The following is a 72,089-nucleotide window of genomic DNA, read 5'->3' as shown; positions in this document are numbered from 1 at the left end:
GCTGAGCTTCTTGCAGATTTTTGTGGGAGTGTGGTAACTCAGCAGAGGGAAGGTGGCAGTGGTGGGGGGGTGGGGGTGGGAGGAGAAGAGGGCAGGGGAGAAAAAAAGAGAGAGAAAGAGAGGCAATGCAGGAGGAGTAGCTGACTTCTTCCACCCCTCCCCCACCACTACCAGCATCACCACCCCTAGTCACATGGGACGGCTGGAAATGCTCAATGGGCCACAGAACTGTGGTTTGGGGGAAGCTTATCCATATCTTCTAGGCAGGAGTGAGAAGGGCACTGGTTAACATCCAGTTACCCAAGTATGAGACATGACTTTGCCAACAAAGGTCCATCTAGTCATAGCTATGGTGTTTCCAGTAGTCATGTATGGATGTGAGAGTTGGACTAATAAAGAAAGCTGAGCGCTAAAGAATTGATCCTTTTGAACTGTGGTGTTGGGAGAAAACTCTTGAAAGTCCCTTCAACTGCAAGGAGATCCAACCAGTCCATCCTAAATGAGATCAGTCCTGAATATTCATTGGAAGGACCGATGCTGAAGCTGAAACTCCAATACTTTGGCCACCTGATGTGAAGAACTGACTCCTTGGAAAAGACCCTGATGCTGGGAAAGATTGAAGATGGGAAGAGAAGGGGGTGACAGAGGATGAGATGGGTGGATGGCATCACCAACTCAGTGGACGTGAGTTTGAGTGAGCTCCGGGAGTTGGTCCTGGACAGGGAAGCCTGGTGTGCTGCAGTCCATGCAGTCGCAAAGAGTCAGACACGACTGAGTGAACTGAACTGAACTGAACTCAAGTATGATATACCTACAGTGCTCAGGCATTTCTACAAAGCTGAAAGTTTTACCTAATTGGCCTAGTATTAAATTGTTAACAGGTCACTGTGCATTCCCCAAGGCAGCAGCCAAATATCATATTGGCTAATTAGCAATAAAATATTTCAAATATTGTTAAAGTTCATAGCAGGTTGTCAGAAAGGAAAATTCTGCCATCTCCTTAGCATACACATTCAGATTCAACAGCTTCAGTCTTGATAGGCTTAAGAAAATAAGTATTTACACACCACTAAATAATGCTCAAAATTCTCCATGCCAGGCTTCAGCAGTTAGTGAACCATGAACTTCCAGGTGTTCAAGCTGGTTTTAGAAAAGGCGAAGAATCAGAGATCAAATTGCCAACATCCGCTGGATCATCGAAAAAGCAAGCGAGTTCCAGAAAAACATCTATTTCTGCTTTATTGACTATGCCAAAGCCTTTGACTGTGTGGATCACAAGAAACTGTGGAAAATTCTGAAAGAGATGGGAATACCAGACCACCTGACCTGCCTCTTGAGAAACCTATATGCAGGTCAGGAAGCAACAGTTAGAACTGGACATGGAACAACAGACTGGTTTCAAATAGGAAAAGGAATACATCAAGGCTGTATATTGTCACCCTGCTTATTTAACTTAATATGCAGAGTACATCATGAGAAACGCTAGGCTGGAAGAAGCACAGGCTGGAATCAAGATTGCTGGGAGAAATATCAATAACTTCAGATATGCAGATGACACCACCCTTATGGCAGAAAGTGGAGAAGAGCTAAAAAGCCTCTTGATGAAAGTGAAAGAGGAGAGCGAAAAAGTTGGCTTAAAGCTCAACATTCAGAAAACGAAGATCATGGCATCTGGTCCCATCACTTCATGGGAAATAGATGGAGAAACAGTGGAAACAGTGTCAGAATTTATTTTGGGGCGCTCCAAAACCACTGCAGAGGTGATTACAGCCATGAAATTAAAAGGCGCTTACTCCTTGAAAGGAAAGTTATGACCAACCTAGATAGCATATTGAAAAGCAGAGACATTACTTTGCCAATAAAGGTCTGTCTAGTCAAGGCTATGGTTTTTCCAGTAGTCACGTATGGATGTGTGAGTTGGACTGTGAAGAAAGCTGAGCGCTGAAGAATTGCTGTTTTTGAACTGTGGTGTTGGAGAAGACTCTTGAGAGTCCCTTGGACTGCAAGGAGATCCAACCAGTCCATCCTAAAGGAGATCAGTCCTGGGTGTTCTTTGGAAGGACTGACGCTAAAGCTGAAACTTCAGTACTTTGGCCACCTCATGCAAAGAGTTGGCTCATTGGAAAAGGAGGAGAGGGGGACAACAGAGGATGAGATGGCTGGATGGCATCACCGACTCGATGGACGTGAGTTTGAGTGAACTCTAGGATTGGTGATGGACAGGGAGGCCTGGCATGCTGCAATTCATGAGGTCACAAAGAGTTGGACACAACTAAGTGACTGAACTGAAGTTTACTGACCCTCAAGAAGGAATGGCAACCCACTACAATATTCTTGCCTAGAGTATTCCATGGACAGAGGAACCTAGCTGGCTACAGTCCATGGGGTTGCAAAGAGTCAGACATGACTGGGCAACTAACACAACTATACTGAAAATGTCCTGCTTTGGTGTGAGCCCTTTAGAAACTTTCCGGTTAAGGTTTTCTGGTAAGTATTTATCAAAAGAAGCAAGAAAAGGGCCTCCTCTCTTCTAAGAGTTGTGGCTACACTCACTGGAATTTCCCAAATGAATTTTCATGTACCTGGTCCCTTTCCCAGTGCTCTATATGGTGGCTTGGAGACAAGGTAAAGACTGGCCAGAAATACATTGCTATCTGTGTTTCCTGGCAGTGTTCTTTTCTGTGCTTGTTCGGTCCAATTCAACTAATATTTATGATTCAGACTCTGTGCTATGTGATAGCAACAGAGATGATTAATATATAGCTCCAGTGCTCTGTGAGTTCAACATCTAAATAATTAAATGCCATTCATGTGATAGGAGTATAATAGAGGCAGAGAACAGTGGAGAGAGTGGTTGGCTCCATTGGAGGTGGGTGGGAGGTCAGGGAAGATCTCACAGAGGCAGCCTCATGCAATGACAGAATTTGAACTCAATAAATTAGAAATTTAAAAGTTAGAGTGCATTTTAACTAGTATTAAAAAGTTAGGGATGAGATGCATAAGCAAACCTTAAACTGGAGAATATTAATGGGCAACTAACTGCCACTTAGCTCAGTAATATTCATGAGGAATTAGGAAAAAGCAAAAAAAAAAAAAAAAAAAGGATGAAATGCCTTAGTGCTTCTGGGGATGGATAGATAATTAAAGAACTTCTATCATGACAGGACAGAGCACTGCAGACCCGACCTTAGGTCTTGGGGGCAGCCGGATGTCTTGAAAGTCAGCGTTTTAAAGATGAGGAAAAATCTAGGATGTGTGTCTCAGAGACAGCAGCATTTCTGTGCTGCTCTCAGACCTAAACCATTGTGTTGTATTTGGTTCTAGTGTATTTGTTCCCAATATTAAAATATAGAGAATATTAGTTGGGGCTTCCCTGGTGGCTCAGATGGTAAAGCATCTGCCTGCAATGCGGGAGACCCGAGTTCGATTCCTGGGTCGGGAAGATCTCCTGGAGAAGGAAATGGCAACCCACTCCAGTACTCTTGCCTGGAAAATCCCATGGACAGAGGAGCCTGATAGGCTACAGTCCACAGGGTCGCAAAGAGTCGGACACAACTGAGCGACTTCACTTTCACTTTCATATTTGTTCCCAGCTGCGCTGCTATCCCCTTATACATAGCAGGTGCTCAATAAATAATAATAATGAGAGCCATCTGTTTTTTTTTTTTACTGAGTTCAGCTTTTTATGTGTTAGAACTGCTCTCTCTCTCTCTTGATATTAACAGATCTGAATGAAAAATCACATGGAGAACTTATCTTTCCCATGACTTACATTCAACATGCAAGTACAACACTCTCCATGGGCAACTTCACTCCATGTCATGGTTTTAACTATAATGTAGTAAAAATAAAAGATTTATACAAGACCCATGTGATGAAAATAAAATTAACTGCAATGATGATAACAACACACATTAGGTGGGCTTTGCATGGAGGACCCTGTAGGCTCTTTTTTAAAGATAGCATTGAGTTTTCATTTAAGATGTAAAATTATAACCATTTTAGTAGTCTAGAATCTCTCTCTCTCTCTCAATATGTTTGAAAAGTTAAATACCCTACATCATGTTAGAAACCTTGCAAAGCATAAACATTACATGGCATGGGCATATAAAAGATTTTCTACTATGACACTGACCTTACAAAGCAAAATAGCACCTTTGGAATGACAATAGCAGGTGAAAATGTGTTTAATCAAGTAGGTCAGTTGAACGTTTCAGACCAACATCAATTTACCAACCACCACCTCTTACAACCGCTTTCTAGCATCCTAGAACTGATCATCTAGAAGCCAATTTAATAAAATAGCTTAGTGGGAGGGTTTTTTTTTTTAACTTAAATACATCTCAAATTATGAGTTTAAAGAGATACTTGCTCTTCCTATAGAAACTCTAAGAAACAAAGTTCACAGTGTTGAAAAATATAAATTAATGGAGAGGAAAAAAGAAAACAGAAAAAGATGGAAGGAGCTGGAAGGTTAGTAAGTTATCTCTGGCCCCACGACCAGATAGTGATCCAGGCAGGATTTAAACCCACATCTGCCTGTTAAGTGAGGGTAGTGGCAGAAAGAAAAGATCTTTAGAAAACTGGGCAACTTGACATCCCAGGCAGGTACCACCTTACCTTGAATCACTTCCTTTCCTATGCTTCTTTCAAAACACTTCTAAGAAATATGTAGCAAAAGAATTGCTTTTGCTTCTTTCTTTCTCCTTTTTTGTCTTGCTCAATTTTTGGAATAGAAAATTTGGGGAAGAAGTATCTTTGGAAAGCAGTTATATAAAATATCAAAGCAAGTTATGATAAGAAGAAGCCTGATGATCCACAAGCTGAAACAACCATTGACTCCACCGAAAACTCACCAATACCTTGACATTTACCCAAGTGTGTTGGGCAGAATACTAGTCCTAAGGATGATCTGAATGAATACTACACACACACACACACACACACACACACACACACATGAGGTTCCATTAATGAAGAAGCTCGGGAAACACTTTTGATTATAACTCCGCCCATATTTCTCTTGGTAGTTCATTAACATTGATCTTTTGAAGATTTTCGAGTTTTAACTTAGGGTTTCCCAAACATATTTGAGCATGGACCTTTCCACAATATATATGATTTTGTTTTGCTTTTCCCCCCTAGAAAACCTATTAAATATTGCAGAAACCACTAGTTTGTGGAATGCATTAGAAAGCATTGTTACAACCTTCATCTGATCGTGTATATGGTATGATCTGAGGTACAAATAAAGATCCCTCCTGACTCACTGTTCCAAATTGTAAAATGTCAATAACTGAGGGGCTGTTGGACTTTTGAGACCTTTATTAATAAACAAATATCCCAGGGATCAAAGCCAAAAGATGACAACTTGTTAGCACAGCCAATGATCAATGGGAATCCTATATAAGTCCTTAATTGCCTAGATGCTATCCAATTTTCAGTGGCAAGAAGGGGCTGCCCAAGGGCTGGGCACAGTGAACACAGCTACTAGCACATTTCATCAGTCTCCTGAAACTGAAGATTCTTCATCATAAATATCACTTCTATATATTATGTACACTGCTATCAACCTAGCCCAGATTTTTGTCACCCCGAGCTTGTCTCTTCCAGGCATTCTTAATATTATCCATCATTCACATACCCACCACCTTTCTCCTCTGCTGAAGAATCTAGAAAGATTCTCCACTGCCCATCAAGTCACTGTCACAGCAGTATTCAAAAACAAACCTAGCCATATTCCTCTTTTTCCCTGCCCACCCTCTGCCATTCAATGTGGACAGCTTCTTAAAGTTTTCTCTCCAAGTTCTGGGCTCTTCCTGCCTTTTTATTTTCTTTTCCCATTCTTCTAACTTTCTCACTTCTTATCCAAACTCCACTCATCTTTCAAGTTCTACTCCCAAGAAGCCTTCTAGTAACTCCACTCAACATGGATCTCCCTTTCCTGTACCACTGAGTTGAGGGTACTGTTAACTGCATGGAGCATTTGACTGTATAATCTTAATTTGTTCTCCATTGCAGTTGTGTATGCTTTGCTCCCCTCTCACCACTCCTTGCTTCTAAATACAAGTCTGTTCAGAGAGCAAACCTTGTCATAAACCTAATTTGTATTCCCTACCACATTTATCACGCACTGGAAACACAAGAAACACCTCTTCAATGATTGACTGGAAAGAAAACAAAATGATAATTATAAATAGACAGGACGCAGTTATTAGAGAATGCTAGGGAGGAACTTCCATTGACAGCACTTCAGTTCAGTTCAGTCGCTCAGTCGTGTCCGACTCGTTGCGACCCCATAAATTGCAGCATGCCAGGCCTCCCTGTCCATCACCAACTCCCAGAGTTCACCCAAACTCATGTCCATCAAGTCGGTGATGCCATCCAGCCATCTCATCCTCTGTCGTCCCCTTCTCCTCCTGCCCCCAATCCCTCCCAGCATCAGGGTCTTTTCCAATGAGTCAACTCTTCACATGAGGTGGCCAAAATATTGGAGTTTCAGCTTCAGCATCAGTCCTTCCAATGAACACTTAGGACTGATCACGACTAAGGAACTTCAATTTCACTTTCTTTCCAAAGAAATCCCAGGACTGATGTCCTTTAGAATGGACTGGTTGGATCTCCTTGCAGTCCAAGGGACTCTCAAGAGTCTTCTCCAACACCACAGTTCAAAAACAGCAATTCTTCAGCACTCAGCTTTTTTCACAGTCCAACTCACACATCCATACGTGACTACTGGAAAAACCATAGCCTTGACTAGACAGACCTTTATTGGCAAAGTAATGTCTCTGCTTTTCAATATGCTATCTAGGTTGGTCATAACTTTCCTTCCAAGGAGTAAGTGTCTTTTAATTTCATGGTTGCAATCACCATCTGCAGTGATTTTGGAGCCCTCCAAAATAAAGTCTGACACTGTTTCCACTGTTTCCCCATCTATTTCCCATGAAGTGATGGGATCAGATGCCAGGATCTTAGTTTTCTGAGTCTTGAACTTTAAGCCAAGTTTTTCATCCTCCTCTTTCACTTTCATCAAGAAGCTGGCATTAATTTTAAGATATTCTCTATTATAAGTAGCAAACATACATGCAATTCAGATCTCACCATTTCAGACTCACTTCCTCCAAATGAACTCAAAGACCTCTTTCTTCGAAGAAGAGTTGGAAACAAAGAACTAAGCATGGTTCTTAGGTTTCATACCTTCATAGTCCAGGGTTATACGGCAGACAGACTCTAAGATGCTTTGGATGTAATCTCAATCAACCCCAAACCTATCTGCACTACTTTGACAAACTGCATGGCTGCCACAAGCTTTCAGACCATGAATAACACAAGAAAAGAGGCTAGGTTCCTCCTGAGGCTGATTATGGAGGGCGTGATGAGGGACCACAACAGAGGCATCCTTTGTGAACTATGAACACAGAAACTCTCACTTGAAAATATAACTCTGACTCTGAAGGCTGTTTTACATGGCCTTCTTGATAGATTTCATCCTGCAAATACTTTGAAGTACAACTACTGCTTTTAACTTTTAATTTTATTTATTTATTTATTTATTTATTTATTTATTTTTAACTTTTAATTTTAAAACAAACAAAAAACTGTTTAGCTCTTCCCATTTTTTCCCCTATTTATTTGAGGTCAGACTTTTTTCATAAAATTTTGTAAGTTAATTTTGAGAAGTGAATTGGAAAGAGTTTTCAAAGGGAATTGCATGTAATGATGTTTTTATTGTATTTTTAAGTTACTCGATTTGAAAAAAATATTTTTAAAAGTTATTCAACTTGAAAGTTGCTTAATCACCCCTGCCTCGTGATATTCATGCCCTTATGTAATCCCCTGTGCTTGAGTGTGAGTGGGACCTATGATTTGCTTTTAACCAATAGACTATGGCAAGGGATAAGATGTCATTTCCATGTTTATGTTACATAAAATTATAACTTCCATCTTGCTAGCTAACTCTCTTTTGCCTTTTCAGCTGGCATGCTCTGATGAAGCAAGTGGCCATTCTGGAGGCTTACCTGGCAAAGAATTGAGGGTGGCCTCCAGCTAACAGTAAGCTAGGAACTGAGGCCCTTATTCCACTGAAACAACCCTCCAGAAACATAACTCTGCCAATAAACACATGAGCTTACAAGCAGATCTTTGCCCACTTGATACCTCAGATAAGATCCAGCCCTGCCCAGTACCTTGACAGCCCATGAGAGACCTTGATGCAGGGCCAGCTAAGCTGTACCCAGATTTCTGACATATCAAAGCTGTGGTGTTATCAAGGATGTGTTAAGTCACTAAGTTTATAGTAATTTTATGCAGCAACTGATAACAAATATAGGCTGTAAAAGATGATCTGTGTGATTTTTCCTATTTAAGATATACCTGTCAAAAGAACCAGTCTTGTTATTCAGATATTCAGTGTGGAATCTCACAACATGGAAGCTCATGCAAGCATGCTGGAGAGATTGAGAATGTCTTATATAACATCTGGTAGAAACTTGAAAGTATAGGCAACTATCATTAGGCATTTACATCATAACTTTGTTTGAAACCCTGATCCCAGTGTTCAAAAAGTAAAATTTAGAAGTGGCTGGGAACTTGTTTACTTTAAAAGAATCTATGTCTGGGACTTCCCTGGTGGTGCAGTGGTTAAGAATCTGCCTGCCAATGCAGGGGACACAGGTTCAATTCCTAGTCGGGGAAGATCCCACATATCGCAGAGCAGGTAAGCCTGTGTACTGCAACTACTGAAGCCCATGCCCATGATCCAAACACAAGAGAAGCCACCAGGTGAGATGAACGCAGAGAGGAGTGTGGGAGCATATACAGTACCACATGTGAAACAGATCCCCAGTGGAAATTTGCTGCATGACTCAGGGAACTCAACCCAGGGCTCTGTAACAACCTAGAGGGATAGGAAAGGGTGGCATGTGGCAGGAGGGTTCAAGAGGGAGGGAATATAAGTATACCTATGGCTAATTCATGTTGATGTATGGCAGAAATGAAACCATCATTGTAAAGCAATTATCCTTCAATTAAAAATACATAAATTTTTCTCTTAAAACCACTGCAAAGAGAAGCTCGTGCACTGCAACTAGAGAGTATCCCCCACTCACTGCAACTAGAAAAAAAAAATAACCCACACACAGCAAGGAAGACCCAGTGCACCAAAAAAAAGAAAAAAAAAGAGCATATGTGAGATGTCTCTGACAAAGGCCACACGTTTTTAAAGATGCTAAGATTACATAGCATAACACAAAGGTGAACATTTCACTTCTAAGTATATGAATTACATTTGATGTACATTAATTGGTAAACATCTCTGACTAGATACTCAATGGGAGAGAAAACTGAAGGGTTCGAGAAGCTAGGGAGTGGAGAATTGCTAATTAGAAAAAATTGCGGCTTCTTTTACAGGTTTATATCTTACACCACTACATAATTGGCTCTTTGTTATAGTCTGGTTTGTTATTATTTGGCAGCTGGGAGAACCCACAGACATTTGGATCTTTCTCCTAAGAATTTACGATTTATTTGGTGAAACAGCAGTTCCTAGACTTCTGGATTTCAAGAACTAAGGGGAAAAAAGTAGCTGGATGAATAGATGGATTGAGTATATTATCATAGACATTAAGCTTCATTTTGCCAAGTTAAGTTGTAAAAAATCACAAACAACAATGTGGTTCACTTTCATTTCATAAGAAAAGGGCAATTCAACTATAAGTAGTAAAGCTATAATCTCAAAATAAAACAGAACTTCAATTTTAATAAATCCATCTTTAGGAAAAAATTCATCGCATTGTGCATATTTTTCTCTTTTCTTGGTAGTTCATCGCAGCATTTGGGAACCCTGGGCTAACGGAAGATACTAAAAGAACAAAAGCTATGAAAACATTTAATTTAAGACTACCTACAACACCTCTAAGGAGGTTTAACTCATTTAGGAAATTCAAGGTGAACATTTTTTTTTATAAAAAAGTCCATAAGTATAAGTGTCAATTGCTGATGATTACTGAGTTTACCAAAAGATATGTTTTCTTTCAGCCTCAAAGTACATACTCAGACTTTTTAAGTATAGCGATTATCAGGTTCAGATATTATAACAAAATTCTTCCCCATTGCCCCACAGGACAAATATGATTAGACAGATGATCACTGTCTCAGTTGTCTGTTCTTCCAGAAGGACAGGTTTCTGTGACCCAGAAATGACAGTCCAGCCACCACAGTAGCTGTCTAGAATCGAGGTATGGAAGCTCAAGAAAATAACCTCTGGAGGCCTCCACACCCAAGCCTGAAATGTCAAGTGACAACAAGCATCACACCCACATTTTACACCCCCTCCCCTAAGGAACTAAACTAAATCCCCAGGGGACCTACCAGCCCCCAGAAGTCAACAGACTCTCTGGTGCACTTTGACAGCAGACGCACATCATTACTTGGGTAGATGTCTCAGCCTCTGACCTGCGAGCACATCCACCGGTGAAGGTGCAGACTGCTCAGCCACCGGTGCGGACAGGACTTTGGGACAGATCACAGAACTTAATTGCAAAGCGCTCAATCCACCCACAGACTTAGTTCCTTTCTCTTTCTTTGGAGGTGACCTCTCGTGGTGCCTCTCTGCTCTCTCAGGCACGTCGGGGAGCCCCAGGTGAAAGCAGCACGCGGGCATCTGCTGTGGAAAAGCAGTACCTGAGACGGATGCTGGGGCCAGCATTAAGCTGATTCGCGCACATTAAAATGCAACAGGAGACTGTGTTTGTTGAAGTGGCCCTCTCCTGCATTTGGCTCCTGAGGGAAAATGATGGCTTACTGACAGAAGTAGGAACTCGGCCACTTGATAACATTGTTGTGCTGATGGTTTGAAGTGGCCCCACCATCGCCTGCGTTCAACGGGGGACTGCGGCCATTCACTCTTTCAGGCAGGGTGCTGGAGACAGACTCACAGCCACGCACAACACCAGCCATTCTGAAAGGCTTAACTCAAGCCTTCTCCACCACAATTTCCATTGTCTTTCTGCCCCCACTGTTTATATAATATGTCCAGGAGTGGGATTGTAAACTAACAGTACATTCAATAGCCTCAAACAGCAAACACGGGAGCTGAGTTTTCCAGGGAGAAGATTACCAAGCTTCCTACAGAGGCAGGCACGCCAGGGCACACACAGCCACCTGCCTTATTAAAGCTGCCCTTTCCTGGGAAAAGAACATTGCCAGGGAAATAATGAATTAATTTGGCATTTCCTTCGGTCTCACTCAGCACGCAGTGTGCTTCCCTAAGCATGAAAACAGAGCATCTTTACAGAAATGTTTCTAAAATGATCTGCCGACTCATAGAAAAGATCAATTTGAATAGATTCCATCCCCAAGAGGGCAATTCAATGAGAAAAGTTTTCAACTAAAGTCAAGACAGATTGTCCAACTAATTTTCAAGCCCAGCATAGACCATTATCTTCGTCCATATTTCAGCTTTTCGACCCTCTCTCACTCCCTATCTTGCTATGTATATACATGCACATACCCGTATTTATTTGTAGCTCTTGGTATTCTGAGAACAAAGCTCTTGCTATGTCAGCATAAAGGCTATTGCTGGGGAAGTGAGAAAAAAGAAAGTGCTCCAATATAGCAAATGGAAACCTGAAGTTATTGAATGTGACTTTTGCCTGAGACTACATTTGGCTTGTTGAAAGTGAGAATAAGAGAGACGAAATAGTATTAAAACTGGGGGTGGGCACTGGTTGGAGGAGGATTGAGAGAGAAAGAGAGAGACTGGTTGAGTAAAATGCTAGCTGGTGAGCTGAGAGATGAAAGGCCATACTTAGTGCAGAACAGCCAAAATGGAATTAGACTTTAAAAGTACAATGAGCATATTAAGGGCCAGAAGCCATGCCTTTCGACAAGGAAGTGACAATTACAAACGGCTAAGGAGACGCTGGAAATCCAGAAGTCACAACATTGGGCTGCTGAGAAGGGAGGCTGGAACACCCCGAATCGAGTATAAGGGGACAAAACATACGGCCCACTAGCACGAGGATGCAGTAAGTGAAAAATCCAGCAGCTGTGGTTTTTTTCTTTCTCTTTCATTTGCAGATCAAGTGTATTTCCCAGGCTGGTTTTTGCCTGGCTTTCACCACAGAGACCTAACTGCTAGGAAAGTAGAAAGCTAAAATCCCTCTAAGTCCTGATTCCAGTATTCTCTGAATATTCTGAGCCAATAACTTATGATACCATACATATAGGACTTACTTTTGCCATCTTCCGTCTCCTAATAAGCGCCTGAGAACAATCTATCCCAAATAACTTTAATACTTACAAAATCAGGAACCATGGCTGGTTAAGTTAGCTCAAAAGTGCCCCATAGTAAGAAGCAGAGTATAAAGTAGTGGTTTCCAAAGTAACGGCTGCCCATTAGAATCACCCATTCCAGTGATGCAGGTCAAAGGGCACAAATTTTCAGTTATCTTGATCTTGGTAATTATTCTATGATGTGTGTGTGTGTGTGTGTATATATATATATATATATATATATATATATACATACAATCACATCAGCTATTCCTCAATAAAGTTTTAAAAAAGAGAAAAAGAAAAAGGAAGACCAGCAACACACATGTATACAGTATCCCCATTCCAAGGCTCTATCCAAGACCAAGTAAATGAAAATGTCTGGGCTGAGACAGAAGCATTCATTTTCTTTTAAGTCTGTGAACCGCCAGTATTGAGAAATCCCTGTGGCCTCATTGACTTTGGCCAGCTCCATACCCCTGGATGGCATTCGCAATGCCATCCCATCCAAGCCTTTAAATAGTGATCAGTAAATCTTAGAAAGTTGCAGTGAAAATGTAGACAGCTCAACACTGATCCATCTTCTCACATAGTAGAGCCACTGTTAGGTACCAATGGAGTCAAGAGCTTGACAATAAAGGCCAACGGAGGTGGTTTCAGAAAGCAAACAGCAGATTCAAGTCTACAAGAGAAATCTACCCCTGAAATAAATGTGAGCTTTTATGTCCTTCCACCTAACCTCTTGTACATATCCTTTAAACACTACTGCAGGTATCATTTCAGGGCCCAAAGTGGGGAGGTCTTCTACTCAATTCTGTGGACTGACAAACAGTAAATGGACTACTACTGATGCTTTTCCAACCTTTGGGATTTTTGCTGTATGTTTAGTATTCTCCCTTAGTGAGAAGTAACCCACTAACAGTCAAGGTTTGCTTTGATCCCTCAGGCTTTGTCTTTGTTCTTAGGGACCAAAATCAGACTATCTTAGTCTTAGACTCCTTTACAGTCACACTAGAAACTCTATTAACTCTGGGCAGAAAGCAATTCCCAAAATTCCCTTCTTGATTTTTTTCTTCATGTCAATTGAAGCCATAAAAGCTGAGGGAGTTCTTTGTTAATCCAAACACACAAAATGATACTAGATATATAATGCTTTCTATATTGTCATATATTTGCTAAATCATGCACTACAAACGGAGAAGGCAATGGCCCCACTCCAGTACTCTTGCCTGGAAAATCCCATGGACGGAGGAGCCTGGTAGGCTGAAGTCCATGGGGTAGCTAAGAGTCTGACGCAACTGAGCAACTTCACTTTCACTTTTCACTTTCATGCACTGGAGAAGGAAATGGCAACCCACTCCAGTGTTCTTGCCTAGAGAATCCCAGGGACGGGGGAGCCTGGTGGGCTGCCGTCTATGGGGTCGCACAGAGTCGGACACGGCTAAAGCGACTTAGCAGCAGCAGCAGCACTACAAAACCTTTTACTACAGTAAATTTTTGTGACTCCATTCTTTATGAGGATGATTTTGTCAGTCCTGACTTTAAAGCTTACTCCTGAGTCAAAACCCCATCACCCCTCAAAGCTCTTTAACATAATTTCCTCTGCACCATTCTCCTTATTTCTTAATTCATGTAGTTCTCCTGAATTATTCTGACATTTGTGCTGCTATATCTATTCCAAAACACTTGCAGTAGCCTCCCCAGTGCCCATGGAATGAAGTTCAAGCACCACAGGCTGCCTTTCCGAATATTCCGTAATCTGATTTCAATCTTTGTTCCAAGAGTTTTAGTTAACTGATTTCTAACTGTCCCTGGAACATGCCATGTGCTATGCAGGTGCAACTCTTTTCAGACTGAGGCTCATCTCCCACAACTCTACATTAGACTGTTGGGTAAAAGGGTTCCCTTGCTTGATCCCAGGTCATGAGTTCTTAAACTGAAACCTATCCATTCCTTGGGATCCTTAAAAGGATTTGTGAGGTATACATACCTCTTGAAATTAATGTACAAAATTGTGCCTGCACACAGTAGGCTGGATCTTTGGTGAGTGTGCTGAATCCTGCCTCCCTGTATTCATGTGCTTCTGTAGCCTCCTCCTGTGAACTTGGGAAAGCTTTGTGATCTACTTGAACTAACAGAATTTGGAGGAAGTGTCAGTTTTGAGATTTGGTCTTAAGATTTTAAGTCTTGAAAAAAGCCAGCCACCTGTACAAATTCCTGTGACTCTGAGACCACCAGACTGTTGGAAATCCAAGCAGCCACATGGAGGGGCCCATGAGGAAGACAACTAAGCAAATGACCAAAAGCCTCTAGCAGCTACCACCAACTTCCAGCCGTGTGAATGAGGCCATTTTGGAATACCTGGCTGCACCAGTGTCCCAGCTGACACCAGATGAATCAGAAGAATCACCTATCAATGCATGCAATCATGAGAAATTTTTAAAAAACAAAAACTGTTGTTTGGGGGTGGTTTCTTCCACAGTAATAGACAATAAAACAGAAGATACGTGGGTGCAGATTTTTCTGGGAAAAGGATTTAGGTTCTCAAAGGAATTAGTGCTATAAGCTAAGTATCTTTATATGAGGGGGTCCCTGGAAAGCATTTAAAATAGTACCAGCCATATGGTAAACACTCAGGAAGACTTTAGCTATGATGATGATGATGATGATGATGATGTAGCCAACTGTCCTTTCTAAATATTTCAAGGAAGAATTTCAAGAAGGCAAGTCATCACTATGGTTGAGAGAGAAGCAAAAATTATCATAAAAAAGAAAGCAAAAACAAAAATCTGTGCATTAAATCTGATGCATGAGTAAAAAATATTAAGCAGCCCTGATACAGGAAATTTAAAAATCGAGTTGGCAAAGTTTAAAAAGATCATATGGGAATGTTCAAGATTTAGCTTGAATAGAAAATGTGCACTAAGAATCCCCCTTGCCTCCCTCGACACAAAGTACTGAACTTCCTCCTGGACCATTCTGAACCGATCAGCTTGGAGTAAAGGTTCTAGGATGGAAGGACGAGGCTAGGATGGGTGAAGATGGGGCTGCCTTTTGGATGGAGAGGAGGTCAGTCATAGGAATGCGTGTTCACCAGCCTCTACATTTTCAACAAGGCTCAGTAAGGTCACTCTCCTTCAGTGACCAGGGATGGGAAGGGTATTGAGGAGACTGGTGAAGGCTCCAAATATCCATCATGGGAACAGAGAAAGCTGCCAGCCAGAGATGAGTGGAATGATGGCCAGGCAGCACGGAGGGCTCAGTGGTAGTTGCAGGGCTTAGAATGAACCGCAGGTCACTGCTCATAAATGGACATCTCACCAGAATCCTTCTTTGATTTGCAAAAATGATAAACAGGCAGTAATCTGTGTCTGGAGATGATAGATGGAAGCAGGATGGTCCGTTGCCAACACTGTTATCAGGAAGAAGTGGACGCTGGGCTGGAGAGCAACCCACATGACTGTCAAAGCCCCTCTTTGCACAAGGACATACTAGCATCTGCTGGCTTCTTGACTTTAGGCAGATTACTTAGCCATTCTGTGCTTTAGTCTCCTCATTTGGAGACTCAGATGAGTGCTTTTGAGGATTCCATAAAAATCATGCATTTAAAGGACTTATTATAATGTTAGTCATTATTATTATTGTTATTCCATAAACCAAATGTAGTAGTCTTTTCCTTTTGAAGACTCAAGTCCTATTCTTTGGAACATCTTGTAAATTTTATATCTCTCCATTATTAAGCACATCCAAAGATTGTTCCTTTAAAATAGAAACACTCATCTCTGCTTATATAGTCATATAGTAGTTTCCACAGATACCATCATCTAAAGCTATTGGAATCTATTGTCACAAGTTATGTCCAGATTTATACATTTATTCTTGGATTTCCCATCCACACCAATAAAGAATTGAATTCTAGTGTGATTTCTCCAGTCAGCCAATGATGTTTCCCTTTCCTTTGGGGATGAAGTCAAAATACACACAGACACACAGACACACACACACACACACACACACACACACACACAATCACACACACCTTGAAGAGTTTGAATAAGAGAATTCGTATAGTGTAAAAGTCAATGAATGTAAAATCTCACCAGGCTAGCTGTGATGGTTAATTTCATGTGTCAATGTGGCTGCAATATGTAGCCCAGCTATTTGGTAAAACATTATTCTCGATGGCTCTGGAATGGGATTTGTGGATGAGATTTACATTTAAGTCTGTGGACTTTTAGTAAAACATATTGCCCTTCCAATGCGGATGGGCCTCATCCAACCAACCGAAGGAATGTGTAGAACAAATGACGGAATTCCTCCAAACAAGAGGGAATTCTGCCAGGAGACGGCCTTCCGGCTTTGTCTGTAACATTACTTTGTGTCTTCAACCCGCCAGCTCATCCAGCAGATTTTGGACTTGATGGTCTTCATAATCACCTAAGCCAGTTCCTTAAAACAGATCTCTCTGTATACATACACACGCATCCTATTGGTTCTGTTTTTCTGGAAAACCCTGATTAGTACACTAGTTATTTCTGATGTTCTCCTGATGGGCCACTTGAGAGCTGAACATGATCAAAGCTTATTTAATGGAGACTTAACCAGTAACAATATATAGCATACCCTTGGCCCCAAATTCTTTTTTGACTGTGAATTTATGGAAATACGGAAACCTTTCCTCAGGAAATCATGGGGGATTTTAAAAGGCATTAAATCAAACGATGCCCTTTGTGTTCATGAGTTTTACTCTTCTATGGCAGCACCGTTCTGTCTATCAGATTGTGGAATGCTTCACCTCTACAATGATAGACTTGGGTTCTTATAAAATCTACATTTTGCCCAAGGCTTTTTATAAGCATAGCAAAATCTGCCATCTCAGAGACAATATTCTTTCCACGTCACCCATATCTGAGGGCCTCTGGTTTCCATGCTAGCTAGCATTTCTCTCATACTTCAGGCAATAAAGCTCTCTGTGCTATTTGTCAGAAAGGCTCCATCACACATATTCAGGAATCATTTGCCTTAGCGACAAATGCAGTGAACACTGTGCTGTAAATAGAAATGGCTTCTATCCATTCTTTCTGTTCCATTTCAGATAATAATGACTTTCTGCCTACCTTTTAAACGAATATTTCTTGACTTAAGAAACATTTTTTTAAAAAATCACTAAAAAACAAAGTGATTATTAGTCATCTAATTTTAATTTCCCATCATGCCTTGGTTTAATGACAGATTTCTTTTTCACTGTATTTGTTCATTATCTTCCACTCCCTGGTGGCGCAGAGGTTAAAGCGTCTGCCTGCAATGAGGGAGACCTAGGTTCGATCCCTGGGTCAGGAAGATCCCCTGGAGAAGGAAATGGCAACCCACTCCAGTATTCTTGCCTGGAGAATCCCATGGACAGAGGAACTTGGTGGGCTACAGTCCATGGGTTGCAAAGAGTCGGACACGACTGAGCGACTTCACTTTCTCTTTCACTTTCACTTTCTTCTGTCCTTCCATATTTGCTGTTATTGGTCTTTGTCAGTTTCTGTTTTGCTGGTCTTACCTTCTCCCTTTTCTCAGACCTCTCCTGTTTTTTTGGCTGAACTACAAATAGCATATAGCATTTCATTGTTTTTAAATTCAGCTTTTGTCCACTGAAGCTCTCTCCCCTAGTTGTGAAAATACCACCTCTTCAAATTTATACTCCCTCCAGTAATTTTATTCCCCATCCCTTAGATAACAATTTCTTATTATCTCCTTTCTTCACAGCCTTTTTCTTAGTAGTTGAAAAAATTAGAAAAAGTCAGCTAAACAATGATCATTTCTAGCTGTTCATTATCATTCCTTATAATTATTAATTACAGGAGATGTGGGTTCTGAGTAATATGATCCATTTCTAGTTGTAGGATCACCAAGTCTTACTCTAACTTCTCTGCCTTCAGCTTGTTCATCTGGAAAGGGAGTTTTATGACAGTGATAATATGTGCCTCGGAGGACTGGTGCTAGGATTACATAAGATTAGCATATTAAAGCATCTTATAAACTATGAAAGTGATAATATGAAGTTAGTATCTAGTCATCCAGGTGTGTATTCACCCAGAGACTTCCTGTGGATTAAAAATTAAATTAAAAACTCTGCCATAACAAGTAAATAAAGAAACTAAACAGCACACAATTAACAAACAGTCTCAATTGTGCTACATTCTTTCTGTCACCGAGAAACTAATTAGTACGACATAATCACATACTTCCTGCCCAGTAAACATACAAGTCCCAGAGGAACAAATGATTTGTATCATGAATCGCTGGCCACTGCTTACTGGTAATTATCATATAAATGAGGTTCTTCAAGTTGACCTCTGATTCCCCAGTTCTTTTCTGAGACAGCAGAGATACACCAGTTATGCAAAAACTTGATAAAATTTAAATTACTTTTCTATTTTCTAGCCTTGCCCTCAGGATATTCTTTAGAAAAGGAAAAAAAATAGATCACACCCTTAAATAAAGCCCATCAAAACAGATACTAAAATATTAATGTACAGTAGTATGTATAGAAATGGCTTCCACTATTAAAAAAAAGAAAATTCAAGAAAATCTTTGGGACTCCCCTAGTGGTCTAGTGGTTAAGAATCTGTGCTTCCAGCACAAGGGACACAGGTTTGATCCCTGGTGGGGCGAGTAAGATCCTTCATGCTGTGTGGTATGGCTAATAAAAGGGGGAAAAAAAAAATTCAAGGAAATTTGTAATAAGGCTAGGGAAGGGAATGGCAATCCACTCCAGTGTTCTTGCCTGGAGAATTCCATGGGCAGAGAAACCTGGCAGGCTACAGTTCTTGGGGTCGAAGAGTCAGACATGACTGAATGACTAACACACACACACACAACTCCAACAGCAAGCATTCATCTTAACTGTGTTCAAGTGTTTCTGGAGGAGCCAACCAGAGAAAGTGACAGGAAGACACCCAGCTCTAGCCCTGATTAGCCATAAGAATATTGTCAGTGACCTTACTTCTCTCACCCCTAGTGTCTTTCTTTGTACAATTAACCAATTGGACTGGATGATTCTAGGGTTCTTTCCTGCCCTAACATTCTTTGTCTTGAAGAAGAAAATATATACGAAATGCATCTTAAATATCATCTAAAACAGTTGTTCCCAACAGGACCTGCACACTGGACTCACCTTGGTAGCTTCAAAAAAATGCTGATGCTGGGGCTCCGCCTCCAGAAAGTAGGAATTAATTGGTCTGGGTGCAGCCAGGCTGCTTAGGATTATAAAAGCTCTAATGCTTAGCCAAAAGAAGCACTACTTAATTACTGCAGCCTTTTTGGATATGGGTAGGTTCTTTTCTTTTCTTTCCTCATTTGAAGAAGCTAAATTATCCCTCTGAGGCTGCCTTGTCATTAAAACATAGAGACCTGACCTATAGTGTATGACTGCAGAAACCCTGAGTGAGACGGCAGCAATGAAGGTTCCTGACAGGGTACTAGCTCACAGTACAGATGCAACAAGGGTCATTTATTTCCTTCTACCTGTTTCCTGAGCCCCCAAGACCTCCAAGACATGGCCTGCCCTCCACTACTTACCAAATACTGTTGGATCTTTAAAAGAACTCACATTTGCTGAAGTAGAATCTTCCCAACTATTCCATCAAGCCAAACGAAAACACAGTGAAGGCAGAAACCCCATTACCATTATTTCCCCAGTACTTAGAACAAATCTTTGTTCAATAGAGAGATGAACTGGTCAGCATTTCCTTTTTTCTTTTGACTGCACCAAGCCTTCACCGTGCTGTGCAGGCTTTCTCTAGTTGCAGTACACAGGCTTAGTTGACCCTGTGGCATGTGGGATCTTAGTTCTTCAACCAGGGATCCAACTTACATTTCTAGTGTTTGGAAGGCAATTTCTTAACCACTGGACCACCACGGAAGTCCCTCGTCAGTGTTTTTATAGGCCTTTGGTCTCTGTCCCTCCTGACACCCCCAATACACACACATCCACACAGACACACACACAAACAAGCTTCATCATCTTTCCTTAACTCTGCTTTTCACTGATGTAAAGGATCTGAGCTTCAAGAACCATCTTTTTTTCTTTCTCCTCATTATGGTTTCTCTACTCCTTGGAGGTACTACTGTATAGATTGTGTTGTATAGATAATGTCATATGGAAAATCTCAATAAAATGGTTGGATGTATGAATAAATGGACTCCTATATTTCCTCATACGTGAGTTTGGAATATGCTTAGAGAAATATTAAGAAATGATAGAATTAGAGAAAACATACCTACAAAGCTGACTCTTTGGTTTGCAAAGCCACCTGAGGTATGCTTTTGTAGCCCCAGTGAGAGCCTCCATCCAGTGACAGGAGGGCCTCCAAATCAACAAAAGGATGAAGGCGAAAATTTTTCATCATACTGAGCCTCCACCAGAAGAGTCTCTGCTCAAAGCGCTTGCCAGCCCAGGCCTTGATTTCAGAGACCATTATGTGAAAGACACGCAGGGCCAGAAATAGAAGAAATGAACAATATTCTATCAGCCAAAGTTCTTAGTCAATCAGAATAATTCCTGTGTTTTCTCTTTCAAGAGGAGAATGTAGAATGGAGGATGGTTGAAGCCTGAAGTTATCAGCAGCAAGAAAAAAGAAAGAAATTTCTAATGTTCCAGTCTTTCCACCCATCAGCTCCAATAATAACAGTGTCTACTTCATAATTTTGTAGATACAGTCAAATACTCACTGAGGATTTTGACCAAGCATCTTCAACTACCCGCCTGATTGCTGAACAAGTCAGGCTGTTTTTGGCATTTTGTTCCTGTGCTCATTGATGACTTGAGAAACAAGTGGGTTATGAAATACTTAACAGTGGGTAAGATCGTTGAACTGTCTGGCATGCCACTCTTATGTGCCTTTATACATCAATTCAGCGCAAAATAATGTTCATCCCGACTAATCATATCCGAAAATTACAGAGTGAATAATCACTCGTCATTATGGAAACATCAAGGGGGCCCGTCTTCATGCTGTTCTACATGGGTCGTTTTCTAAGCACCCCTCGTGTTCACAAGTCTAGAATGAATAGGAAGGAAATACTCAGAACAAACCAGACCACTTTAAAGAAGCAAAGTTCTTTTTAAAAGATGGGGTAAATAGGTCATGTTCTTCCTAAGGAAACCAAACTGTTAGTCCTGGGCACCACTAGACATGGAGTGGGGTGGAGGAAAAAAAAAGCACAGCTCTTCCCCAGGGAAACAAAGGTGATTCATCCACCTTGAGCAGGGCCTCCTGCTCATTAAGCCCACCAGGGAGATGTTTAGTGAACTTGAGCAGCAATTTGCTAAATGAGTGGTAATTTCCTTAATGAATCTTTTCCCAAAACCTTTGTGAAGACAATTAGGTGTATTTTCAGAGGTGAAAACAGGCCTAAAGGGGCCAGAAATGACATGCTCACAGTCACACCATGAGCTTTAGAGATTCCAGTTGCTTCTTAAGCCACTGTTCTTCACTCTCGACTCTAAAAAAAGAGATGATGAACTGGGCATTTGCATCTGAGCAACTGCCATAGCCTTGCTTCCAGAACCATCCATGTTATTAACAGGAACCTGCCTGATATAGTCACATTTTCTTTCTGTCCTTTACCCACTACTGTTGGTTACTTCCAGATGTTGGCTAACAGATGTTGAATAATTTCTCAAAATAAAAGTCTAAATTAATCACATTCTACTCAAAAGGCAATTCGCTGAATTTGTAGATTTCAAAGGAATATCAGGTTTCATTTCCTTTGTCCCTTATACTTTTTTAATGGCATGCAGGTTAAAAAGCAGTGAAAACAGTTTCCCTGGAAGTATTCTTTGTTTCTCTACAGAGGAGGATCAGAATTTTTTCCTACCACCTCATCTTTTTTCATTATCTCTCATGATCCCTTTGAATATTGCAGCGATGCTGAGAATGGGAGTTAACTGATTCTCTTATAAGTATGGGAAACAGAAGTGTGCAAAAGGAAGTGGACAGTCCTGAGAACTACAAAATCCTGGGTTCAAACCTCAGCTCTGGTTCTAGTCTTGAATAGACTGCTTTCACAATATTGCACTGCACGGCAAGAACGATGTCGACTGCACAGTGACACCTGCTGCATGCGGTCGCTGTGCACACAGAAACGATGGCTGCCACACGTACTGCTCGGCTCATCAATCCGAATCCTGGTATACTCCCAGCTGGTTTTGGTTTTGTGGAGATGTGAGAATAGAAACCTTAGCCAACCATGCTACAGAAGCACTGTGAACAAGATGCCGAACAAGGTACGAATCAAAGGTGTCTGGGGACAGGGAGAGTAAGCTGGAATCATCCTCACCTGGCCATTTACATGGAACCTCAGGCAAATGCCTCTCTGTGTCAGTTTCTTCACCTGTAAAGAGCAGTAAAAATAATGCTTGCTCTTCAGACTTCACACATTTGTTGCGGAGAACAAAATGATGTGCTTAGTTAATGATGAAAGTATCAGGTATAATTCTCAGAGATAATAATAAGATCATGGGTAGTTTCATTTCACCTGCTTTCAACTATATGCATTCCAAACTTATTTCTCTGTGTAAGAATGTTAAACTTCTGCTGTTTTCTTGAACAAAGGCTATATGATCTTTAACTTTGATCTGCAAGAGATAATTGTGCGTGGAGGTGTGTATGCACATACACATACATAAAAATGGGATGATAAGAGATGTCTTTGAAGAAGAAAGCATTTTAAATTTATTTAGAATTTTTCTATGTTTTTTAGGGTTGGAAACCATTGAAGAAGTAAAAATTTTTAGCAATCCCACTTCTGGGCATACACACCGAGGAAACCAGAATTGAAAGAGACACATGTACCCCAATGTTCATCGCAGCACTGTTTATAATAGCCAGGACATGGAAACAACCTAGATGTCCATCAGCAGATGAATGGATAAGAAAGCTGTGGTACATATACACAATGGAGTATTACTCAGCCGTTAAAAAGAATTCATTTGAATCAGTTCTGATGAGATGGATGAAACTGGAGCCGATTATACTGAGTGAAGTAAGCCAGAAAGAAAAACACCAATACAGTATACTAACACATATATATGGAATTTAGGAAGATGGCAATGATGACCCTGTATGCAAGACAGGGAAAGAGACACAGATGTGTATAACGGACTTTTGGACTCAGAGGGAGAGGGAGAGGGTGGGATGATTTGGGAGAATGACATTCTAACATGTATACTATCATGTGAATTGAATCACCAGTCTATGTCTGACGCAGGATGCAGCATGCTTGGGGCTGGTGCATGGGGATGACCCAGAAAGATGTTATGGGGAGGGAGGTGGGAGGGGGGTTCATGTTTGGGAATGCATGTAAGAATTAAAGATTTTAAAATTTAAAAAATAAAAAACTAAAAAAAAAAAAAAAAAGATTGTGATAGAATTATACTAAGTAAAGAAGACCAATTTTAAAAGGTATTTTATAACTCCAAATACACAATAGTTTCAAAATGTGAAACTTATGGAGATAGAGAACAGATGGCCAAGGATTAAAAGATAATGAAAGAGGCAGGTGGGTGTGAGGTTGTCATGAGGAAACTTTGTGGTGATTAAACAGTTCTGAACCTTGACTGTGGTACTGGATGTATGAATTTACACATGTGATAAAATTTCATAGATTGCGTGCACTTACACACACACGATACATGTAGAATGTGAAATATGAATGGGTCTGTGCATGGTGTCAGTGTCATTTCCTAGTGCTGATATTGTGCTGAAGGTATGTTAGCTGCCGTCATTGGGGTTAACTGGGTGAAATATATGCAGGATCTCTATTACTTTTGCCACGTCCTGTCAGTCTATAATGATACGAAATGAAAAGTTTGGTTTTTTTATTTTTTTCTCATTGAAGTATAGTTGATTTACAATGTTGTGTTCATTTCTGCTGTACAATAAAATGATTCAGTTACACATATAAAAAAAAAAAGCTGGATAGAAGTTAATCACAGAATGCTATCAATAACAACAGTTTATGTTTATTGGGCATGGAACTGTGTCTTCTTGAGTAAAGTTGCCTAATTTTAGAAGGAAAAATGTACAGAGGAGACAAGTGGTAGCAGGAGGTAGAAGATCCTTTTTCTTGGCTAACTTGAATGCAAACTGTAAAGTTAATGAGGGAAATGAGTCACATCTTGGGGTGAGTAGCCTTCATGAAGAGCTGTCAGCAACCTATTAGTTGTCAGCCTCCATGCACTCCCTATGGCACCAGGTGAGGAGAGGGCAAAAAGGAAATTACGTCTTCCTGTAGGGAAATCTCCTATGTAAGATGTTTTATAATTATGGACAGACACATGAAATGGCTAAAGAACTCATGAGAAATATTATCAGCAAGTACAAAAAATAAAATACGTTCCCAAACTATTTGAGTATGTGACAGAAGGTCCACTCAACTGCTCCTATCTGTAGACTAGAAGCAAGAGGTAATTCTGTCTTCAGAATAGCTTGATGGAGCAGCCACCCCATTGACACTGGGACCATTCGTCTTTGTTTCTTTATTCACCTCTGCCTTCCTTTGTATATGGCTTCATTATCACACAGATCTTATGATGGCTGGGCTTCCCAGGTGGCGGTAGTGGTAAAGAACCCACCTGCCAATGCAGGGGACATAAGAGACACGGGTTCGATCCCTTGTTTGCGAAGAGCCCTCAGAGGAGGGCAGTATTCTTGCAGGGAGAATCCCATAGACAGAGAAGACTGATGGGCTACAATTCAGAGGATTGAGAAAAGTCAGACACAACCGAAGTGACTTAGCATGTACATATGATGGCTGCGGCTGCTCTCTACCTTCATAACTTTGGGAGAAATTGGGGGAAAAGGATTAACTTTCTCTTTATCTCAGGAAAGAAAAACAAAAAACAAAACACAGAATTTAGTCTTATTGGCTCTTATTAGCTCGACTGTTTTATGTGCCTGTCCCCAAACCAACTGCTGACTCATGCAGCCAAAGTGAGGAATTCCATGCCAGGAGTTCTGATGCTGGAGTCAGAGCCACATGAGTTAACAACGGCACAGGTTCACTACCCAAGTTATTGCCAGACCAAGACCAGACCAACCCCCAGCCAGCCCACAGACACATGGGCGAGAGTAAATGCATGGTGTGTGAGGTGTTTTATTACACAGCCTTACTGGGGCATTAGTTGACTATTCCATCCTGTTTAAACACACCTTCTTTCAAAACCAAAGTCAAACGTTACTTTCTTTGATTTCTTCCTTTTGGCTTCTTAACCACTATGCACTTTTGTGTACATTTTGCGTTTCAAGAGATCAATCCTGTTACTGAACTGAGCTCAAAACTTTACCCAGCATAGAAGGAAAGGAGAATATAAAGAGATAAAGCTGTACATCTCAAGGGTGTTTCAGTAACTCCATACAAATTAAGATAATTTCTAAATCAACACACAAATACATCTTAATATGCTCCCAATGCCATAGTAGGGACTAAAAAAAAAAGAGTAACTATAGAAAGCAGCCTCCCTCCTCTGAACTCTCCTTTTGTTTTATCTATACTTCTGACACACTCATTTCTTGCCCTATGCCCTACATTTTATTTTGTATTTATGTTTTATTTCCTTCATAGGACTATTCACTACCTGAGGACAAGATACACACTTCTATTATAATGTTTTGAACTGAGTATTCAATTAACTTCTCTTTCAGTTCAGTTCAGTTCAGTCACTCAGTCATGTCCAACTCTTTGCGACCCCATGAATTGCAGCATGCCGGGCCTCCCTGTCCATCACCAACTCCCGGAGTTTACTCAAACTCATGTCCATCGAGTCGGTGATGCCATCCAGCCATCTCATCCTCTGTCATCCCCTTCTCCTCCTGTCCTCAATCCCTCCCAGCATCAAAGTCTTTTCCAATGAGGCAACTCTTCGCATGAGGTGGCCAAAGTATTGGAGTTTCAGCTTTAGCATCAGTCCTTCCAATGAACACCCAGGAATGATCTCCTTTAGAATGGACTGGTTGGATCTCCTTGTAGTCCAAGGGACTCTCAGGTTTATAAAAAAAACACATTTGACCCTGGGCCATGCAAAATAGAGGAAATAGCATTTAATTCATGTAGTTTTTACAAAAATAAATATAAGAAAAAAACTCTGAAAGTAGGATGGCATCACAAATACAGTGAGTAATGACAGTGAAAAGCCCCTGACCAAAAGTGGCTTAATAAGCAGCAAGCATTTTATATCCCTCCATATCTGGAAGACCACCCCTCTCCCCTTCCACTATTATGAGACTAAGCCAAGCCACCGTCATCTCTTCTTGGGCTAGTACATTAGTCCTCTGTTTAATGTCTCTACTTTTGTCCTGGGCCACCTGCTATCTCTTCTCCGTAGAATAGTCAGAAGAATCTTTGCAAAATATAAACCAGGCGTTTTCTTGCATGTGCTTAAAATTCCTTATTGCACTGAGAATAAAATCCAAACTCTCTAATTGCATAATCTGGCCTCTGCCCACTTTTCTTAACTTGTCTTATACAATCTCATCTGCTATACACTCTGGTAACTATGGCCTTCCTTCTGCGTTTACAACATGTCAAGTGTGTTCATACCAAGTGTGTTCGGATCTCACTCTGGTTGCTTCCCCACCCCCCGAGTGCGTGTGCAGTGCCTCCCAGGACTTTACACGGTTGGTTTCTAGTCACTCAGGGCTCAGCTCCCCTGTCGATCCCTGAAAGAGCTCTTCTCTGAACACACTAGCTCATGTTGTCCTCATTCTCTAAATAAGTAACTCTTGGAATTAGCACATGCATCTATTTTTTCACTCTAAGAGAACGTGACCCACTGCCCTTCAGCTTACACTCTCCTAAGTGGCAAGATTCTGTGGTGGTGAGATTGGGCTCAGAAGAGAGACGGGATTGACCTTGGGCAAGTCACTTATATTGGGACTTCCCTGGTGGCTCAGATGGTAAAGAGTCTGCCTGCTGATGTAGGAGACGAAAGAGATGCAGGTTCGATCCCTGGGTTGTGAAGATGCCCTGGAGAAGGGAATGGCTACCCACTTCAGTATTCTTGCCTGGAGAATCCCATGGACAGAGGAGCCTGGTGGGCTGCAATCCATAGGGTTGCGAAGTGTCAGACACGAAAGAGTGACTAACACTTTCACTTTTTTTCAAGTTACTTTTATTAGGCATTTTTCTTGAACCTCAATTTTCTCATTTGTGAAATGGAAATAATATAGGAAATAACCTCATTTTGTTGTAAATGCATATGTAAAAGCTATTATAACCATCCCAGGCACACAGCACCATAAATGCTCGACCTTACTATTGCTGTTGTATTATTATTCACAGTTGTAATCCAACGCCTAGGACACTACTGGTTATGCAGTCAACACTCAACAAACATTTGTTGAGTGGCTGACTGAATAAATAGATGAATGAATAATGGAGTTGTCTATCAGACCCAATAATCTCATTTCAAGGTGAAAAATTCATCTAATTCTATTTCTCATGACCTAAATCAGCTGCATTATCGACTTGGAGCCAAATGAGAAACCACTGTATGCACGCATTACAGAAAAACAAGTCTGATCATTTCCTAAACTGTATTCCCGACCCAGGGATCGAACCCGGGTCTCTCGCATTGGAGGCAGGCGCTTTAACCTCTAAGCCACCAGGGAAGCCCCAAATGTATTCAGGAAGTCAAAATATGCCCTAAACTGAAAACTTATAGGAATTTCAGAGAATGGAAGAAAATCTTCAGAATGTTTAGGTCCCAGGATCTGACTGGGGATAGCAGGGTGAGGCTCACTCTAATCAGAGTATGTTGTCAGAATGGCCCAACATGGTTGGAAAGACCAAGCTGGCACTTCCAAGGACAGTTTGACTTGAGTGCCTCTCAGGGCATCTGTGTCTTGGCCCTAAACACTGGTTTATGTTCATAATGGAGGGCAGGGATGAATAATCCATCCAACCAAGTTCACACTTATTTTTCCTTGCTCTCATCAAGAATAAGCCTCCCTGCTCAACACTGTTTCTATGTCCCCAAAGCCCCATTTATGACTTTACATTCCCATTAATCCCAGACACAAAAACAATCCAACCAAAAATAGACACCAGCATGACTTGCATTCTTCCACAAGCAAGATCCTAGAGACAAACCCCAGTCCAGCTTCTTTCAGGCCAGCTCCACCAGCAGCAGGAGCAAACTGAGTTCAACACCTCAAAGTGCAAGTGGGGACAGATACATGCCTATAACTGCAAAGACAGAAGCACACTGAAATATATCCTTGTGAATAATTTTTTACATTACCTATCTTCAATATCGGGCTTCCCTTCTAGCTCAGTTGGTAAAGAGTCTGCCTGCAATGCAGGAGACCAGGATTCAATCCCTGGGTCAGGAAGATCCTCTGGAGAAGGAGATGGCAACCCACTCCAGTATTCTTGCCTAGAGAATCCCATGGACAGAGGAGCCTGGCAGACTACAGTCCATGGTGTTGCCAAGAGTCAGACACAACTTAGCAACTAAGCCACCACTCTTCAATATTATGCCCTCTCAAATCTTTTACTGAAAAAAAAAAAAAATTGGTCTTAGAAATTTGGGGAAATAGCACTTAATTCAAATATTTGTAAAAATAAAGAAAAAAACTGAAAGCAGGATCCTATTACAAAATAATATAAGCTGCTTTCCATTGTAAATCCCCCAGAGAGGGGGCAAAAATAAAGTTGAAATAACCTCAGGTTTGTGCCTATTTGAACATTCAGCTACCACAGAAACCTCATTAAGTGATATTTCAAAATCATTTCTAGTGTTTATCTGGAACTTTTTTTTTTCCACAAAAACACTTCTGTTGCTTTCAGACAGACACTGGATAACAATTCACTTCTACTGGAAACAGCACTGGGTGCAGCCTGGCCTCGCAATAACTCAGAGTTACAGTAATTTTAACAAAGGAGGGAGCCCTTGGCTAAGCCGGTTAGCTGCATTTCCAGCATGTAACAGTGATGGTGGGAGAGGATGGAGCAGTTAACCGACAGCCCTGACGGATGATTACAAGCACACTATCATCTCTGCAGTTTCATTACTTGGATTAAAAGGAAGAGGCTTCAACTGCAGGGGGACCTGATTAAACTGAGCCTGAAAAATCACAGAGCCTTGACAATCTTTCCCACAGCTCGCTCCATGACCACAAACAAATCACTCACTTCCTCTGCCCCTACCCCAATTTCTCCTAACTGCAAAGAGGGCAAAATAACACAAATAAACTTCATAGCCAACCATGAACTTAACTGCACTGACTTTTGAATGCTCCATACATGACAAAACTAACAGACAAAAAGATGCAACATTTTAAAGACTCCTTTTGCGCCTATTTAAGGAACTGTATAGGGCTTCCCAGGTGGCTCAGTGGTAATGAATCTACCTGCCAATGCAGGAGAAACAGGAGACTCGGGGTTCAATCACCTGGTTAGGAAGATCCCCTGGAGAAGGAAACTGGCAACCAGCTCCAGCCTTCTTGCCTGGAGAATCGCATGGACAGAGGAGCCTGGCGGGCTGCAGTTCATGGGGTCCCAAAGAGTCTGACATGACTAAGCATGCATGCACATGCGAGAAACTGTGCAAGAATGATCATCGTTCTAATCTTAGCTCTACCACTAAACTGTATCAATTCAGGCGAGTATCTTAACCCATCTGAGACTTGCTTTGCTCCTTTCCGGGGAAAAAAAAAATTAATTCCTACCCTTTCTTGCAGGTTTTGTGATAATCATATAAGATTATACATATAAAAGTACTTTTAAAAATATAAATTATTATGACAATGTACAAGCAGTAACAGGTCCAACTAAAATTCCAAAGTGTACTTTGATCTCTCTCTTGATTGTGATGCTATAAGAACTCTGTTTCTCTTCTCCGAATCACAAAATACCAGTACATGAAAAATGATTCTGCCCTTTAGAAACTGCCGCTTCAAACTGGTAACCAAGAATGTGTATTTTCTCTTGCTTCCCACAAAATGCATGACAAAAAATAGCTGCCTCTGGAGAATATGCAGTTATCAAAAATCAAAATGAAAATTCAAAGGAAAACAAAAGAAATAGCAACAGTTCCCAATGTAGGTAAGTAAGTTTTTGATAGCTCAGGACTAGGAACAACTGTCTGGAGGAGGAACATTCTAGCAGTCATTGTTCTCAGTAAACAAAAAAGTAGATGCCACCCCCACATTCTGTGAAATATTTATGACTACCACACACCCTTTTCGGGGAGCAAATTGATGACTCTTCCTCCCAACACAATCACCTGGGGTGTGCCAAGCCCAACCTCGATCCATCACGCTGACGTGATTTGTTTCACCTTATTCACACACTGCCTCCCCTTCAATCCAACGTCCAAGACGGAGAGGGTGAACAAGATGGAGTAGCCAAGGCATTTCTCATCAGGTTTTTTTTTTTTTTTTTTAATGCCAGGGTTTGGGGGTATTGCTGCTGGATACAGACGTATTTAATCTCCTTCCAATTGGCCAAACAAATGAGGGGTTATATTAATCCCATTTCAGCCAAGGGCCACCTACTCCATACTTACAACTCTGGGCATAATGCTGTGTCACAAAGTAATGTTCCCCTCTGCATAAGATTTAAAAATCAGAACACATTCTGCTTAAAACTGGATTAATGATGGAAATTCATATTGACAATGGGTGGGAGTGAATATTGCCAAACACACTTGAGCACACAGTCAGATTGAAATTAACTCCAGGTTAGAGAGAACTGGGTATTTATTCAGAAACATACATAGAGCATCTACTGAGTGTTAGACAATGCATTATGCAACTATGTTTCCTCCCCTTCCGCCAAGTGATTAAAGCGCCCCAGATCTTCCAGGATTGAATCCCAAATTTCTCTCTCACTGCAAGCTCTTTGATTTTCCCTATTTCACCCATCTCAAAGTAGTCACTTGGCACAGCTTGCGTCTTCCTGCTTTTACTCAGACTGTACCCTCCTCCCACAATCCCTCTCTTCCTTCCTGCCCAAGTCCTGCGCATTTTAAAGGACCCTGTTCACATACTACCTCCTCGCTGAGCTCTTCCTAGATGTTCCACCCCTGACTGTAACCAATCTCCCCTCTTTTTCTTTCTATTTCACATAACTTGTACACTTCATAATAATTCTTATCTCAATCTGATTTTTTCTAGACTTAGCTTCAAGAACACTTATATACATCATCAACTGATCACATCCCTCTGGAGAACAGGTGCCAGTCATGTCTTATTCAACTTTGTTCACTTTCTACACCTTGTAGGTAAAAGATGGTTATGATTTAAAAAGAGAGAGAGAGAGAGAGAGAGAGAAGCTCACTGGTTCAATAGGATTAATTGTTCCCAAAGATACCACTCTTCTTTAGGCAGAATGTTATGGTATATTAATACCTTTCTGACAATTCTTCCTCAGGCTGATTACATTGTTTGATTATATTTCTGGGAAAGCACTAAGAGGGACTGGCAGATACTATGTCGTCCACTCCCCGTCATGCTAGGCACCATCATGAAGAATTATTCTTGAGGGAGTCTGACCCTAGACCATCTGCCCTGTCACAGGCATCTCCAGCAAGGAGAGACCCCACACCTCCCCCTCACTTATTCCCATCTCAGATAACCTCAACTGTCAGAAATCTTCTAGCTCAAAGATCTTCACACTCAGATATTTTTTCACCTTGTCAGTACAAGTGTTTGTTCATCAAAAGCAGCGGATAAGTTGTTACAGTTTTTCATGTTTTGAATTTTCTGTTCCTCGGGGCAAAAAAAAAAAAAAACGAGGAGATGCACTCAGCCACCCAAATATGGACTCTGTACCAGTGTTTTCACTTTAGGATGTGTGGTTTATGTGCTGTGTGAAAAATCTATGCAATAAATTGAGAAGGGAAAAAATGCTCACTACTGACAAGAAAACTTAGATGTAAAGTGGACCCCCCAAAGCCAGTCATCTAGCGGTAGGCTTTATGGCTGAAGAATTTTATAAAAACAGGGAAATAATAAAGGAAAGGGGGAGACAGAAATTGAGAACTATAACTGCAAAGGCGGAAAGACTGCAAAATATGTCCTTCTCAATATAACACTCCCAGCAGAGAGAGAATTAAACCTCAAATGTGAGAAAGCACTCTCAAACTATTTATTTTTATTCATCTAATAACCTACATTCTGTGATGTATTGGTGTCACAATGCAATTGAACATATACATGAGATTTTAAGAGGTAATAGAACTGCATACATTATAATCATAGACACAAGATCACCAGGCCAGAAAAGCTGGATTATGGTTCAAATGGTTTAAATTTTCAATATTTTTTTATTCCTAGGAGATTGTGTTGCCTACAAACTGACTCCAAGGCAATCACAGGAATATATACATATTCAGTCTAAAGAAGAGGAGAAGTTGAAGACATTATGCTATTTACTTACTGCACCAAAATAAACACAATTTAAAAAAATTATGAGCAACTCCCAGCTAAATATCAAATGCTAGTGTCCATAATGTGCTGTGCTTAGTCGCTCAGTTGTGTTCGACTCTTTGAGACCCCATGGACTGTAGCTTGCCAGGCTCCTCTGTCCATAGGGACTCTCCAGGCAAGAATACTGGAGTGGGTTGCCGTGCTCTCTTCCAGGGGGTCTTCCCAACCCAGGGATCAATACCAGATCTCCCGCATTGCAGGCGGGCTCTTTACCATCTGAGCCAGCAGGAAAACCCAATGTCCATAATAGGCAATATCAATTCTTACATTTAGTCCATAAGAGTCTTCTTTACCAAGTTACTGATTATTAAAGCTAAGAATATGTTGAATTAGGATGTGGTAAGTTTTTCTTCCTATCTTGTTCAGAAGAAAATAATAAAATTCTTCCATTTCCATAGTTTTGAATTTCTATTATGTCTTCAATGACCCTGGAGTCATTCTTCCTTGGCCAGAATTCTGGCTCTGTTCCATAGAGGCTGTGTGTCTTTGGGCAAGTTACCTAATTTCTCTGTGTCTGTTTTCCTATATATAAAATAAGGATTGAAATAACACATGGCTCTTCAGATTGTCATGAAAATCAACACAGTTAATACATACAAACAGATCACAATAGGGTCAAAAACACAATACAGACTCTGTAATGCTGGCAGATTTTGTGGGAGAAGTTGGGGATAGAGTCATGGAGTTCAGTGAATACTTTTCTGTTGTGACTTCAAATCCATAATATCTAAATTCTGAAGAAGGTACAGACACATTTTCTCACTGTTATTGCCCTTTCTAGATGGTAGGCAATGTAAGATTTTAACCATAATTTATGCACCAAAGTATTCACATGTTATTTTCAAGAAAAGGAAGTAACTGCATATTATTCTCAAACTGTAACAAAATCAAGTCACACCTCCAACAACTTCTGTGTTATTGAGACGCTTATAACTCCCCATAACATAAAGATAATAAAAGATTCAGGATGGGTTCCTAACCTTTGAGGTTGACATTGGAAAACAACAATGCCCTTTCCTCAACAGGTCCCTGGACGGCTCTGCATGGCTGGCCCATGGGCCTGCAGAGCTGCTCCCAATTCTCGTCCTTACTATCTGCTATCATTGTATGATATTGTTTTCAGATTTTCTTAATGCAGGAAATATTTATTATATGAATTCTGTATCCTATGATAAATGGTAGATTAAAATACTTGCCATAAAGAGAAAAAGGAAGCATTTACATGTATTTACTTTATAAGATCTTAAAGTTTAGCATTATTCACCTATCATGTAAAAATACAAACAAAGCCCAATATCTTTCTAGTGATTACACTAACTGAGGTGTAAATTTCCATGAGGTTAACAAGACAAGGATATTGAATACAAAACGGTCACCGAAGACTGATACACTTTCCTTAAGGTTTTCTCTGTCAAATTGCTTGCAAATTACAAAAGTAATTTTGAAATTAAGATTCAAGTTGGAAATGGAAAAGCAAATAAAGTAAAAGTTAATAATTAAGCTCCAGCCATCATCATTTTTATCTCTCCCGATGATATTACCAAGTTAAACAGTTGTTAATAGTATGCAGGCTTCCCTGGTGGCTCAGCGGTAAAGAATCCACCCGCCAATGCAGGTTCAGGTTTGATCCCTGGGCTGGGAAGATCCCTTGGAGCAGGAAATGGCAATCCACTCCAGTATCCTTGCCTGGGAAATCCCATGGACAGACGAGCCTGGGGGGCTAAGTCCAGGGTCTAAAACAGAGTCAGACTCAGAGACTAAACAACAACCACAAAAGAAATTTGCTAGCTGTTTTACAAAAATGAGCTCATAATACACGCACTGTTATGAAACTGATTTTTCTCACCTAATAAGACATCATGGATACCCTCCATGTTTAGACATAGATCTAAAATGTTATAGTTTAAGAAGTTATAATACTCTATATTATAGATGTCCCACAAATTATTCCCCCATTTGTTAATATTCAGGCTTTTTTCCCCATAATTTTTTAAGCAGAACAAAAAGGCTGGATCTTTGTATACTGATATTTTCAAATGAGGGGTTGCTGAGTGAAGTAGAAGTTGCACTTTCATTTTTAGTAGATTTTGCCATATTACTCCCATCAGCAATGTATGAGTGTATTTGCTCCCTACCATCTTCACCAGAACTTAGTGTTATTATTTCCTCTGATTTTTGCTATCCGGATGGAAGAAAAAGACATCTTGTTTTGTTGTTTTTTTAATTCTTATTTCCCAATGTGAAGTTTTACTGTTGAGGCACTCTTATCATTGAAAAAGATTTTATCATATTTCTCTAACTTAGAATTTTTTGACTACTACACTATTATTTTGCACCAGATTTTTTGTTGTTGTTAAAGGCTGTCTTGTCAACATCAAAAGATATTGGTAGCCTGGCCTCTACCTACTAGATGTCAGTAATACCACGACGCCTGTTAGTGACACCAAAATGTCTCCCGACATTTGCCAGAAACACCCCCAGTTGATAATCTCTGCTCTAAGTGTTTAAATTTGAAAGATTGCAATTTTTTAAATCTACTAATCAAATTTAATAACAACAAGATTACAGAAATCACCTCCAAGGTATTTTTTCAGGGTAGATAAACTTCAAAACCTGCTCAAGAATCTAAAAATTTAAGTGAATATATGTCAAAGACATGACATGATGACCACATCCTTACACATACAATTAATTTAACCCCAGCAAAACTGAGAGCAGAGCCTTCTGACAGACCAAAGAGAAGTTATTTAAAACCTGGGCATAATACCTACTTTATTTTCAAAGCCAATAGGCAGCTTTTTCTTCATTTCATTCCAACTCCCTGTTTATAACTTGTGAACAGGTAAAGATAAAAAGAGTTGTTAAATATTTAAATATCTATTCACTGCCAAAATCTCAAGTGAGGCTGTTTCTTTTGATTATTTCTTTTGATTATTACAGTATTTTGATTCACTTTGATTTCCTAATCCAAAACAGACAAATGATTTTCCTAGAATTTCCTATAATTGGGGGAAAGACTTTCTCTTTTGTTAGGAAGTCAAGTTCTAGTTTTGCCATTTTAATTCTCTTAGACCAAAGGTGCACATACTACTTTCCTTAAGAAAAAAAAAAAAGGATATTCTAATTGTTTTAATTACAGAGCAAATTTCCCCACCCTCAGAAAAGAAACATACCAAGAACAGAAAAAAAAATAAGAAAACTTTACTTGAAATTCAGTACTAAAAGTAAGACCTAATATCACAGTTTGTTATCTTTACCTATTCTTACAAATAGGTTGAAAGCTGCCTTATTTATAAAAGTGATAAAATGTGGCACAAAAAGACACACAACAAATTCTCTGCGAAGAGACTGACCTTTAGCAATTTATTCCAGGAGTAATTTTCCAGTTTTAATTAGAAGTCAGTATTCCTTTCTGATGAATTCATAAATGATAATAAAAAGGCACCAGCCAGTCCCACCAGGCTTCAAAGTTCCAATTCTCTATGACAGCAAAGAGGATGGTTTTAAAAAGGCAAAATGCCAGTCATGAGATCTATGTGACTATTGACAAAATCCTGACAACAGCACTACCGTGAAGCAACCAACAAAGCAAAGAGCTGACTGAAACAGAAACGTGGAAACCTGCCCTTCTTTGCAGGCCACGGGCTTTTGTGATAAAATCGCAGGGCCTGACAAAATCTCCCTGCCCTGTCACGTCACTGGCTTCCCGTACATGCCATGCTTATCGAAATCCATTTTTGAATTCTAGATTTGGGGAGCTTAAAACTATTCATAAAGTTCACGTTGAAAGAGAAAATTAAACTTTCTTACTTACGAATATGTCCACCTTCTACTCCCATTCTCCAAAGAGAATTTCTTTTCCAACTCCTAAAATATGTTAACTGAACAGTTTATGTCCTATGAGTTGATGAGTCAATTAATAGCTTATATTATCATCACATTGCTGCTCATTACCAGCTCTTTCAGGAAGCTGTGTTTAATTATTAGAGTCCAGAAATGAATGGAGAAACAACACTCCCAACTAATGCCACTTGGTTTCCTATTATAAGCACTTTTAAAAAAATCCTTATAAATCGCTAGATTAAATAACAAGCAATTGGTGGTGTTCTAATTACAGTACCTCTGGCAAAAACTCCAATACACAGAAGTGAGTTGAATTATGGCTAATTTATTAATGGATTTGGAACAGCATATAATAAGGCTGTCAATATTGAATCCAAAGAAATGTATTTAAATAATCGAATTTCAGAGAGTTTAAAAAATTAAGCTAACTTTTAGCTAAGAGAACTCAAAATCAAAAATGTGGAGAAAGGAAGTAATCAGGCCAGTCATGGCTGGCTAGCCCCTAGAGGCACTTGAGACAATCACACAGCTTTGGGAAATCGTCTACCCTACCAACTACCTCCTGTCGGCTACATTAGGACTTCTTACCTCTGCCCAGCACAATGGGCGAGCTGATGCAATCACTCTAAAGTGGTGGACCAGAAGGAGGAGGTCAGGCAGGCTCCTGGAGATTTAGACATTTTCTTAAATCGTGGGGAAGTGGTGAGGGCTGACTTTTGTAGCCAATTCTGTTTTCTTCCATCTCTAATATCTATAATCCAGCAGTAAGGAAAATATAATGTGCCTGTTCTTGTGATGAAACCAAGTGTAAAATAGGTTAATATTATTTGTTTCTAAAAAAAGTTATCACTATAGGCATATCCTCTGTGGTCTTTTTCTGAATGTTTAAATGGCTTCTTGATGTATTTTATTCATTAAAAGAAATAGTGATCTGTCAAAAAATTATATGTAACTTGCCCATCAAGTAAAGTCATGGAGAGAGAGGAACATTTACACTATTATTTTTTGTCAGTTCCAGATTTAAATAATTAATTAGGGCTTGAAGCCTGAATTTAATCTCACGCAAGTCATTCTGTGCCTCACTCCCCTATATGTTGTCCTTTGTAGGATTTATACAATTGGAAGAAATTAATTGTATGATTATTTTTTAATGACTGTATACCTCCAAGAACACATAAATTCCTGAAGTCACAGATTTAGGGAATTAGTCACAAGTCTTAGTTTTAGCTTTACTGACAAGGCTAAGAACAGTGCCTGCACACAGCAGAAACTTGGAAAGTTCCTACTCTCCATTCAAGAGACAAGGATTGGCAGAATGTATGAAAACGATCCAACTATATGCTGGCTACAGAAGACTCACTTAAGATCAAAAGACACAAACAGATTGAACAGGGAAAAAGAGATTTCATGCAAATAGTAACCAAAAGAGAACAGGTGTAGCTATTCTAATATGGGAGAAACAGACTTTAAAACAACAACTACAAAAGGTTACAAGAGACAAGACAGTATATATAATAAAAGGCTCAATATAGCAAGAAAATAGAATAATTAAAAACTTGGACTTCCCTGGTGGCTCAGACAGTAAAGAATCCATTTTCAATGCGGAAGACCCAGGTTCAATTCCTGGGTCAGGAAGAGCCCCTGGAAAAGAAAATGGCAAACTTCCTTGACATTCTGGAGGCAAGGGAAATCATCTACCCTACCAACTACCTCCTGTCAGCTACATTAGGACTTCTTACCTCTGCCCAGCACAATGGGCGAGCTGATGCATACTCCAGTATTCTTGCCTGGAGAATTTCACAAACGGAGGAGCCCAGTGGGCTACAGTCCATGAGGTCACAAGGGGTCAGACACAACTGAGTGACTAGCACTTTTACTTTCACGCACTTAATGACAGGTCATCAAAATATATAAAGCAAAAACCAACAGAATTGACGGGGAAAATAGACAGTTCTATACTAATCGCTGGAGACTTCAGTATAGCACTCACGATAATGAATAGAACCACCAGACGGAAAAGAAGTAAGGAAAGAGAGAAATTACGCAATACAATAAACCAACTAGATCAAACAGACGTACACAGACCTACTCAACAAAAGCAGAATACACATGCTTTTCAAATGAACATGAGTCATTTTCCAAGATAGACCAACTGTCAGCCCATAAGTAAAATCTCAATAGACAGTAAAAAGTTTCCGGACCCAATTTCCAATATGTGGGGGTGGTCTCCCACACAATCAATTATTGGACACCAGTTCAATTCAGTTCTGAAGCTCCCTGCCTGAAGACAATGTCAGATCCCACAAGTTAAGGGCTTAGTCCTATAAGACAGGCCCTCACCCCATTTTATTTTTCTTAATTGGAACGTAGTTGCTTTACACTGCTGTGTCAGTTTCTACGGTATAGTTAAGTGAATCAACCACACACACACACACATACACATCCTCTTCCTTGGATTTCTTCCCATTTAGGTTCCTGGTGCTATAGCAGTGGTCCTCATTAGTTATCTGTTTTATACACAGTACTGCGTATATGTCGATCCCAATCTCCCAATCTATCCCATCCCCTCTTCCTTCCTTGGTATCCATAAGTTTGTCCTCTGTATCTATGTCTCTGTTTCTGCTTTGCAAATAAGTTCACCTGTACCATTTTTCTAGATTCTACATATATGTACCCCACTCCACCTTATATGCCAACTGAAAGTACAGATTGCCACCTGTGCTTCTGACCACCCAACTATGGACCTGAGGTTCCAACAACCCTCGTGTTGGGTTTGATTAACTTGTTAGAGTGGCTCACAGAATGCACGTTTTACTTACTAGATTATAACTTTATTATGATAGAATATAACTCAGAACTATAGCCAGACAAACAAGATGCACAGGGCAAGGTAAGGAGAAAGACATGGAACTTCCCGTAAGAGTTACACTCTCCCTAAAATTTCTACATTGAGATAGGCAAAGATCTATTTGAAACCAGGAAGCACTAACTATAATTTTTAAAAGAAAGATATAATGGATATCATGAAAACTAAAACCTTCTATTCATCAAAGGATACATTATGAAAATCTATAACCAAATTACAGGTGAGCATTATGGAGCATTTTGGTGTCCTGACACCAAAACTAGATAAAAACTTTTTAAAAAGACTAAAATTCTTCTCTTATGGTCAAAAAAAGCAAAAATAGTTATCAAATATGAGCAAAAATAAATAACCCAATTAAAGTAGGCAAAAATCTTAAGCAGGAACATTTTAAAATAAAATATATGAATGGGTAATGAACACATGAAAAAGCACTGAACATTATTAGCCATCAGGAAAACACAAACTAAAATCATAATGAAATCTCTCTTGAATGTCTGGTAAGTATGTACTCAAGCTTAACATATCTACAAAGTAACAATTTCTGTTCTTCCCTCCTTTAAACTCTCTCTCCTCTGTGTGTGCATGTGTGTTAGTTTCTCAGTCATGTCCGACTCTGCAACCCCAGGAACTATAGCCTGTCAGGCTCCTCATCCATGGAATTCTCCAGGCAAGAATACTGGAGTGGGTTGCCATGCCCTCCTCCAGGGGATCTTCTCAACCCAGGGATTGAACCTGGCTCTCCTGCATTGCAGACAGATTCTTTACCATCTCAGCCACCAGGGAAGCCCTCTCTAGCCTCTCAGTTCAGTTCAGTTCATTTCAGTTGCTCAGTCGTATCCAACTCTTTGCCACCCCATGAACCACAGCATGCCAGGGCTCCCTGTCCATCACCAGCTCCTGGAGTCCACTCAAAACCATGTCCATTGAGTTGGTGATGCTATCCAACCATCTCATCCTCTGTCATCCCCTTCTCCTCCTGCCTTCAATCTTTCCCAGCATCAGGGTCTTTTCAAATGAGTAAGCTGTTTGCATCAGGTGGCCAAAGTGTTGGAGTTTCAGCTTCAACATCAGTCCTTCCAGTGAACACCCAGGACTGATCTCCTTTAGGATTGACTGGTTGGATCTCCTTGTAGTCCAAGGGACTTGCAAGAGTCTTCTCCAACACCACAATTCAAAAGCATCAATTCTTCGGCACTCAGCTTTCTTTATAGTCCAACTCACATCCATACATGACCACTGGAAAAACCATAGCCTTGACTAGACGGACCTTTGTTGACAAAGTAATGTCTCTGCTTTTTAATATGCTGTCTAGGCTGGTCATAACTTTCCTTCCAAAGAGCAAGCGCCTTTTAATTTCATGGCTGCAATCACCATCTGCAGTGATTTTGGAGCCCAGAAAAATAAAGCCAGCCACTGTTTCCACTGTTTCCCCATCTATTTGCCATGAAGTGATGGGACCAGATGCCACGATGTTAGTTTTCTGAATGTTGAGCTTTAAGCCAACTTTTTCACTCTCCTCTAGCCTCTAGATCTCCCTAATCCAGTGTGGGCTCCAGCTCTTGGTTTCAAAAGTGATCAGTTACTCAGGTCATAATGTTTAGGAGTCATCCTTGACTCCTCATTGTCCTTCCACAGTTTCTCCACTCTCAGCCAGTCTATTTGCAAGCCCTGCCAGTTTTCACTCCAAGATACATCCCAAGTGCAGCATGGGTGCTATAGCGGTGAGCACAGCTGCCTTCCACAATGGACCCCGATTCTTCCCAAACGTTCCTGCTCCATGTCTTGGTCCAAGCCACCATCTTCTTTTTGCCAGAATTACTGTTGCGTGCTTAGTCACTCGGTCATGTCTGACTCTTTGTAACCCCATGGACTGTAGCCTGTCAGGCTCCTCTGTCCATGGGGATTCTCCAGGCAAGAATACTGGAGTGGGTTACCATGCCCTCCTCCAGGGGACAGTCCCAACCCAGGGATGGAACCCAGGTCTTCTTCATTTCAGGCAGATTCTTCACCATCTGAGTCACCAGGGAAGCCCAAGAATACTGAAGTGGATAGCCTATCCCTTCTCCAGGGGATCTTCCCAACTCAAGAATCGAACCTGGATCTCCTGCATCACAGGCAGATTCTTTACAAGCTAAGCGATCAGGGAAGCCAGAATTACTGCTACTGGCTCCTAACTGAACACCTTGCTATATATTTGTCCTGAATGCATCCAGTAGTGTGAGTCAAACTGTTTCTCACCATTCTTAAAATTCCTCAGTGCTTTCCCTTGGCACCTAGAAAAAAATCCAACTTCCTTGGCAATGTCTAAAGAGCACCACAACACATGTCCCCTGCCTGCTCTGTCACGGTTACAATCCATCTCTGTCCTCCCAGTCACCCAGCTGTGAGCTCTAGCTGTCCTCTCTTCTGCTCCTTGTGTCTGCCATGCCTAACTTTCCGGCTCTGGGCCTTCACTCTTGAGATTCCTCTCTTTGCAGCACTCACCCACCTTACTCCTCCAATTATCCCTCATGTTTCAACTCCAATATCATGTCCCACTTAGCTCAGAGATTCTTAACTATTCAATCCTCTCTCCTGTCTCCTCCACTGAAGTATAAATTCCATGCGGCAGGGGCCTCAACTGTCTTTTTCACTTTGATAAAGTCCAGGACAGAGCACTAGGTTAGGTACATGGTAGGCCCTCCATAAATGCCTGCTGAGTGAATAAATACACGGGTAATTTAAAATTAACAAGCAGTAGCGTCCCGGTTTCCTGAACATTTAGAATTTGTTTGGCTACATTTTCTAGTCTGTGTTTTTCCAGTTGCATCAGTCCTGACTTCACATTTTAAACTTCTCTAAGTGCATTTACGCTACAGCAGTACTCTCACTGGTGTTTTCAACACCTCTTAATTTAGGATCATCTGTAGATTTCATTAATTTATTGTTTACTGACTATTGAAGACCATTAATGAGATGTTAAATAAGAAGAAAGCAACATCATTCCCTATGTGTTGCAGCAGAATTACTAATCACTTAACAAATACTGAAAAAAAGGCATTAAAAAAAAGTTTTCCTGCATTTATAGACTGTACTGAAAATATTAAGCAAAATATATTTTATTCAAGTCATTCAGTTATTCCTTCCTTCATTCATAGAAATATTCATTCAAAACCTTCATTTAAGCAGTAAGGTCATGGAGAGAGGGAGAAGAAACCAAATTAATGAGTTTATAAGGAGCTAGCTATCCATTCTGTTCATTAGACTGACTCATTAGAAAAGACCCTGATGCTGGGAAAGGTTGAAGGTAGGAGGAGAAGGGGACAACAGAGAATGAGAAGGTTGGATGGCATCACTGACTGAATGGACATGAGTTTGAGCAAGCTCTGGGAGTTAGTGATGGACAGGGAAGCCTGGCATGCTGCAATCTGTGGGGCTGCAGAGTCAGACAACGACTGAGTGGCTGAACTGAACTGATCCAGTGTGTTGGTTCTGTTATGGAGATACAGTCGGTCCTCATTACTCACCAGTTCTGCAAATTCCTCTATTTTCTAAAACATATTTGGAACCCCAAAATCAATACTCTTGGTGCTTCCGTGGTCTTTCACAGACGTGCACAGGGCAGTGAACATGTTGAGTTTCCTGGTGTGCACATTCTCAGCAACAGTCTGAGACAGGACTCTCAGACTTCTTGCTTCCATGCCACACTGCCAACAACTGTTCTTTTTATGGTCAATTTAGTGCCACATTTTTCACATTTGTGTTCTTTCATTGGTGAGTCTGATGTTTAAAATGTCCCCTAAGTGCAGTGCTATAGTGCTATCTAGTGATCCTAAGCGCAGAAGACTGTGATGAGCCTTATGGAGAAAATAAGTGTGTCAGACAAGCTTCATTTAGGCATGAGTTATAGGGTTGTTGGCTGTGAGTTCAATGCTAATAAACCAACAATATATAAACAATATATTATATAAGGTATCTTCAGACAGAAACACTTATAAACAAGGTTGGTATCAACTGGTTAGTGAAAGTGTTCTGACCACATGCTCTCAGGAACCTAACCCTGTATCTCCCCCAGGAGCAATGGTTCAGTATTTGCTAACTCAGTGTTTGAGGTACCTTTATAGGAAATAACCACAGTGAATAGTGAGAACTGACTCTATGCATAAAACTGCCAGTAAGTATTATTCAAGCATAGCTTCATAAAGGAAGAATGGTAAGTAAACATTTTAAAAGTTAAAAGTTCGTATGGCTGCCAGAGAGGAAAAATGGGGGAAAGAGACAGTTAGGGAGTTTGGGATCGATGGGTACACACTGCTATATTTTAAAAGGATAATCAACAAAGACCTATTGTATAGTACAGGAAATCCTGCTTAATGTTATGTAGCAGCCTGGATGGGAGGGGAGTTTGGAGGAGAATGGATACATGTATACGTATGGTTGAGTCCCTGTGTTGTCCACCTGAAACCATCACAACATTGTTAAATCGGCTATACTCCAATATAAAATTAAAAAGTTAAAAAAGTTAGAAGTTCAAAATAGGGGTGGAGGTGTAGACAGTGAGGTGTGCCATGAGGACGGAAGGGCATTCCAGGCAAAAAGAACAACAGGTACAGACAAAGAGCGGGGGTCAACGATCTACAGCCTCAAGGTCAAACCCAGCCCCCATATACTTTTATAAACAGCTGTTTTAATACTTTAGCCTTATTTTCTTTAAGATTTATTTACTTACTTTTGACTGTGCTGGGTCTTCATTGCTGTGGGGGCTACTCTGTCGCGGTGCACAGTCTTCTTATTGTGGTGGAACCTTTTGGGCACATGGGCTCCAGGCGCACTGGCTTCAGTAGCCGTGGGACCCTGGTTTAGCAGCTCTGCAGCACAAGAGATCTTCCTGGATCAGGGACTGAACTCATGACCTGTGCATTGGCAGTCATATTCTTAACCACTAGACCACCAGGAAAACCCCTAAATAAAGTTTTATTGGAACACAGCCATGTCCATTTTCTAGCTCCTGGCTTAGAGGCAAGAGAGGCACAGAGCATTTAGAAAAAGAAAGTAATTTGTAGCAAATCGTTTGTGTGGGAGAGAGACAGTAAATGAAGACAAACAGTTGGCAGGAGTCTGATGCTAAGTAGCCTAAGGGCAGGCAAAAGGCCTACACAGGGACATGTATGTTATACGCGCGGCAGACTGGAGAGGGGAGAGACTAGAGGCTGTGAGGCCAGCTAAGGGGCTGTGGAAATAGTGCAGCTGAGAGAAGATGGGCACTATAGGGAAAGGGGAGCAATCTGAAACCCTTTTAAGGAGACAGAAGTCATTGCAGCTTTGTGAACATTTTGACTTGGAAGAGATTGAGAAAGAGGGAGGAACACAATGATTCCTGAATCTGAATGGGATGAAGCAGTGAATGATGGTGCCATCTTCCAAGATGTCCAAGATTCAAGAAGAGCAGCTTTGAGGGAGAAGAACAGGATTTTGGTCTTGGACTTTCTGAACTTGAGATACACTGAGAAATCCAAAGGTAGATCTAATTTAATCTTTCCATTTTAAAAGATGTAATGAGGTTCAGGCTATTTAAATATCTTGCCAAGTGAGCAACTGGATACACAGACCTATAGAAATGGGGAGAGACATTTGCACTGAATAAAAAGCTTTGGAAGTCATCAAATAATAATGAAAACTCTGTAGTTAGCTTGCTTAAGAAAAGCACAAATGATGAGAGACACAGGGCAAGAGGAGGGATGAAAGAATTGAGCCAATAGAGGACACAAGCCAGGCATGAGTGGAGTAAGATCTTGCCAAGAGTTTGCAACAGTGGTTAAACATAGAAAGAAGAGCTGATATCCAGAGCATCACCTGGTTTTGAATCCTTATCTGGTATGGGTGAGTCAAACTCTACACATTTATGTCTTCTGAATCCTCTTTAATCTTAACTAAAGACAGCTAAACCTACTCCACAACTTCACACCAGAGATAAGATAGCTCTGCAAGTTCACACTCCTCGAGCCCACCAAAACTACTCGGAGTGTTAGTGCACTGTCGGAGGCAGAGAGGAGGTACCGAACACAGCTTATGTTACTACTGCTCTGTGCTAAGTGACTGAGTAGGAATTAGCATCTCTGTTTCAAAAATACAGGGTAACTGAAATATTTTATTGAACCCTTGTTGTGTATCAGGCACAGCACTGGGTACAATCAGAGAACATTTAAGCTGAGGGGTTCTTGGGGTACATCTGCTTTAGGGCTTAAATACTGTGCTCCTCAGAGTGCTGGGCCATCTTTCCTGGGTGCCAGAGCCCATCCTTTTGGCAGAGCACAGCGTTCTGCTTACCAAACCCATTTCTCTTGTTTGTTCTGAGTACAGAGGAAGCTCACATTTCCCAGCCCCCTTGAAGTTGGGTGTGACAGAACTGATGCCCCTACTTTCAGGCCTGGACTATAAACAATCTCCCACGGGTAATCCTCTCTCTCTTTTCCCATTTTCTAGTTGGGTCAAAACCTAGGGCTGCCTTGGCATCCCCGTGTTGAAGGTGTCAGAGACTCTATCTGCTGAGTAATCATCCAGAGAGAGATATAATCCCTCAAACTCTACTCTCAGATATAAACTGACATTATGTGAGTAGAAAATAAACTATTTTGTTGCATTACTAAGATTTAGGGTCCTTTGTTTCATTACTAGTGTTAATATCTTAAGTAACCACTTTTTCAATCTAAATAACACTGCATGTACTATTTTTACATAAAGGGTTTTACATGTGTTTAAAGACAGAAAAGATTCCACTATTAATAATGATAGAAAACTATGGATATAACTTAACCTTTCCGTTTTAAAAGATGTAGTAAGGTTCAGGCTGTTTAAATATCTTGCCAAGGCAGCCCACTAAATCCCTAAATATTGGCTTAGGGAGAAGTTCCCCCATGAAATCAATGGTGCATATGGTGTCATTTGATCTAAACACTAGGAGACACCAAATTGAAGTGAAATATAATGATTGCTTAATTGATCTACCTAACCCTGCTAGAAGCAGAAGCAAAAAAAAAAACCCCAAAAAACAAAAACTGGCCTGATAAGTGAATGTTTCAGCCTTAACATCTTTTAGGTACTTATGTTCTTCTAGCTTCTTTTCTGAGCTTCATCATAGACTTTGCAAAATGAATTTTTTATATTTGTCTTTGAAGATTTATTTCAAAAAAATTAAGCAGTCACTGGAAAGCAGTTGAACTCAATATTCAAAAGACATCCTATCAAATGCCATCTGAATATGCTCTAAGCATCGGTCTGTGTCCTTAGGAGGTAAAGATGAATGAGCTGACCCTCAAAGAGTTTCCGGCCTGGTAGGTGAAACAGACACATAGCCAAAACACTGCAAAATAGTGAGGAGTTAACAGATATGTGAAAACTATATCTGGAATACCAAAGGAAGAGGCATGGCTATTTGATATTCCATAGGTTTCATATAATTTAATATCCTAGAGGATCCTATTTATTGCAAAGATGATTTATCAACAGCTAGGAATAAGACCCAAGAGAATAGTAACAAGACAGTTATTTACCATCACCAGTCAGCATCTTCATATTGATTGTGACCACTATTACTGATGAATTTTTACTTTTTAATCATAAAAAAGTAAAGACTGCATAAAGTGCTTCACCATGGAATACAAGAGAAGACCAAAACTTTGGGGTTAAAATACTTGGGGATTCTACTAGTTCCTATTGTGCCAGAGAGATGTGATGAATTTCTGTACTTTGTCTATCATTGGGATGGAAAAGAATAATAGAATTTGAGAGACAGAAAGGACCTTAGAGAGCATCAAATCCAACAAGATGAATAAACTTTTCTTTTCCATTGCCAATAAACTGGCAAAATAGGATGAATACAACTCTTTTGAGTTATAGATGCTCTGATGAATTGAGACGGCCATGGTTCAGCTGAAAACACTAGAATTTCTCCACACCACAAAAAATAAACTTTTTTTTTTGTAAACAGTCAATTTAAGTTAGGTAGTTTTCATCACTTCTATAAATATACTGTCAACGTGGGAACAAAAACAATGCCTCCAGAAAGAGAAATGGATGAACTTTTACTTAGTTTCCCTTTGAGATTTTAACCGAAAATTTTGCAATTCCTTATACATGTTTTAAAAAAGCAATTGTTTTTGAAAATGACTGTAGCCTATTTTCAAGAAGCTACTGTGAAACACTTAAGACACAGGATTTCTCAGTGGTTGATAATCTTTGTTTAATAAATCAGATACCAATCAGATTTTTTTTTTTAAAGTTTCTACCTTCAACAACAATTTTGAGGCCATGTCAGAGGAAAAGGTTGTGGTTCCAGGGGTCCTTGCCCCAGCACGCACTATCAGTCCCCAACGTTCTGCTTCTCCTGTAATCTATCATTCTTTTCATCTAAGACACTTTTAAAAATACGTTTCACTCTCAAGGAAAGGAATTTTCCACAGGCTAAGTGGGGTTCATTGGGGGTGGTTTAGTCGCTAAGTCATGTTCAACTCTTGCGACCCCATGGACTGTAGCCCACCAGGCTCCTCTGCCCATGGGATTCTCCAGGCAAGAATACTGGAGTGAGTTGCCATTCTCTTCTCCAGGGGATCTTCCCGACTCAGGAAATGAACCCAAGTCTCCTACATTGCAGGTGGATTCTTCACCAACTGAGCTATGAGGGAGGCCCCAGATGTTCTCAAACCTGGCTCCACATTGTAATTATCAGAAGGGGATTTTTTAAAATATAGCTTACCAAATTCTACCCCTACCCCAAACTACTGATCAAATAGGTCATGGGTGGGATCTGGAAACATGGAATTTTATTTAATCTTTAAGCTCTTCAGGTGTATCTAACAGGTTTGGGTTCCAACAATGCAAATTATCAAATCTTTTAACAGCAAAAATTTTATCTGCTTCCTTATCTACAGGATGTAAAGTTCAAGATGATATAATTTACAGAAGAAAAAACCTTTTGCTTTATTATATCGAAAATAACTAACAGGACTTAGACTACAATTGTCTCCTAAGAAATAATATATCCAGGATAAATAATGCAAAAGCAAATGTTTTATTACCTCAAAACTAATCTCTGACATACTGTTGTAATTTAGTAGTTAATGGAATTTGACAAAACTAGGAACTGAACTAATTCATTTAGATCATACTCGGTTGCATCAGCAGTCTTTGTTGTCTCTGTTGTTCTTTTTTTAATGACGACCACTAGCCTCCCATAGCAGGATGATGGTGGCTTTCTATCCTTCTAAGTTGAGGCTACTGCTTATTTTAGTTTTGGTACATCGTACTATCTTTCTGGCCATACAAGATTACAAATTACCCTAAAAGTTGCTTTCATAACTAGAGCTCCAAGGGGGATTCAACAAGATTTCTGTATGTAATTTCCCAATTGGAAGTTAGCCAGATTCTCAGGACTGCAACCCTCACCCTTGTGAACAGAACTCTTTGATTGTTAATAATCACACCCAGTCAGCCACCTGGTACTTAGAAATCCTTAGAAAGCAACTTAACGCTCCATGAAAAACATGGGGGCAGATCACAAGAGGAGTAGTGTTTTCACAGGGTTACCTATTGGGGGTAGGCCCCACAAACTGATAATATAGCCAACTGCTATTCAAAGTCATCTCTTTTTTTGTATTCCAGGTGTTTAATAATTGAGTTCTGGCACAAATGCATGTTTCTTTGAATTTTCTCAAAATTCATTTTTCTAAGAAATTCCACACCTTTCTCATGGCTTTATTGTTACCTGTTATGTGTGTTATTTTTCTTCCTTTTCAGTGACAATGTTGTTAACAATACAACTATTTGTGAGCATGAGAATGACCCAAGATGTCAAAATGTACTCTAATGATTTTTCACATTGAATGCATCTGATTAGTTGCAAGGGGCAACTATCAACACTGCTTGCTGTCATCTGCCACTCCATTTTTTAAATTCACAGAATGAGTCTCGCCTCTCTTTACTCTGGCCACCGAATCAGAACTGGGAGATCTGATGCTGTTTCAAGCCTCTGAGCCCGTGTGGTTCAGTTGGTTTTTAGTTTAGATATTAAGGCACCATGTCATCATCAAAAGTAAAGGTCCTTCAACAAAACTCTTCTTCTCAAAGTTGTCCCAAACAATACCTGAACATGTCTCACCTGGCAGACTTTCTTTCCTCTTTTTCTAGAGGCTTCCCAGGAGACCCTGGCAGTTAAAAATTTTAACTCTAGAGGCACTCACAAGGTTCAGATCCTGACCTAGCCACATACAAGCTGTGTGTCCTCAGACAACTTGCTTAGCTTAGCCTCTCTGTACCTCCGCTGTCTTACCAGAAGCATGAAGTAACTCTAAGTACTTAACACAGTCAGTTGTAGGGAGGATTAAGTGGGTTTGTAATGTTACATATGCTCTGTTATTATCCTTCTAGTTCCTCCTGTTCTATGAAGGTTTCCCTCACTGCTCTGGGTCACATCTATTTCCCTAAACCATTCTATGCCATTTAATGAGTAAGCACACATTGGACACTTAATATATATGTCAGTACATGCTGCTATACATATTATATTATAATATCTCCAAGAGATTGAGGAACTGGATTCTTACACTTCTGTATGGAACACAGTGCTATGACCCACTGTGTATATATATAACTATTTTTTGGTGAAGCTGAGACTACAAAATGCTAAAAGGGAGATTATTCAAGAAAAATAGGAAGTTCTTAAAAAAAAAAGTAATTCTGACATCCAATTGCAAATAAATCTCATCAAGGGAAAAAAAAAGAAAAAGAAGTAGCGAAAGAAGCCAATTCTCTGAGACACTCAAGTTTTAAAATGGAAATATTCTAAGGATGCTAAGAAGGGCTCTTAACCAGATGAAAGAGGCATGGACTTATAAGAATTGTGTCAGAAAGGCAAAAGCCCCAAGTGAACTGAGGCTTGATGAGAAAAATGTGAGGGACAACAAAGGAAGCTTTTACAGTTGTATTCAGAACATGAAGTTGACAGGGCTAAGCAGCTTTCGGCCTTGGGCTGGTGGTCTAAGTCGATGGATAACCAAGAGGAAGAAGAACAGGGCTGTGTAAGGGCGGGGGGTGGGGGTGGGGGCGGATTTCTAGCCCTAAAGGGATGGAGCACAGATCAGTAAAAGAGAACACCAGGAGGGAGTTAAAGAGCTCTGAGATCAAAGGCAAAGAACAGAGGCAGGTAGCCTGGTGGTGAAACAATATGAGCCTTGGGTTTGAACTTGGTTCTGACAGTCACTAGCTGTGTAACCTTGGGCAAGTTACTTAGCTCGCTGACACAACCTCTTGATCTGTAAAGCAGAGATAAAATGCTTTCTTCATAGGAGAAATTTGTAAGGCTATTTAAACACAATATGTTAAACATTTAACCCAGTAGAGGGTCTGAATAAATTACAGTAGCGGCTGTTGTCTTTAAAATAATACTTATATTAGTGCTATAGTAAAGGGCATCCAGATTCTGTTCAGGGGCTCAGGTCTGCTGCCCTGCGTGAATTATACCCCAAAGGACCAAGAGAGATTCCCAAGGGGATTGATCAACCTCCACAAGGTAGAATCTGAAGAGTCAGAGAAACCTCAGTATCCTCAGATAGGAGGCCAGCAAATGCACTTTGAATTTTCAAATGAGATAAGGAGAAAGCTGGAATGCATGAACAGATGAGCTGACTGGGATGGTTGAAAACACCTAGAGAAGGAACATTGATAGCTAAGATGGACAACAAAAAAGTCATGACTGGCTAACTTCATTTCCGGTCCCCTCCTCCAACACACACAGACACAGCTTTTGTTCTAAATCCAATACATAGACTAGGAGATAATGACAATGAGCTCCCTTAGCATAGAGAAACCTTCTCTATGTGCCTGGCACCTAGTACCAGGCACTCAATGTTTGCTGATTGAATGAGTGGGTGAATAAATCAACAAATAAATAAATGAAAGAGGATATGCCAACTATATCTATATTTCCATAAGATATACAACAGGATGCCGAAATATTGCTGTGGTGGAACAGAAAGAGGACAGTGCCCTGAGGGAGATTCAGAATTGAACAAAACCTGATACCCAAAAGGTACTGATTAATCAATTCATGCCAATCAAATAAGCAGCCTGCTTTCAGATCTCACAGCTCCCTCCATGGCTCTGTGCTTTCACTGTGTATTTAAAGTAAATTACCAGGATGAATGTATGGAAGACATATTCAGCAATTTTACTAACAACTTGGATTTAGGAAAGCGAAAGTGTTAGTTGCTCAGTCGTGCATCCAACTCTGGGACCCCATGGACTCTAGCCTGCCAGACTCTTCTGTCCCTGGGATTCTCCGAGCAAGAATACTGGAGTGGGTTGCCATTCCCTTCTCCAAGGGATCTTCCCAACCCAGTGGTTGATCCCGGATCTCCCATCCTGCAGGCAGATTCTTTACCATCTGAGCCACACAGGATTTAAGAAGGCCATCAGAAACTAGAATTAGCAAATCCCATGGGCAGAGGAGCCTGGTAGCCTGCAGTCCATGGGGTTGCTAAGAGTTGGACATGACTGAGCGAATTCACTTTCACTTTTCACTTTCATACATTGGAGAAGGAAATGGCAACCCATTCTGGTGTTCTTGCCTGGAGAATCCCAGGGATGGTGGAGCCTGATGGGCTGCAGTCTATGGGGTCGCACAGAGTTGGACACGACTGAAGCGACTTAGCAGCAGCAGTAGAATTAGTATTTAAACATATGTAATGGCCTGGGACAATGGAAAAGATCTCAGAGGATGAACTGTTTGAACATAATGACTCATATCTGACTACTACATTAAATTATACAAACAGCCTCCATAAACCTTATTTTGTGTAGTCCTCACAGTAGAGCTGTAGTAGGTTGAATGGTGGCTCCCCAAAAGATCTACTCACCCAGAACACACGGGTGTGACTTCATTAGGAAAAGAGGGGCTTCACAGGTGCAATTAAGATCAAGTTGCGATAAGATCCTCTTGGACTAGGATGCTAAAGCCAGTGACAATGGTTGTTTGGAATGAAGGGGATAAGACACAGAGACAGTGATGTGGCAGTGGGAACAAAGATGGAGGGATGCTTCTAGAAGCCAAGGGACACTGAGGGCTGCCAGCAGCCACCAGAAGCCAGGAGAGACATAGGCAAAGGATTCTCCCTCAAAGATTCCCCTGACGGTGCAGTGGTTAGGAATCCCCCTGCCAATGCAGGGGACATGGGTTGATTCTTGGTCCAAGAAGATCCCACATGCCAAGGAGCGACTAAGCCTGTGTGCTACAAATACTGAGGCCATGAACTGAAACTACTGAAGTCTGCCTGCCCTAGAACCTGTGCTCTGCGACAAGAAAAGCCACTGCATTGAGAAGCCTACACGTTGCAACCAAAGAGTAGCCCCTGCATGCACACCGCAACTGGAGAAAGCCTGCGCGTAGCAGTGATGACCCAGTGTGGCCAAAAATAAATACACAAAATTTAAAACAACCGCAAAAAAAGGATTCTCCCTCAGAGCCTGAAAGCAAACAGAACCAACCCTCCTGATACCCTAGATTTTGGATTTCCAGCCTCCAGAACTATGAGAGAATAAAGGTCTACTGTTTTAAGCCAAGTGAGTGATACTTCACTGTAACACCTCTATGAAATTAACACAAACACCATTCATTTTTTATTCTATTTTATGTTTTTTTACAAAGAAATCAAAGTCAGAAATGTAACAATATTCTGGAAAACTTATTTGACATATATGTGTTGTATGCCTACTATGTACCAGGCATTATTCTAGGTGTTGGGATTCAGCAGTAAATAAAACAGTCTTGACCTTCAGGAATTACTGTTATAGTTGAGGAAGACAGCCAGCCAGTAATACAACAAAGTGAACATGTTTTGGGGCCAGTAGACTGACGTGGCTGTAAAGTTTGATGGCCAGGGTAAAGAAAGTAAAACCTGTAAATGCCTCAAGGGTATAAAATCAAACTCTAAGCCAAATCCACAGTCAACTAGGCTTTAAGCTATAGCCAATCATTTCCTTTCTCTGCTTCTGCACCCTCTCTATATAAATCTTCCATCGTTGGAATGCTCCTAACTACTTCTGGTTTGCTGCTGCCTAATTTGAATCCATTTTTGCTCATATCCGCTCTTAAAATCTGTAATAACACCTCAGCTTGTCTTTAACAATGTGACATGACAGGCCGTGGTGGGTGCTCCTGAGGAAACTCAAGCAGGCTGTGGAAGACAGGCAGCTCTATTCTGTAGAGCGAGGGAAGGGTTCTCTGAGAAGGGGCATTGGAGCAGAGATCCAAATGCTGTGATGGAATGGGCCAAGCATAGAAGAGAGTTTCAAAAGACACATGCACCCCAATGTTCACCGCAGCACTGTTTACAATAGCCCAGACATGGAAGCAACTTAGATGTTCTTTGGCAGAGGACTGGATAAACAAGATGCGGTGCATAGATACAATGGAATATTACTTGGCCATTAAAAAGAGGGAAATAATGCCATTTGTAGCAACATGGAAGGGCCTAGAGGTTGCTATACTGAGTGAAGTAAGTCAGACAGAAAAGGAGAAACATCATATAATGTATGATGGAACATACATCATACCCCTTGTATGTGGAACCCCAAAAGAAAGGATACAAATGAACTTATTTACAAAACTCATAGACTTAGAGAACAAACTTACAGCTGCCAAGGGGAAAAATAAGGAGTAGGTATAGTTAAGGAGTTTGGGAGGGAGATGTACATACTGCTGTATCTGAAATGGATAACCAACAACGACCTCCTGTACAGCACAGGGAACTCTGCTCAATGTTATGTGGCAGCCTGGATGGGAGGGGAGTTTGGGAGAGAATGGATGCATGTATATGTATGGCTGAGTCCCTCTGCTGTCCATCTAAAACTATCACAACACTATTAATCAGCTATACTCCAGTATAAAATAAAAAGGTTTTTAAAAAGGTCCTACAGCAGGTTTTTAATGAGTTTGAGGAACACAAGGCATCCAGGGATGAATGGAGTGAACAAGCGGGAAAATAGTTTGAACAAGGAGAGATTCACAGGGTGGAGGGAAGAAATGGTTTGTGTTGGGGATTGTAGGCCTTGTCAGTATTTCATCTTTTGCTCTGAATTAAACAATAAGACACTGGAGAATTTTGAGCAGAGAAATAATCTGCTCTGACATGACTTAAAATGATCACCTGGACTGCTGTAGAGAGCTGACGGTAAAGGGGCATGTGTGGAAGGAAGTGAGGACACCAATTAGGAAGCTGCTGCAGAACCCAGATAAGAACTGATGCATGGGAATCTGAGAGGTTTTGATGGAGGTGGTGAGATATGACCAGCTTCCAGAAATGTTTGAAGCTGAAAAGACTTTGGAGAGTGGAGTCAAGGCTGATTTTAAGGTTCTGGGTCTGAGCAACTGGAAGGATGGCATTGCCAATTACTGAGATGGAAAGACTAGCTAACTAACTGCACAGCAGGAACTTGAGCTCAGGGCAGACCTGTCCGTGCCCAGTGGTCAGTCAATTCACCCCAGACCTCCCAGGACTAATTGGCTCTGTCCTAGAATTACAGCCAAAAAAAAAAGAAAAAGAAAACACTCTCACATGTAAAGGATGGGGAAAGGTAACAGCAGGAACAGGACTGAGCAGCCATGTAATTAAAACTCTTAGAAGTTTCAGCTGAGGCCAAGCCTACATCAGTCCTTCACAGGCTGGCATTGCCGAGCGCAATGTTACACTGCCTTCCAAGAGCCATCTCGGATCTCAGTAGATTAAAGCACGGTTGAGATAGCCAAGCCTAGCACGATGCTCAATTCCCAGAGTTACGCTTTTTAACAAGTAGAACGGACGAGAGAGAAAGAACTCAGAGGGCAACAGTCAGAAGAGGAGTGTGTGTCCAAAGACTCGAAAGTTGAGTGAGACAGGTTTGGAGAAAGGTGAAGGTGAGACAGCAGAGAGAAGAAAGTGTTCTGTGAAATGGAGGATAACTATGCTATGTCACAGGAGCACTGAGAGGACTGAACGTGATAATGTATGCGAAACCATTTTGTCAATGAGCAAATGCTTCACAGATGTTAAGCACCGTTATTAAAAGTGAAGGCTTGTCATGCAGAAGAGGCTATAGATGTGCTCTGTGTGGCCCCAAGGGGTGGAGGTGGGACCAAGAGTTAAAAGCATTTCTGTTCAGAAAAAAGAACTCTCCACTGGTGGAAAGGGTAGTTTCAGTCAATTGACTTCTTCAAGTCTGGAGACGTTCAAAAGCAGACCAGCTGAAGATTTGATTGATACAAAGGCAAAAGGGGGATTTTCCCATCTAATGGTCTATAAGGTTTTTTATTTGTTTTTGTTTTTGTAGCAACTCTGAGGCTATGGTAGCAGCTTAATTTTTGTTTAATTTTCCTGAAGTATAGTTGATTTACAATGTTGGATTAATTTCTGCTGTACTGCAAATTGATTTAGTTTTATATATATATATATATTTTTTGTTTGTTTGTTTGTTTGTTTGTTTCCATGATGGTTTATCACAGGGTACTGAATATAGTTCCCTGTGCTATACAATAGGACCTTGTTGTTTATCCATCTCTGGTGGCTCAGATGGTAAAGAATCCGCCTGCAAGGCAGGAGACCCAAGTTTGATCCCAGAGTCAGGACGAGTCCCTGGAGAAGAGAGTGGTTACCCACTCCAGTATTCTGCCTGGAGAATTCCATGGACAGCCTGGCAGGCTACAGTCCCTGGGTCACAAAGTTGGGCATGACTGAGTGACTAACAGTTTCACCTTCATGTATAATACTTTGCAACAATGTTTTCTTCTTATTGCTTCTATATTGGATCCTGTAGCACATTTATCCCACAAAAAGATACTTCAACTCCCAAAATTAATCTGTAAAGGAAAGCCTTCCTACAAGGGCCCAGTTATGCCAGTTAAGGTAGTCTCCAGATAGAATTTCCTATAGAAGAGTTTAAAGAAATCGATGCTCCCTAACTCATCAAAAACCAATGATCAAATAAAAAGCCAGTAATAATTATGTATCTCACCAAACCATGGAAGTGTCTTTAAACCAGGGAAACTTTTCTTTTGAAAAACTGGAAACAATATAAATTATTATTGGATAACTGATAAACACCACCATGATGAAATGTTCTTGTTAGGATAAAATAATTGAGATGATAATTAGGCATAATTAGCATTATTATGAGTCAATCATATTTCAGTGAAAAGAAGAAAACATATTTGGCTAAAAGGATATAATTTTGTTGTTGGTACTTTTCAAATTCTTTCTGGTTCAGCTAGGTCACTCATTGTATTTGCCAATCAATTATTTTAGAGATGACTAGAGATTTCCATTTTAACAAAAGCCCATTTTAGCAAACAGCAGAGCTTTTAGAAGCCCCTCTACTTGATGCATCCGAAATCTTTTCACTGGCTCTTGTCACTCCCCTGCTAATCCGTATATCTCATAATGACTACTGCCAGTGTCAGAGGCAAGCCAACAACAAGATGACAGTGTTGAGAAGAAGAGATTACTTTATTTTCTCTGTTTTATTATACAACTCATATATTTGGCAGGGGAGGGATTGTTGGGGAGAATAATATTTTAGCATAGAAAAAAACAATCTTTTTCATTTTGCCATATTATCCAGAATATTTATAGTCACATTTATTAATTTGGTCAGTTCCTATCTACACACACTAAATCCCCCAAAGGATTTTACTTTTTCCTTCTATCTTTCTAAAAGAATTCTTAGGATGCTGGTTAAAAAAAAAGAGAGAGAGAGTAGAAAAAATTAAAGTAAAGAAAGGCAGTTCATAATAAAAGAAGACAGAAATACAGTATTGGACAAGTTAGGCAATTGCTTCAGTTCAGTTCAGTTCAGTTCAGTCGCTCAGTCCTGTCCGACTCTTTGCAACCCCATGAATCGCAGCACGCCAGGCCTCCCTGTCCATCACCAACTCCCGGAGTTCACTCAGACTCACGTTCATCGAGTCCGTGATGCCATCCAGCCATCTCATCCTCTGTCGTCCCCTTCTCCTGCCCTCAGTCCCTCCCAGCATCAGAGTCTTTTCCAATGAGTCAACTCTTCACATGAGGTGGCCAAAGTACTGGAGCTTCAGCTTTAGCATCATTCCTTCCAAAGAAATCCCAGGGCTGATCTCCTTCAGAATGGACTGGTTGGATCTCCTTGCAGTCCAAGGGACTCTCAAGAGTCTTCTCCAACACCACAGTTCAAAAGCATCAATTCTTCGGCGCTCAGCCTTCTTCACAGTCCAACTCTCACATCCATACATGACCACAGGAAAACCATAGCCTTCACTAGACAGACCTTAGTCGGCAAAGTAATGTCTCTGCTTTTGAATATGCTATCTAGGTTGGTCATAACTTTTCTTCCAAGGAGTAAGCTTCTTTTAATTTCACGGCTGCAATCACCATCTGCAGTGATTTTGGAGCCCCCCAAAATAAAGTCTGACACTGTTTCCACTGTTTCCCCATCTATTTCCCATGAAGTGATGGGACCGGATGCCATGATCTTCGTTCTCTGAATGTTGAGCTTTAAGCCAACATTTTCACTCTCCTCTTTCACTTTCATCAGGAAGCTTTTGAGTTCCTCTTCATTTTCTGCCATAAGGGTGGTGTCATCTGCATATCTGAGGTGATTGATATTTCTCCCACAATCTTGATATCAGCTTGTATTTCTTCCAGTCCAGCGTTTCTTATGATGTACTCTGCATAGAAGTTAAATAAGCAGGGGGACAATATACAGCCTTGACATACTCCTTTTCCTATTTGGAACCAGTCTGTTGTTCCATGTCCAGTTCTAACTGTTGCCTCCTGACCTGCATACAAATTTCTCAAGAGGCAGGTCAGGTGGTCTGGTATTCCCATCTCTTTCAGAATTTTCCACAGTTTATTGTGATCCACACAGTCAAAGGCTTTGGCATAGCCAATAAAGCAGAAATAGATGTTTTTCTGGAACTCTCTTGGTTTTTCCATGATCCAGCAGATGTTGGCAATTTGATCTCTGGTTCCTCTGCCTTTTCTAAAACCAGCTTGAACATCAGGAAGTCCGAGGCCAGGGGCGGCCGGGAGAAGCCACCTCACGCCGGGGGCCAGGGGCGGTGGCCCTGAGGAGCCACCCCGTGCCCGAGGCCAGGTGTGGCAGCCGGGAGGAGCAACCCAAGGAGCGGTGGCTGCTCGGGCACAGGAGGGCCTAGAGGAGCTATCCCAGGAGATATCCCAGGAGAAGATCAGGAAGGCCGGCGGTAAAGAGATACCCCTCATCCAAGGCAACTGCTTTAGTGGAAGTAAAAGAGGACATCAGAGTAAACAAATGGTGTAAAATAGATAGCTAGTGAGAAGTAATAATGTAACACAGGAAGCCGAGTATGGCACTCTGTGACAACCTAGAGGGGTAGATAGGAGCATATTTTATATATATATATATATATATATATATATATATATATATACACCAATCCTGAATATTCACTGGAAGGACTAATGCTGAAACTGAAGCTCCAATATTTCGGCCACCTGATTTAAAGAGCTGACTCATTGGAAAAGACCCTGATGCTGGGAAAGATTGAGGGTAGCAGAAGGGGGCAAGAGAATACGATGGTTGGATGGCATCACTGACTCAACAGACATGAGTTTGAGCAAACTCAAACTAGTGAAGGACAGGGAGACGTGGTGTGCTGCAGTCCATGGGGTCGCAGAGTCAGACACGACTGAATGACTGAAAAACAACATGGCCGATTAGAGTTGTTGTAGAGCAGAAATGAGCTCAACTTTGTAAAGCAATTATCCTCCAATTAAATTTTTTTAAAAAAGAACAAACAAATGTATTATTTAAATTCCTAGGACTGGGAGAGTTATGATGGTAAAACCCAAGCAGAGGTTAAGTATGGTGCCAAGTGTATAAGAGAATGTGGTTTTCTACAAGAAGATGGCTGTGGCTCTTTAAAAATGTGTATAATGGACTTTTGGACTCAGAGGGAGGGGGAGAGGGTGGGATGATTTGGGAGAATGGCATTCCAACATGTATACTATCATGTAAGAATTGAATTGCCAGTCTATGTCTGACGCAGGATACAGCATGTTTGGGGCTGGTGCATGGGGATGACCCAGAGAGATGTTATGGGGAGGGAGGTGGGAGGGGGGTTCATGTTTGGGAACACATGTAAGAATTAAAGATTTTAAAATTAAAAAATAAAATAAAATAAAATAAAATAATTAAAAAAAAATAAAAATAATCTCAACATGTGCTTCAACGGGGGAAAAAGGCCCTAGGAGGAAAGTTGCTAGCAACTGTCACAGTTATTAATATAGTAACAATCATTATGATGTATACAATTGTGGAATAACTGACAGAATAACCATGATCCCAAGATTTCAACAATCTAAATGGAAAATTACATTTTCTGAATTCTTGATATAATCCTATCCCGAGATGAAAAGGCTAAGGACGTTATGACAAAGAAAATGAAAATTTCATATAGATAAAAAAATTCTGAATTCCTCTTTGAGAATCAGTACTTCTCATAGAAGCCTCAAAAACCCAAAGACCCCATTACATATAAATTCTAATGAACATAGAGAATTTTCACAGTTTAAATGATCTGAAGAAATATAATAATAATGGGCATTTAAAAAATGAACTACAGGATGCTCAATGTTAGATAATAGCAGTTACATAGCTTTTTACATCTCTCAATGCACTTATCAATAATTTATTAGGAATATGTCAAAATGCCCTTGTTATGAAGGTACACAGGATAATGGTACTTGCTTTAAAAGACAGTTCATGTGAGAAGCTGCAAAATGATAGTGAGGTGTTCAAGGCGTGCTTCCAACTCTTCCATCTAGCCACCTACTTAAATATTAGGGGGCATAAATCAACACACAGCTAAAAATGAGTCCTTTGAAAATGCAGTCTTCCACAGTGAAATGCAGATGAGGTCCTGTCTTGTAATTGGCATATTTTATCATTGTCCTGTAGCTAAAGAAACATTTCAAAACTCTCGTTTTGCCATCAAATCCCCCAGCTGATGACCATATTATCTCATTAGTTCAATAAAGTTACCATTTTTACCTCTGTCATCTCTTGTTTTTCCAGATGTCATCTTTTCACCTTGATGAAATATGAGCATGGTAAGTACAGAGTAATGTGTATGACTTTTAACAAGCATCCAAATGTTTGACTGAGAGAGTGACATCTTTTTCAAGGAAACTGCAAAAATGCTGTAAGCACAAACAGCAAAATAGGATTAAATACGGAGCCTACTTCCCCATGTCTGAAGGACAGCATTCAACTGGAAGTATGATTTGTGGTATGGATAGTTGAACACACTGGTTTTACTTTTTTGTTCTTTTATTTTTAATAATCACTGTTATAATATTTGTTACTAATTTGGGTGAGAAAATTAGTGTTTCAGTTGCCATTAGCCTATTGATGGGCAATATCTCCATGTGATCAAAAGACATTAATATATATTTTATGAAAACATCAATTTTACTTCTCTGATAGTCATTCACCCATCTGTCTATCCTTTCCTTGCTAACTATTATGCACCAGCTACCATATTAGGTGCTGTAGCATGTCAATAAATAAGATATAAACTTTACTCTCAAGGAACTAATAGTGGTATCTGGTTCAAGGTCTAATTCATCAACATTTGTGAAAACACAGCAGCGAAGAAATGAAGCCAATTCTGTTTGTGTTATATTGGGTGAGTCAATGAATCACAGAATGTAATATTAAAGGGAACCAAAAGATTTGTTTACTCTAAGCCATTTTTCTAAGTTCAGTTTCAGCTCTGAGTATTAGAGTTCTAATATGCTATGGTACCAAACGTGCATGGAATACAATTTATGTTCCTGCCCAAAACAATATTGGAGATGCTGTAAGAGCATAAATAATCAAAATAAACATTGAATAAAATACTATGAAGATCCCAGGAGCATCCTACTCTTGATTCTACGTATCTTTGAAGTATTAACTATGGTTAACAGATTTGATGTTTAACTTTTGAAAAAAATGATTAATTAAAGAACTCTCATTTCTAGACCAATCCTATATTTTCTTACAACATCAAACTCCACACTTGACCAACTTCTCATTACAATCTATATTACTGGAGTTTTGTTGATTAGCAGACTAACATCACTGAAATACTTAGGATTCTATCATCTCAAAAGGGGAAGAAAAATGAATTCACCCACAAAAACAGCACAGAAAGTATGAGTCATGACTAAGTGAATATCAAGGTAGTATAACAAATAAGACCTTAAATGAATTATAGATTTGAATAATTACTTATTTACTTATAGTGATAAATGTATCTCTGTATCCACAGAATATTAATAATCTTCATACTACTGGCCCTATACCAGGTACTGGGCTTATAAAAATTAATGAAACTAGTCTCTAGGAATTCACAGCCCAGAGAATAATATTGTTACAGGTATCACCAATGATCTTGGAGTTAGATCAGAAAGAAGGCTGAGCACCAAAGAATTGATGCCTTTGAATTGTGGTGCTGGAGAAGACTCTTGAGAGTCCCTTGGACTGCAAGGAGATCCAGCCAGGCAATCCTAAAGGAAATCAATCCTGAATATTCATTGGAAGGATGATGCTGAAGCTGAAGCTGAAGCTCCAATATTTTGGCCACCTGATGCAAAGAATCAGCTCATTGGAAAAGACCCTGATGCTGGGAAAGAAAAGGACATGAGTCTGAGCAAACTTAGGGGGATAGTGAAGAACAGGGAAGCCTGGCATGCTGCAGTTCATGGGGTCACAAAAAGTCAGACATGACTTCGCGACTGAACAACAACAGCGACAACAACAGATATCATGGTGTGCTACAGTATGATGATGGCATTTCCGATGTTATTTTAACAGATTTAAGATCATGAAATCCCAGACGTGCCGTTTACCATGTGTCTGACTTTGTACCTCAGTTTCCTTGTCTGTGTAATGGAGATAATATTGTGTTCTGAGACTAAATGAGGTCATCTATGTAGAGCACTTCAGGATAGTGCCTAACCCATAGGAAAGACTGTATGTGAAGTGGCTCAATCATGTCCGACTCTTTGCAACCCCAAGGACTGTAGCCTACCACGCTTCTCCGTCCATGGGATTTTCCAGGCAAGACTACTGGAGTGGGTTGCCATTTCCTTCTCCAACGGATCTTCCTGACCCAGGGATCGAACCCGGGTCTCCTGCATTGTAGGAAGACGCTTTACCGTCTGAGCCACCGTCAGTGTTATTATTATTGTTATTATTATTAGGATTATGCTCATAATCTCAATAGACTATCCAAGTCTCAACTGAATGTGGAAGGTGAAAAGTTCCAGGCTTTGAATACCTGTGCTTTTTTCCAGTAAAAGAAATTAAATATGTTCACACCTAAGGTGTGGAGAAAGCAATGGCAGCCCACTCCAGTGTTCTTGCCTTGAGAATCCCAGGGACAGGGGAGCCTGGTGGGCTGCCGTCTTTGGGGTCGCACAGAGTCGGACACGACTGAAGCAACTTAGCAGCAGCAGCAGCGGCAGCACACATAGGGTGCACTGTTGGACCATAAAAAGTGAAAGTGTTAGTCACAGTCGTATCCAACTCTGCAACCCCAGGGACTGTAGGAGCCCCGTCAGGCTCCTCTGTTCTTGGAATTCACCAGGCAAGAATACTTGAGTGGGCTGCCATTTCCTTCTCCAGGGGATCTTCCCAAACCAGGGATTAAACCTACATCTCCTGCATTGGCAGATGGATTCTTTGCCATCTGAGCCACCAGAGAAGACCATGTTAGACCATTAATATATACAAACATCATTTTTCCAAGGAAATGATTGGTGTTTACAATCATTAAATAGTATGTGCAGAGAAAGTAAATACTTCAAATCTAGAAAATGATTAATTCATGTATGAATAGAGGTTAGCTTATATAGAAACTGAAGCATAATTCAAAATTAAATTGTGCTTCTTCAGTGAAAAACAACACAAATATGTGTACAGATTAACTAACATAATTTAGGTTTCAAATGGTAGCCACAGCTGGCGTACCAGCTTTCCATACAGTTTTATGGCCTAGCTTTCTAACTATCTCGAGCTCTTAAGATAATGCATACGTGGGTCATTCATCATTTATTGTGGCAGTTTGCCTCGCTGGTCCCAATTTGTCACTCCTTCTTCTTTCCCTGCCCTTTTATGTGACTTTTCACTTCCTCTGAAAGAAATCAAGTTTAATTTCTCATCTCCTGACTTTGGATGTAGTCACTTTGGCTTTGGCTAAAAGAGTGGGGCAGAAAAGAGCTAGTAAGGAGCCCAAGCCTCAAGAGACTATGCATGTTTCTGCTTTCATCTCGTGCCTCTACCATGCCATGAAAAACCCACTCCTACGCTAGCCTTCTGGTCCTGAGGGAGTAAGAGGAATGAAGCTGTCCCAGGCAAACTGACTCAACCCAGCTCAGACTCAAGCACAGCCCCAGTTTATCCTCAGCAGAATCAACAGGCTGGCTGGCTTGCAGCTGGTTCATGATTAAGCCCAGGGGATATTAACAGAGCCCCTCAGCAAAGCTGAGCCTGAATCAGTAGACCCCAACAAACATACAGGCAGTTGTCCCATAATAAGAAATTACCTTATTGTTTTTAATAAGTCATTGAATTTTCAGGTATTTTGTTATGAAGCAAAAGCTGACTCAGAATGTTTTCCATTTCTGATGTGTGCACGCTAACTTGGTTCAGTTATGTTCGACTCTGCGACTCTATGGACTGGAGCCTGCCAGGCTTCTCTGTTCTTGGGATTCTCCAGGTAAAAATACTGGAGTGGGTTGCCATGCCCTCCTCCAGGGGATCTTCCAGACCCAGGGATCGAACCCACCTCTACTTATTGAGTCTCCTGCATTGGCAGGCAGTTCTTACCACTAGCGCCACCTGGCCAGCCCCTAAGCATTTTTAAAATGAGTTGTTTGACCAAACTGAAAAGGCCAATGATAGTTTGGCTGGTTTTGACCCATAAATTCAGCATGTCCTCTGAAAACCTCTGTTAATCTGTCTGTAATCTCTGGCCTCTGGACCCTTCCTTGTGTCAGCTTTGTCCCTTTGGCACAAAATGACATTCTGACATACTTCATCTCACATATTTCATCTTGAGAAAAAGAGAGATAAAGAGTGCCTTAATCCTGGCGCTCCAAACAAAAGTCATGAGGTTCACTCAGATAGGATCATCTTAGATCACTGTTGGCTCCTGAACCAATTAACCCAGCCATGGGAAAAAATGTTCTGATAACTCTTAAGTCACAGCTTCCAAACCTGAGGCTACAGGGGCTAAAATCAGATTTGCCAGATTCCATGATTGTTGGGTTTTTTTTTTTCCCCCCAGTGCCAAGGACTGTTAGAGGGAAAGGAAAATAAATATGGGAGAAGCAGCAAGCAGTACACACATTTCAGTCTTGCAGTGCATTTTCACATCTTTCTCACGTCACGTCTTAGATATTCAAAGCCTCGGATTGTTACCCCTGCCAAATATTCTTTTATTAAAAGCAATCAATACAACTTATTTGAATTAACCGTACGTACTGAAAAGTATAAAGAATTTTTTTAGATCAATAAAAATGTAAAGAGACAAGAAAACAAAAGAAGTGATAATGCCACCGTTTATCCCTGCAGTAACTAGAAACAGCTTCTATTTGAAATCTCAGTACCACCTGCTTTGCATCTGCTCAACCAACTGAAAAACGCAGGTCCGGCAAAGAGAAAAAAATCCATTTTAAGTAGATCTGTGACAATACAGGGCGAGGAGGTCTTGAAATCCACCAAGGGTTTTAATCAATAAGACTGACAGCACAGAGCACGCCAGAAGCCAGGAAAAGAAGTGTTTGCAAAAAGCATTCAAGAAACAGCCTGAGCTATAAGGTTCTGGTGACAAACCAGGGCCAGAGAGGCAGAGGCGCATACCACCATCTCTCTCTTCTGATCTCAGGAAAGGCGAGGGAGGTAAAGGGCTGATTAGCTTGGGGAGGGTTTTTGTTCGGTCCTTTTATTCAGATTCCAACTTTCTGAATCACGGAAGAATTCTAAAACCTATTGTTTAATTTCAAAAGTTGCGTTTGAAAAACAAGACAAGCTCTTTCTGTTACCTAATTCTCAGCTGTACACTGAAGCTTCTTGAGTGTGCATGCTTCATAAAAGGCAAAGGGACTTAATTGAATTTCGCATGCGGCTTCTAAGTGGATTGCTAGGGTATACCAAGATTAATTAGTTTTGTGTTGTTAATTCAATTCAAAGGTTGCTGATAAACTAAGACCATAAAACTCCATTAGGAGAAACAAAAACTTCTTAATTATGACAGCATCTTTGGGGTTATGGATAAGTTTTATCAGTATGCTAACCTTCCATCCTGGGTATTTAGGGTTTGCGATGGATCTACCGCAGTGCCCCAAAGAGCCCACAATGATTAAAGAGCTTTTCACCAAAATTTTAATTTTCAAATTTGGCATCTTTGAAAAAAAAATCAACCCTTGATTTCAAGGACACCTTCTGCCTTTCTGAATATAAACTTCTATTTTTGGAAAACTAATCTCAGGAGAATTACTCCAGCCTTTTCATATGCATGCATGCATGGAAGTTGTACAAGGCTACAAATACACTAGATTTTGCCATCTCCCTGCCTAACACAATCATAATATCATGATTCCTTGTAGGTGAGAAAAATATCTTTCACCATTCACATATTTGATTTTGTGTAGAGGATATTAAAAATATAATCTCCTGGGCTTCCCAGGTGGTGCAATGGTAAAGAATCTGCCTGCCAATGCAGGAGACACAAGAAACACAGGTTTGATCCCTGGGTTGGGAAGATTCCCTAGAGTAGGAAATGGCAACCCACTCCAGTATTCTTGCCTGGAGATTCCCATGGATGGAGGAGCCCGTGGGCTACAGTCCATGGGATTGCAAGAGGCAGACATGACTGTCTGATTTCCTACATAGCCTTACAAATAACTGCTTCTCTCAGCCTTACACCCAATGAAACCTCACTTTTCCACGAAAGCACATAGGTGAGCACTCTTGCACATCCTGGCACACACACTCATTGGCTTACCACTTGGTTTGGATGCATATGTATATTGCAGTTCAGGATCCAGCCAACTTTCTTTGCAGCCTGCCACAATAGGTCCCTTTAACATCCTTCCCTATTTAGTGCAAGGGACTTCTCTGCATCTGGAACATTCCCCCAGGTGTGTGCATATCTGCACACATACGTGGACACACACAGATACACACACTTACATATGCACACATTTCCATGAATTCTTCCTCACCCCTCAACTCTCAGTGAACCCACACCCCACCTAGGACATCTTCCTTGTTTTCCAGAGCTAGTCTGAATATCAATGTTATGGGCTACTTCAGCACCTATGTTTAGCGTTAATATTGTAATTGACAGATTGTAACAATCTTTCAATTTATCAGTAATTCTTATCAGGTTCCTGAAAGACCTGAACTGGACCTTATTCATGGTTGTATTATCAAACAGGTCGGTGTCTGGTACACTGAAGGAATTCTATTAGCATTTTTGAATAAATGAATGAAGACCACAGTGATTACAAAATTAGCTGTGAAGCCCCTGCCTTAATACATCATTCCATCCTACATCATTTAAGTAAGAATGCCTTTTACTTCCCCTCCCTCTCATCCTGCATCTCTGTGGACTGATTAATCTCTAGCAACTCATCCTAGAGACTTCTAGCTGCCTTCCAATGTTGATTCTCCCCTTTCCCTTTGTAAAAGAACACTTGAGTGTTAGGAGAGAATTCAAATACGGGATGGAACTGGAGAGATATTTTCCATAATTCAAACTAAACTGGTCATTTGAATAAGTATGGTCATTAAAATGTAAAAGTAAGTACTACATGGGACTTCTGGAAAGTCTTTTTAAAAGGCAAAAATATATGCCCTTCTTCAATCCTTCCTCCCTATTGCTACTTAAGATGTGGAAATGATGCCTGGCTCTCTAGCAGCCATTTTGGACCATGGAGCAATATACTAAGGATAGAAAAAGTCTGTGAGTTTTCCGGAGTCACCACACCAGCCATACCACATAACAACTTACTGCTAGACTTCTTGTATATGAGAATAAGAGAAATTTCAGTAAACTCACTTGCAGGCATTTTTCTATAACAACTAGACAATCCTAAATTCTATAACAAGCATAGCCAGAGACTTCTTGTATCTATGCACAGGTTCTAAGGACAATTCTTGGTCCTTGCCTTGGGTAAGCCTTGGGTGGGAGAGGAACTGATGTCCAGTATGGTTTTTCCATATAGGTATAGACTTACCATTCCCCAAGGCTATATATTCCCTCATCTGCAGTAGAACTCTAAATTTTCCAAAATTTATTCTCCATCTCCTACTTCTGTTTTGTTTTCCAGCAAAGGTCATTGCAGCTGACTCAAAGACTTTTCCTGGAAAATATATTTCTAATTTTTCCTGAGCCTTAAAAATCTAAACCAGTGTTTCTCAAAGACTAGTCTCAGAACTTCATCATAGTCCCTGGGATTATTATTATTAATGTGGAGTCCTGGCCTTAAACCAGACATACTTAGTCACAATTTCGGGGGGGGGAGCCTCTACATTCTATAAGGTCTCTAAGGGACCGTGAGGCACAAAAGTATGACAACAATTGCTTTCAAACAGACAGTAGAGGCAATTTTTGCTACCCCTCAAATCATAATTCAGAGGACTCCTCTTCCTCCACAAAGAGTTTTGGAAATTCTACTGCCTAGCAGTCCTAAGTGTGGACCATGGACCAGTGGTATCATCTTCCCTTTTTAGAAATGCCTATCTTGGGTCTCACTTCAGACCTACCTATTCTGAATCCGTACTTTAACAAGACCTCCAAGTGCTTCCCAAGCAAGTTAGTGTTTGGGAAGCACTGAGCTCCAGTACTGTGCCCTCTCGAAGTATTTACCTCCGAGCTCTCCTCCTATTCCCACCACTTGGACACACGCTGCAACTCACACTGTCCACAAACCTACTGCTACTGAGCCGTGGTAGAACCATTTACTGAGCATCTAGCAAGTGCCAGAGACAAAATGGTAGGAAGATGTCTGTGATGGCTAATTTTATGTCATCTTGGCTAAGTTATGGTACCCAGATTGTTGTTTCAAAATTAATCTAAATGTTACTATGATGGTACTTTTTAGATGTGTGTGTGCGTGTGTGTGTGTGTGTGTGTGTGTGTGTGCACACGCATGCGTGGTCAGTCGCTTCAGTCGTGTCTGACTCTTTGAGACCCAGTGGACTGCAGCCTGCCAGGCTCCTTGTCCAAGGGATTCTCCAGGCAAGAATACTGGAGTGGGCTGCCATGCCTCCTCCAGGGGGTCCTCCAGAGCCAGGGATCAAACCTGTGTCTCCTGCATTGCAGGTGGATTCTTTACTGCTGAGCCACAGGGGAAGCCTAACTTTTCAGATGAGATTAACATTTAAATCAGTAGATTTTCAGGGAAGCAGATTATCCTCTGCAATGTAGGTGGACCTCATCCAATCAGTTGAAGACCTTAAGAGAAAAAGGATTGACCTCCCCCAAGTGAGAGAGAATTCTGCTTGCAGCCTGCTGTTCTACCCTGAAGATCTGGGACTTACTGGCCTTCATAACTGCATGAGCCAATTCCTTAAAATTCAATCGGTCTTGCTTTCTTCCTATATATACATGCAAATATACATAGATATGTATAAAATATATATAACATATTTCTAATATTTAAATATATTTATATTCAACATTTATCAATATTAGAAATAAATATACATACACACACATATATATATACACATTCACATATATATCCTAGTAGGTCTGTTTCTTTGGAGAACCCTAATAAAATTTACTATTATTTGTGTTATATATATTTGGGTAATATATATATATATATATATATATATAAGGTTCACAAATTCATTGTGAACCTTCTTTAGATTGATTCATTCATTGAATCAGAGTCTTCATCTCTCCCTGTTGCCTATGGGATAAACCACAACTCCTTAGCATGCAGGTTCATGCCTTCAGGGTCTTCTCAGCCACACTGCACATCTTGACCACATCAGGCTACTTTTTGTTTTTCAGACTGGCTTTTCTGTCTGTGCTCATTCCTTCTCAACCCTGACCTCCTATCAAATCTTTCTCATCCCCTTTGATGCCTCGCACAAATGACCAACCTTTACTTACTAAATACACACAAATGTTTGTTGAATTTTATTGAATAAAACCTTCCCCTTCCCAGTATCTTGCCAGCTGCAATTAATCACTGCTCTCTGAAAGACCTGTGGACAATCATTTCATTAGGAAATACATTATAGTTTGGTTAAATGTATATCCTGACTTTCACTAGACTTCATGCTCCTTTGAAGGCAGGAAATATGTTTTTATTACACATCTTATTTATTTGCATGTATTCCTTTTAATCTCTTCAGTAATATTTACTACATGAATTAAAAACTATGTTTGATATATATTTGATTATTACCATAATTAATATATTTTAAATACCAAGTGGAGAAGGAGAATAGTTAAATTTCTCCTTTTATCATGCTTTCTCTTTCTTTTCTTTTTCTTTGTTATACTACCTAGCATTTCAGTTATGTAGGATTTTGTTTAGGATGTATCTTATTCCTATTGAATGTAAGCTTGTGAGAGCACAGACTTTGTAAGTACTTAGTAAGTATGAGTTGAATGAATTCATTTGTCTGTGAGCATGAATATTCAGTCAAGGCAGGAGTGCCTATCCACTGAAAATAACAAAGTATCTGCACACTTAAGACAAAGGACCTGAATACAATGTCTTGCTGTAGAATGGTGAAAAGGTGGTCTTGCTGATTTCGGTTTTATCTTGGGTTACCTAAGATGGCTGGGGCTTCCCAGGCAGCACTAGTGGTAAAGAACCTGCCTGCCAATGCAGGAGAAGTAAGAGATGCGGGTTCGATCTCTGGGCCAGGAATATCGCCTGGAGGAGAGCGTGGCAACCCTCCTCAGTATCCTTGCTTGGAGGATCCCAGGGACAGAGGAGCCTGGCAGGCTACAATACATGGGGTCATGAAGAGTCGGGCATGACTGAAGTGAGAGCACGCACGAACCTAAGATGGCTGGCCTAGGTCAGAGGTTTTCCAAATTACTTTTTGGTCATGGAGTCCCATTTTGGAAATCAAGTGTTATTGAAAATCACAGCCACCCTACTGTGGGTCAGTGTCCACCCAGAGGAAGGGTGACTTCTTTTCAACGTGCATGAAGCCTCCATATGGCCTAGAGATAGCCCTACGTAGAACACTAAATACAGAAGACAGATGGAAACCAAATCGCTCTGACTAGAGCAAGGATGAAGAACCTTTTCCTCTGGGCCTCTGCCTTATCATTCCCTTGTGGTTCCCAAGGCACCTATCGGGAAACAGGACTTCGTGGAAAGCCCTTTAAAACCACATTATTCAATGCCTCTGGAGATACTTCCAGATCCAAGCATCATTAATCAGGTGGGATTTTCAGCCTAAAACCACTAAGGCCTAAGGAGGTGTGAAGTCTTGATAGAAGCTAAAATAGCACTGATTTCATAGAGAAGCAAGACACCTGACAGTTAGCATCTGTCAGCATTTAGATTATGATGGAACCAAGGGCAATAAGCAGCCTGGATTTTAAGACTGAATCAAGCTGGGCAAACCTAATTGCTTTTTTTTTTTTTTTTTTACCTTTTTTTAAAGGGAGAGGGAATTGCATGATTAATAAAAGAGAGACAGAGAATGAAGACGTAACACAACCTAATTTTGGTAAAGCACTTAATACAGTTTCTAATAAAGCCTTACTTGCAAAATAAATTCAAACTGAATTGGATTTGGACTCCAGCATTCTCTACCGGCTGAAAGCTGAGTGTTGGTGACATAGAAACCAAGGATAAAAGCAATGTGTCAAGTTACAGAGGGGTCTGGTAGCCCTGCCTCAGGAATCAATGAGGCACTAGTGTTAGTTAACAGCTTCATTAATGATCTACATGACGAGACAAAAGAGTATCTTAATGAGTGTTACTGAAGAAACTGTGGGGAGATGCTGTGAATTCTAGTCTCAACAGAGAGGTTTGCAACAAGAAAATAGATATGCAAACACAGCTGGGAAGAAATATCTAAGAAGCTGATATTCGGGGGAAAACAGTTTAAAAGATTGTGAGGAAACCGACTGCTTAACTCTTATAAAATATCACTCTTTGAGATTTGAGTAAAACAAACATTTAATTCAATTTACTGTTGAGCCTATATGCCCAGGACAATCATTTTCCCCAAAACAACAAGTGAACATAAAGAAATAACCACAGGGCATGATAAAGTAACTAAATAAAAGTCTTTTTCTTCTTCACTTTTCTTTTTCTCTTGGAGTGTTAGTGGGAGAACTCTGGTAGAGAATGAATACAAAGAATAACAGAATGAGATGTCATATTTTGAGATGGGGAGGGACTTCCCTAGAGGTCCAATGGCTAAGACTTCACTTTCCAACTGGGGGAATGTAGGTTCGATCTTTGGTCAGGGAGTTAAGATCCCACATGCCTCTGGGCCAAAAAAAAACAAAACATAAAGCAGAAGCAATATTGCAACAAATTCAAAACAGACTTTAA

Source organism: Ovis aries, chromosome 3 (genome assembly GCF_016772045.2).
Source record: "Ovis aries strain OAR_USU_Benz2616 breed Rambouillet chromosome 3, ARS-UI_Ramb_v3.0, whole genome shotgun sequence".
NCBI classification, from domain to species: Eukaryota; Metazoa; Chordata; class Mammalia; order Artiodactyla; family Bovidae; genus Ovis; species Ovis aries.
This window is presented reverse-complemented; position numbering follows the sequence as displayed.